We start from the raw sequence: 56,317 nt of genomic DNA, 5'->3' as shown, positions 1-56,317 counted from the left end.
TGCAGCTTGAACATGGTCTGTCCTCAGCAGCACTCTCAGAGCTTGGCTCTCCATGGCTGTTGGGAGGGCTTGGGGATTCTGGGTGTACAGCCCTCAGAGGTGACTTCCTTCTTTCCTCTTGGGAACATGTTATGAGAGCTCAGACCTCTCTCTTGATGCGCGCACCAACTCTTCAGGCACTCATAGAACGTACATAAAGACTTTGCCAGAAGACAAGCTGATGTAGCGGCCTGACTGGAACTCACTTTCGGAACTGCAAGCCACACAAATCTTTTCTTCTTTACAAATTACCCAGTCTCAGGTAATTTGTTATAGCCACAGACAGTATTATTCAGTGATCCAGATTCCCAACAAACTTTGCTAAGTCCAAGTTTAGTAAATTCAAACTTTATGTGCATACATGTCTTTAATAAAAACAGTGCACATGTATGCTTGTGGAGACCAGAGAGCAAACTTTTGTTCTCATTTGGGATCTGTCTCATCTTTTTAAAATACAACAGGGTCTCTCACTGAACTCACTGGCTGTCAGTGAGCCCCAGAGAGCCTCCTCTTGCTGCCTTGTTTGGGGATGGGGGTGGAGAGGGCTCAGTGCTGGTGAGTGCTTGCTGCCCTCCCACAATCACACTACACAGTTCACAAGGACCTGCAGCTCTAGTCCCAGGGGACCCAACACCAGCATTTCCCAACACACACACTGTTACACATTGACTGTGGATTCTGAAATGGAACCCAGGTTCCCAGGCTTATACAGTGATTTTTTTTTTCTAAATGTCTCCCAGCTCTTATATTTTTTGAGTCGCCCATGGATCTCCCTGCAGAGACACAGGGCTCCTGTCCCCTGGGGTAGACAGCAAACATCAGTGAGTGAGCACAGGTCTGACAGCACACCAACAGCTTTCTGGAACCATGTCTGGCAGGCTGTATCTTGATAAAGTGGTTTGGGAAGGTAGTGTCAAGCCCTAGGGGCCAGAGAAGAGTCCACTTTCACTGCTGAGCATGAATCCCCAGCTACTACCTGCTAATAGGACTCCAGAGGTGGCTGCCCCATGGGCATGGTGGCCAAGGATTTGGGTTTGTGTATGCTACCCATATCCAAAGTCTGTGAAGACAGGTCCTGCGAGGGTAACACCAGAGGTTCACAGGTTCTACCAAGGTGCAGGAACATGGGAGTCCCTGCAAAAGGAGCCCTCCTTCCACTCTACTCCCACCCTTCTGTCGACCCACCCACCCCTCTGCAACTCCAAACTCCAAGCCTGTAACCAGCCTTCAATACCTGTTCCCAAGGGAAAAGCACAACTGCCCCCCCACCCCGCCGCCAGGCTCCTAGTGTGGCTCTTTCCAGTGCTGATTGAATCAAAGGTGGGCCACCCACTACTCCCATCTCACTTTATTTTCTATAAAACTCCTCCATAATTTCACAATTTAACAAAAAGTTTAAAATGCGGGACAAACAGCCCTGCAGCTCATTACAAATACGGCTCTCTTTGTCCCTCTGTCCAGGGCTCGTCTGGGCCAGTGACATGTCTATTCCTGGAGACATGTCTTGTGAAGCCCTGGGGAGGAACAGGTATCCAATACCTTTGCACCCAGTGTGGTGAGCTGGTTCAGGAGGCTGCAGCACAGGGACACGGGAGGGGGGTGGTCCTGGTGCCACCCCTTCCTATGGACCAGTCCCTAGAGCCCTCAGGGCTCTGGGTGCAAGCTGCTTCTTTAGGCTTCCAGACAGCCAGTATGGGCCCCAGAGTGGCTCTGGAGGACAGTGGTGTGGCCTTCTGGCCAGAGGAGGTAACTGAGATGGGTGGATGCTTCCAGGAGGGCCCCAGAAGCATCTGGAAGGGCTGGACACCGAGGCCCAGGGTAGCAAGAGGGTTGGGCCACTGGTGACCGCAAGAGGAAGAATGGTACCCTGGGCTGAGGCTGTTTGGGACCCTGGCACATTCCCTGTGGATGCCGACGGCTGCCACAATGCCAGGGCCTTCTGACCAAAGGCTTGGAGGCTGCAGAACGCCTGGTGGAGAGTACTGTCGGCCTATTTGGAAAGAGATGTGGAGCCCAAGCCCTGTTTCCTCGCTGGAGGGAGTCAGAAAGGGGCGGGGGGGGGGGGGGCGGCTCTCCTTTTCCTGGGGGTAAGGGAAGCCTTAGAGGCTGGGGTGTTCCTGACAGGGAGAGGGAGCTGGGAGGCCAGGCCTCCAGGGGTGAACCCACATTGGGGAGGAAGCAACATCAGAGAGGCAACTGTGAGCCAGCTTGAGCTCTGGCCACTTTCAAACACCTTGGGGCACAAACACTGACAACAATTGGAGTTGGGGTTGGGGTGGTACTCCAGGCTCAGGCATGGGAAAGGGGCTGGCCCGGCTCTCGGCAGTTTCTAGGACATAAGCCCAAAGCCTCTCAAGGCCCACTGTGGAGACAGAGGCCATCTGGCTGGGGACAGAGGCAGTCTGGGGCTGGGCCCGCCTCGCACACACCATCCTATCATATTTGGCAAAAGCTCGTTTTCAAAGTTCAAAGACTTGATCAGTGAGAGAACAGAGGAGGTGGCCCGTGGGAAATGGTGGCCCAGACGTGCCAGCATGGCCAGCCTTGGAACTGTGGGTGCTTGGCTGGCACATGGCTACAGAGGTGGCCCTTGGGAGCCCAAGACTGGTGCCCACCGTAGTGTTCACTGGCCTGGAGCCAGGAGAGGCAGTGCCATCCTGGGATCTAGAGGGGAGATCCTCCATGCCTCCAGCAGGGGGTGGCATGAGCCTCCCCAGCTGCTGGACACACTTGGAGCACACAAATACACAAGGCTGGCAGGACACCAAGCACAGGGCCTGCCAGGCAGGGCCATGTGTCCATGGCCAGTCTTGACCATGCTGACAGACCCTCAAGTCTAGGAAGCAGGTCACAGAGGGAGGTCTGTGAGCTGCATGGAAGACTGTGGCCATCCTGGCCACTCAGAGAGGCCCAGGCCCTGCTACTCAGCCCCACCCACAGTGGATAACTGGCAGAATGAACAAGGGGATGCAAGCCACATGTGTCCTGTGTCACCCCCTCCTGTGGAAGTGTGGCCCACAGCCCCTTTAACACCAACCACTGAGGGGCACCAGGGCACCATGGAGAGCTGGGGGTGGTACCGGGAACGGAGCCATGGCGGGCCAGCCCTCATGCCCAGCCCCTCCCGTGCCCATGCCCACCGTGGCTCCACAGTGGTGGCCGGGGTCATGTGGCCACGGCCTCCAGGCAGCTCTGCAGCTTGCGAACGGTGCTCTCGTCCAAGGAGAAAAGGTCAAAGTCGAAGGTGGTGTTGGTGACATTGAAGTGGCCAGTCTCCTCGATCAGGTTGACGATCTGTAAGGTAGGTTTGGTGGACTCAGAGGACAGAGCTGGGTGCCCCATGCCCAGGCCCGGGAGGGGAAGGCGCAGTACCTGCTGCAGCACATTGCGTTCACGCAGAGCCATCAGCCTCCGGTGCAGCTCCACCAGCTCATCTGTGTAAGCCTGGGGAGATGCACGTCAATGGGCGTCAATGGGCTATGGTAACTCAGGTGCAGTACAGCTCCAGGATCACCCGCCCCCACCCTCACAGGCCCAGACACACCCACCTTATCATAGGTAGCCTTCTTCAGAATCTTTTCAGGTTTGCTGCAGGGCTCGGGGCTCCTCCGGCCAGAAACCTGTGGGGACCCCAGACCTGTGAGCTCTAGCACAGCCCCCCCAACTCTCCCAGGATAACCAGAGGGCCCGGCTCAGAGCCTGACTCCACTCACCTTGCTGCTGGGAGGAGGTGGCTTCTGCGGGTGCGGGGGCTCACGGCCAGGCAGGCAGGAGTCAGCACTATTGTCACTTTCACTGTCACTGAAGCTTAGCCTAAGAGAAGACAGGGTGCTGTCAGAGCCAACTCATGCTATACTACACTGGTAGGAACGAAGTGCCCCGTGTTCACACTGCCCTGCCTCCACCCCTGGCTGAGCTCCAGAGCTGTTTGACCTGCCTCTAGCTGCAGAAGACCCCATGCTGACCTTGGAACACGGTAGTGACCAGCTCTGCTGGCAGCCATCCTTAGCAGGGCTATGTGAGGTGAGGGCCAGAGACCCTTGGGGCAAGTCTCAGCCCCTGCTGCATTCCTGCTATAATCCCTCCTGCAAAGCAGGCTGTGCAGACATCACACAGAATGATGTCCGATCTGAGTATCCAAGTGACAGATACCTTAGCCCACAGCAGGCAGTACTGAATTACATGGCACCCTGACTAGAACATGTCCGGTCATCACTCACCGATTAGACTACACTCTCAACCCACTCCTGCTTCCATCCTGTCAGTAACAAGGTATGCAGGAAGTTCCTCAGGGACCCCGGGCAAGCACAGTGGCCACAGTTGTCTCCTGGCACACTCAACAGCACACTTTGATTCCAACAAGCCCAACATTAGTCCTTGCACCATATGGGCTCTGGGATCAAACCCAGGTCCTCAGGCCTGGTGGTAAGTGATTTTACCCACTGAACCATCCACCAGGACGGCATTTCCTCCCTCAGCTCCCAGTCAGTTGGTCCTGCCCAGGGCTCCTGCTCTGAGGCCACAAGTGGGGCTCTAGGCCAGGCTGTTACCAAGCAACCACAGCCTCAGACTCCCCTTTACTTCTGCCTCTTTCTGTGCTCAATAGGTGGCACCTGAGAATGCTGGATCTCAGATCTCTTTAGGGAGCAAGGCAAGACATGGGGCCTTGCCAGCACCCTTGTGTGTGACCCTTTCTTAACAACAGGGACAATTCCAGCTCTGCTGGCTAGCAAGCTCCCTCCCACCCAAGGCCTTCACAAACACCCTGAAGATAATGTCCCTACAGGATAACTATGGCCCCTTTGGAGGGGACTACCTGTGACTCTCAAGAACCCGTTTTCCCCTGTTCTCCCAGGGTCAAGTCCTCTCTGTGAGCAGAGGCCAGATCCTTGTGGGATCTAGGCTTGAATCTCATGGTTCTTGGGTGGCTTACTGTAGAGACGCAAAAAGCTGTAGCCCTGAATGATATGGAAGGAGCTACGGCCAGAATGTGTCAAACTTTCTGGGTCTCTCCACAGTAAACTGCTAGATACACTAACCTAAAGCAGGGCCACTGGGGCCCTGGGTTGCTGTGCCATGCCCAGTTCTGCCTGTCACAGCCTAGTGCTCAGCCTGCTGGAGGCCTGAAACGGAGACTCCAGGCAGATCTCCCATTCTAGGGACCCAGTATAAGGACATGCACACCAGGAGTGAGGAAAGGTTGCCTTAACCCTGACTCACCTGGGTAAGGTCACACTTACCACGGGGAAAGGTTACCCTGCTCTGTCTCTGACTCCCCTAAGTAAGGACACGCTCACCATGGGGGAAGGCTGCTTTAAAGGTGGCTCACCCGGAAACCCATGCCTCCCACTATCCAGCACGCCTCTGCTATGCCCAGTTCTCCCACAGGCAGCTAACCTTAAGCCAGGGTGGTGAATTCCATGCTGTCCCCAGCCTGCCCTGACAGTGAAGGCCAACACCAGGACGGCTTCTGCACCACCCAGGCCCCTCACCTGGACTCTCGGCCTGGATTGGCCTTGACAGTGGTCTCCTCTCCAGATGAAGAGTCGTCCTCATCCGACTCCTCAGACTGTAGATCCTCCACCATGGAGCGTAGGGGGCCTGCAGCAGATAGGGGGAGCTGAGCCTCTGGTTGCTTACCCAAGGGCCACCCCAGACTCATCACCATCTGTAGGGTCCCTGACCCCCACCTTCCTGGCCCTCCTCACAGGTCTCAGGCTCCTGATCTCTGACTGGCCTGAAAGACCCCTCCATCACAGCAGCTAAAGCTCAGATTCCCAGGTGGCCCATAGCTCTGTCTGGGACGACAGCCCCACCCAGCTGCACCCCTTTGTGAGGGTATCCAGCGCCTCAGAAACCCTGCATAATGTTCTGGGTCCACCGTCCTCCCCTTTCTCAGAGGCACCCAGTTCCAGTCCCCTACATAGGGCATCTTGGTTTATATTCCTGTTGCCAAGGCAACAGAGGGACACAAAGCCCTCAATTACCTTGGTCATGTGATGCCAATTCAGCTGGTTCCCTCCCTAACCAGCAGGCAAGAACCTCGGAGAATATGAGTTCCAAGGACCCCATCCCCCAGTCAAGTTCCCAAAGGAGGCTGTCACCATGGGAAGTAGGCTCATCAAAACAGCTTGGCCGTGCTTGGCCTGATCTCAGTCTGCTGAGGCAGAATACAGAAGCCAGCCTAAATGCCCCTGGGAAGGCCCAACACACAGATCATCCTGATAGATCAGAACAGGCTGGCTCTATAATGCTGAGTGACCATTCCTCAGGAGGGAGCACCTCTCTGGCTACAGGCCTGTGGTCCCCAGGGAGTGACGTGAATCCGGGTGACCACAGCTCCTTGTCTTTATCATTTCCCGGTTGATAGCATGGCCCAGGAGAAGGGATGCCAGCCCAAAGGAAAGCCTGGCTCAAGAGCACAAGTCCAGGCTCAGTCTTTCTAAAGCAACAAGCAGTCCCATTCCCTGAGAGCCATGCCTCTCCTGGGCTGTGCCTACTGTCCATCTCCACCTCCCCTTCACACTCACCTTGGCTGTGGTTCTGAGATGGTTCAAAGTCTGAGTCGGAGCTGGAGTCAGAGCTGGAGCTGGCGTTGGCTGGGCTTGACTGGGCCGACTTCAGTCCATGCCAGGGCAAGCAAAGAGGGAAAGAAGAGACTGTCATCTTGCCAGTTGGAGGAGGGGCAGTGAAGCAGCCACATGGCCCCAAGGAGCTAGGGCAGGAAGCATGTGCTTCCCTGGGGCTGAGTGATGATGATCAAATGTCCAGACTCTGCCCAAGCCTTCCTACTACCCACCAGATGCACAGGAGTGATGGTGGAGCTGTGTGTTACACACCCTGGAGCAGGGCACACCTTGCCTGGTCTTCCTATGACTGCACAGGGATGGACTTGGCCACCAGGGGGCAATGACAGCCAGGACAAGACAAGGCAGGAGGCTGCCACTGAGTCCTTCAGTGAGTGCTGAGAAAGGGGTGTGTGGTATGTACAGTACGTAAGGAGTGATCTGTGGTGTGAGGTCTGTAGTGTGCAATGTTGTATGTGGTGTGGGGGACATGATCTTGACATACACTCACGGTGGGGATAGACTAGTTACTGTGGTCACCAGCAAGAGGCTGGCTATGGGAGGAAGCAGAAAAAAGCAGCAGGTTAGTAGATCTTCTAGAGCCTGTCCCTTACCTGGGACCGAGTGGCTACAGCCCTTCCCCTGGTCAAAGGTGAGTGTGGAAACGGAACACACCTGTCGTGGTAGAGTTCAGGACTGAGAGCTGAGTGGCCCTCAGCTCTGCCCAGAACATGGGACAGGACAGTACCTAGTCTGCAGAAAGCACAGTTCAGGAGGGAACATTCCAGGCTAAAGGCAGAACTGTCCTGCTCAGGGCTCACTGCAGCCTGGCCCACTGGAGGCCAGGTGTGCCCGTGAAGTCTCTCCTCACCCACCTTCTGCTGGCCAGTAGGAGTCCCCAGGGAACCTGTCCTAGCCACCCATGACTGCTGTCCACTGTGAGGCTCTCAGGGTAGGACCTCACAAGCCTGGGCCTGGAGCCAGGGCACCCTCCCTTGAACACAACCAATCCCATTTGTTTTCCCTGGGCAGTAAAATGAAGAAAGATGGCTGCTGCCTGGCATTGCACCAGGTCAGGGTAGGCTCTAGTTTCAAGCCTCAATTTCCCCACCTATAAGGGAGTGGCCCTGTAGGCTGAGGCACAGGCTAGGAGCTGACTGGGACAGGTGCCCCTCCGAGGCCTCAGTGGGCTTGTGGTGGTCCACAGACCTGGCACCTTTCTTACCACAGAGAGCCCAGGAGCAGAGAGTACCATCATCCTACTGCAGCCACACTTCCCACAACCACAAAAGCCTGGGGTGTGGACAGTAGGACCAAGCACAGTGGCAAGGCCACCAAGCTTACAACAGCAGCTGTTCCTCAGAGAGATGACGCTTGCTGAGGCCCAGCAGCTGTGGCAGACACTCTGATTGGGGTGCTCCTGGGTCATATACTGTCTACACTCTGCTCTAGTCTGAGAGGGGAGTGCCCACAGAGTGGCCTGTGAGCTCCCTGCCTAGGATCAGAACACCAGCCCACAGTTCAGGCATGGTGGGCTCCACAGCTGCCCTAAGTGCCCTGCCCTGGTACCTGGAGGAGGGTGTTTTATCACCCAGAGCCACAGTTTCATATAGCAGAGGCTGAGCCCTGGCTGAGGTGGTCCTGCACAACCCAGCACCTGAGGGATAAGCCCTGGGAGCTGCTGACACACTGCTCTGCTTTGTCTCTGCAGAGCTGAGACTTCCCTGAGAACTGTGGAAGGTATCCAGCACTCAGCAGGCAAAGTGCCAGAACTCCAGGGACAGAGCACTCACCTCTACAGCTAGGAGCCCACGTCCCTGACACAGGCAGACAGCCCCCCAGAAAAAGGTAGACTGAATCTGTACCCTGTTGCTTGGCACAGGTGCAGGAGACAGGAGGCTCCCAGAGAAGCTCTGGATGGCTGGCTCTATGGCCATCACTCATCCTCCTGATGGGAGAGCAGGGTCAAGGCACACCAGAAAGGCAGGACCTCAGAGAGGGAACTGTCAGGTTGATCTTGAATCAACAGTGCTTGCCTAACCACCAAAATCACAGCCTGCCCAGTGGGTGGCACCAGGGCTGGGGTTCCGAACTGCAGTACTACATGGTCCATAGCACCTAGGGATCTCAGCTACTACTGCATGGGCAGGGGAGACAGGAAACTGGCAAGAAGCACCCAGCACGACCTGCTCACCTCTGACCGGAAGGAGGCCTCATCCTCTGAGTTTGAGTCGTCAGCCTGCTGGGTCCGCTTGGCCTCCCGAGCCTCACTGTCTGCCTTCCCCTTGTCACCTTTGCTGCTGCTCTTGTCCCTGGGCACCTTCTTGTCAGGGAAGGAGGAGGAGGCGCGGGGTGAGGTGCCAGGGGCACGCCGTGTCCCCTTCGATCCGCTCTTCTTAGGCTTTTTGGCACTGGGCTTCGGTGAGTCCGTGGCAGCAGGCCGCTTGCTGGAGGCCTTGGGCAGGGTAGGGGGCTGGGGTGCCCCCTTCGGGGACAGGCTTTCCAGCTTTGTCTCCTTTAGGGCCATTTTGGGTTCCTTGAAGGCAGCCTTGGGTGCGGGGGCCTTCTCCTCCTTGGGCAGCTTGCGCACAGCATCCTTGGCACTCTTGGGCTCGCGCTCTGGCTCCTTGGAGCAGCTCCTGCTCTCTGAGTCCTTGCGCGGCCGCTCACGGTGCTCCCTGGCCACCTTGTGAGGTTTGGACGCCTTACCACCCTCTTTGTTGGCGTCCTGCAAGGCCAAGGGCAGGGAAGATGAGGAAGATGTGTTAGCAGCACCTTAGGGCTGCCAGACTTAACCACCCAGGCCCAGGCAAAGGCTGATTTGCCTGTTTGAAATGTGTAGAGAGAATCTGCAGAGTGAAAGGGTACAGCCAACAGACACAGTAGAGCTATGCCCACAAACCTGTATAGCCACTATAGCCACCAGCGCCTACAGCTACTTGCATCAGGGAGACCCAAGGCTGCACCAACTAGGAGGTGTGGTCAGCCTCTCTCGAGGCCCTAGTCCACGTTCTTGGTGTTCGCAACCCATCCTGGAGCTGAGCTGGGCAGCCAGCACCTCCAAGCTGACGGGGTGGGTACAGTACAAGGCACATGACCCAGGTGGCTCTTCTAAAACTAGATCCAGAGGTCCAGAGAGCTCAGTTGACAGGCATGGACACCCCAGAGAGACAGAGGCACCACCCAGGCAGAGCAGTCCTGTTTTAGCTATGGAAACCAGTGGGGAATGCCCAGCTTTCTGCACCCATGTTCCCTCCGAACGTGGGAAGGAGTGCCTACTCCAAAGAGCAAGAGCTCAGAAAAGAGGCCAGTGCCCACGACGACGTCAGCAGCCCACAGCCCGACAGGCAGTACTCTCACATCCCCTCTCCACTCCCCAGTCACCAGATCATTCTGGAGCGCTCAACTCGTGCCTCCACCAGTTCCAACCTTCTCTTCAGTAGGTATAGCAGTGGCCAGGCAAAATAGCTCAGAGCTCACCAGGTGACAGCTCTTCCCATGCAGGCCAGACCCCAAGACATAGACAGCAGAAAGTACCACAGAGGACACCAAGCTGGTGGGACAAGCCCCTGGCAAGAAGGGCTCTGCAACACACTTGGAGCACTCAGGTGTCTAGGGACAGATGAAGCTGCCTCAGGACTGTGACCTGTGCCGTGGCCATGCTCCTGCAAACTTAACAAGGGCACTGCAGGATGATGAGTGCACAGTAGACACTGGAGAGAAGAGGACTGTGTCCCAGCAAGCCACAATGGAGGCAAGAAATGGAAAGCATGCGGGCCTCACCCTCTCTTGCTGAGGACAAGTCTACAGGGAAGAGCGGCTGCGAGAATGTGCCCACAGTTCTGAGTGGTTGACAGGAGCCACTTCCCTAGGGCCATGCCTGGGCAACTACGCAGTTCCAGGCCAACTAGCCCTCCACAGCGAGACCCAATCTCAAACACTGAGAAAGCAGTTGGTGAGGATGGAACCATCATAGGCTCGACGCTGCCCTCTCTTCTCAAAAGTGAAGACGGGCACTTCAGAGAGGCTGCCAAAGCTGGTGGCCTGGTGCCCATGAGGGTGACACAATCTGTGCCTCCAGGGGAGGTCTGGGTGGTCCTAGCTCCAGCCACAGGCCATGAAAGACTGCTCAGTCAGGGTAGTGGAAGAGCTGACACTCAGGTGTGGACCATGCTCTAAGGCTGGTGCTTCTGGGAGTCACAGAGAAGAAGCTGTGCTGCCTAGAAGTCTGTGCGGCCCCAGGCAGCACCCACAGAAGTGGGTAGAGAAGATCTGCTCACCAGGGAGGCACCTGCACAGGAGACACAGCACCCTTAGCCTTCAATGCTTCCGGGGATCCCAAACAACAATGGCTGAGTAAGAAGCCCCAGGCTGCCAGCAAAGCCTGGTCTCTCCTGCAACTTTCCAAAGTCAGTCAAGGGTGACATCAGGACTCTAAGATGTGACCAGCTTGAGGATGATACAGGCCTGCTAGCCTTGTGGAAAGAGCTGGAAGGAGCCTGTCTAGTGCTTGCTTCTCTTCCTGTGGTACCCATGGATAAGAGGGCCCAAGGGTGCTTGAGTCTCACAGATGCCCTGCTGACAATGCCCTACAGGCAAGTGAAGCAAGAAGAATGTGAAATGAAGGACAGATACAAGGTCACGCCAAGAAGTGTCCCAAAAAGGTCAAGCCCACATGTTTTAAGGGATGGGTCCAGGGTACTAGGTTCAGATGTCATGGCGGTGCTGATAGCATTGGGCAGCTTATGTCTTGTGTGGCTGCTCCAGGAGGCCCACTGAGGACCTTCCAGAAAGCCGAGTGATGGAACGAAATATGTGTCCTTGGGATTCAGCTCAAGCGCATACATGCTATTCTCAGCATCCCCCAAATCGGTTTCACGCCAGTACTGCTGACCAGCAGAGCTGGAAGTGGCAAGGGCAGGTTTGGCCTGGCCTTGTTGGAACTAGAAGGTAGCCAAGGGATCACTGATGGAGATGCCCTGTCCAGTGACCAAATCACTGCTGGGCAGGAAAGAGGGCCCAGGAGGCCTGACTCAAGAGGAGTAGGGTGCAGGATGAACAGCCAGATCACAAGCACTACTCCTTGACGCTAGCTAGCGAAGCGACACAGATCAGGAGCAGAGGCTTGGGATGTAGGCGCCAGGTGTACAGGCCAGGCTCAGCAGATGGTGGAAATGGCCTGCAATTGCCAGTGGCCAGGTCCATGCTCCGCAATGTTGGCCTTCCACCTCACTAACCTTGGAGCCGTGGGACGGTTTGTTCTTCTTGGGGTCAGAGAAGGCAGAGAGTGGAATTGTGGGTAACATGGGGTAGTCGGGGCTGGGCCTGGACACCGTGTCCACTCCTTCGGGCATTACCATCACCTAGTGACAAAGAAGAGACAGAGGTTATCCACAGGCCCCAGGCGATGGGCTGGCAGCCGTGGAGCTGGCCTCCTGGGGAGGGAGAAGGGAGCCGGAGGCCAGCTGCCCAGAAGAATCACAGGTTTATCCTTATGATGGACAATGGCAGGGGACCAAGATGGCCTTAAGGCCTCCAGCAGACTGCAACCCTGATCAAGAAGATTCAGAGTCTGTGGCAAAGCAAGAGATGCAGCTGGGGCCACAGACTGCGCTGAGCACTGAGGAGGAGGCTGGAGTGAGGCACAGCAGGAGAGGCAGAAGCTGGTGGCAGCAAAGAGGCTTCTGAGGGATCAGCACAGACGTGGCTGGGGACAAGCTTTTCTCACTTCAGGTACAGGCAGTTGCAGCTGGTCACATAGAGCCCAAGCAGCAAGGCAGAGGCCAAGACCAGGGCCAAGGGCAAGAGAAGAACTTAAGTGGCCAGAGCTGGTCACTGCAAGCACCAGCCAGCTCAGGGTCACGGGCTGAGATGAGGACTGGCCTAAGGCCCAGAAGTACTGCCCGGCTTCAGCAGCTCCCAAGACATCAGCAGCAGTTTGGGACTGGCCTCCAAACGGCAAGGTCACATAAAGATGGAGGCCAACCATTGAGGACACAACCATTGCATAGGATGGCAAATAGAGGGAGGATGGGACTGTAAGAAAAGGGCTCAGGCTGGCCAAAAAAGTGACGTTCAGCCCCAAGCACCTGGGCTCTGCAACCACACACACCTGTCCTCTGGGGATGCGGATGCCCCACACCACACGACACCGAACTGGAAGAGGGCAGGAACTTGACCTGCCCTGCTGTGACTTGCTCACTGGAGCATGCCCAACCACAACAGAGGTGAGGCTCCTACGAAGGCTGTGTGTCCCCAGCTGGGTCTTGTGAACACCAGTTCTTAGAAGCACCTGTGAGGTCCAACTTCCAGGACAGGGTAGGAGCTTAGTGCAGGAAAACCCAGCTCCAGGGTAGGTAGCCAGGCTTCAATGGTCCCTGCATGGCTTGCATTCTTCTCCACTTGCCAGCCAGCTTGGCCTCCAGGGCCAGCACCTTGTGTTCCCTGCCAAGATGCCCGAGGCCAGATGGGGACGGCACACAGACAAGATGCCACATGGGCCCGGTTACCTGGTACAAATAACCCCAGGCCACAAGCGGACGAGACCAAGCTGGGCACTGCTGGCTGCCTGGCTATGGCAGTGATGGACCCCAGTCTGCTCCTTCCTAGGGACAAAGTCAAGTACAGAACCTGGAGCCACTGCAAGAACATGTGACCCTAACATGATGCCACCTCCAGTTCCCCAGTGCCCACAGCTCCTAGACAAGCATTACCCCCACAGATATTTACGACCCAGAAGGCCAACAACACAGAGCCACAGTTACCTGGTCCCGGGAGTCACCTGAGAGCCATCGTCCCATAGCCAGGCCACCTGAGGCTGAAAGTGTCTGTTTGGCTGGCTGGCTCCCTAGAAGCACTCTAGGACCTCACTGCAGTTTCTCTTCAAGGCCGGCTGGACACAGCTTCCCTCCCTGCTCCTCCTATGCTGTGTCCAGATGATGCCCTGAGAACCTTCTCCACAGTTCGGGTAATACCTCCCCTGGCACCTGAGAGGCTTGGAGAGGCCTGAGACGCTGACGCTCCCAAGAAGCTGACCTGGGGCCCTGGGGACGCCCACACACGCTGTGGATGCGCAGTTCCTAGTGTAGGGCAGCAGAGGGTGGAGCTGCCTCTGCACACACCCACACACCCTCAGTTATTCCAGGACCTGAATGCAGAGTAGTATCATGTCTGTACGTCCATCCCAGGCTGCCACTGCCCTGCCACCACACAGTCAGAGAGCTTCATCGGCAGCACACAGGGTTTGAAACCCACTCAACCCTTTGCCTGGAAACAACCACTTCTATTCTGAGGAGGGAGTTCATGAGAGACCTGGCTATACAAACCAAGAGAAAGGGGATGCCTGACTCCAGAAACATATGCTGGCTGACATGTACCTGGGGGAGAGGGCTAGCCATACACTCAGATAGCACCACAGAGCCCCAGTCCTACCATACCACAGACCCCCATACCTCAAGACACACACAGACACACAGACACACACACACCATCTCAGACACTACCACATACTCTGTCCTACGTTTACACACATCCCAAACGACACAACACCACACAGCCCACCCATCTCTACCTCTGCACCCGATACACCACATGATGTGCTTACAGCTCAGAACACCATGATCTCCTAAGCAGGTACCACATATAACCTGCATGCACACATGTGCACTGACATACAAGACCATGGGCAGCCATACAAACTACCCCACAGTGCTCCCATACCCACTGCCACTCCCCATATCCTCACACCCCTTGCCAGACCATCACAGGCCTAGGCTAGCACCTGGGTATGCTCTGTGACCTTAGGTCACCGAAAGTGGCTTTGCGACCTTCTCCTTCAGCAGCCAGTTGAGTCGTAGTTGTCTGCCCTTGTCCATGGGCCCCTCCAGGTCCTCAGGCTGCTGCCTGCCCCACCAGTTAAGGGCCACCCAGGCCCAGCCACGCCAGCAGCCAGCACAGAGCAGAGGTGGCGGGCAGGCGCACTCACCCCGCCAGCCATGAGCAGCTTGCAGCGAAACTCTGTAGTAGGGTTGTTGAAGGTGAGCTTCTCGCAGCGCAGGTGGTTGACAGGAGGGTTGCCCTCCAAATTGAGGAACAGGTCGTAGGTAAAACAGACCTTCCTCGGTTCCTCCTAGAACACAGAACATGGAATTCCATCAGCAGTGAGCAGGAAGCCAGAGCACTGGACAAGACAGGGCCTTCCCAAGCCTGCCCCACGCCTCCTATCTCTCCAACCATTAATAATAGAGCCCTTCGCTCCCGAGAGGGCGCTGAGCCTCTGGGATTTCCCTTCAACACCAGTGAGGTGTTGCTCTTCTTCAAGTCTTATAGATACAGCAAGGCACTCCTTGTGCTTTCCTTACAGACCCCCAGAGAGATTGGGTCTCAATCCTGTGAGCAGTGCAGAAATGGGGGTCAGATAACACAGTTTTACCATAGGAGGTCTTCAGGAGCCACCACAGAAACCAAAACCCAGAGGCTTTTTATGTGCAGTGGTGTAGAAGCCACAAGGAACCATTTTCACAGTGACTTGATGCCCCACTGCCAGGTGATGTGTAAACAAACTACACTCCAGGCTGGCCTTGAACTCCCAGTGTTCCTGATTCCACCTCCTGAGAGCTAGGATAAGGAGAGCATTCCCATACCAATACCCATCCCCAGATACAGGGCAGACAACTGATTTGTGACATGGGTGTCAGGGCAGTTTCATGGAGGCAAAACAACCTCATCAAACAATGGTGCTGGTACAACTAGATAGCAACATGAAGAGAAACAGAACAGAACCCACCTCACCTTGCAATCAGAAAGTGGATCAGCAGAGACAGACACTTGACCATGCAAGCCTGAGGACCCACATGGTGGAAGGAAATGGTGGCAAGTTTAAGAAACCAGGGACACCAGGTGGTGGTGGCACATGCCTATAATCCCAGAAGGCAAAGGCAAGTGGATCCCTATGAGTTTGAGGTCAGCCTGGTCTACAGAGTGAGTTCCAGGACAAGCTCTAGAGCTACAGAGAAACCCTGTTTTGAAAAACCAAAAAAGAAAAAATATAAATAAAAAAAGAAAAGAAAAGAAAGGAAGGAACAAATAAACCAACCAGGAACAAGAAAAAGAGGGATAGTCCTGGTTCCTAAAAGTTCCAGAAGCTGCTGAGACCTGAAGGTCCAAAAGCTGGTGGCTGTAAACTGGGGGCCATGACATCCAAGATGCCCAATGCCCAATTGGGAGCTGTAACTGCTGCAGTCATTCATGGCTGCTGGGAAGTAGTCATCACCATAGCAGCCAAGTACTGAGCATGCAGAGTGGACACCTCCAAGCCGAACACCAGAGACTCTAGTAGTCTCCCGCCCCACTCATGGCAGGAGGAGAGGGGGAGGTATCTAGTCAGTCTGTGCAGTACCAGGTTTTGGGGATTCTTGGGTAGGCAATGGCCAGCCTCAAGAGCCCCTCCTCCCTCTGATTTCTTCTTTGGATGTATTAGCGGGAGAGCACAGATACTTCAACATCCCTAATGGAGGAACAGTACTCCCTGAGGGATAAGAGGCCTTTAGCCCCATTTCCCCACTCCCAATTCTATGGAGATGGGTCCAGCCCAGCAAATGACAGCAGCGGGAACTTTAAACCCACAGTGAGCTTCATGTTAGCTAACCAGTGAGATTTAAAAATAAACACTCAGCTCCCAAGAAAACAAAAGCAATCTTAGCAAACAAACAACACCTCACACAGAACGTCAGGCCACAGGACAGGAAACCTCTGTGAGCGGCAGCAGGGCAGGCCCCAGTCTGCCAAGTGCTCCTCCAGTAGGTGAGGGAAGGGGCAGGGTCTCCCTGGTTTCCTGGGGATATGTAGGTCACAGTTTGCTCAATGGTGGCGTGTAAGCTTTGGAGACTCGGGGTGACTCACAGCAGGGTCAGTCAGCTATGTGTTAACCCTCAGCAGCAGAGTGGCCACTGATGTCCTTATTCATCTAACACTAACACTGACACTGGATGGGTCCTCTAGGAGTTGCGAGTGAAGGGCAACAGGGGTGAGGCTAACCTTGAGGATGGGGAGCTCACGTTTGGACATGGGTTTCTGCAGAGCCTGGCCTAGATGAATGAGGACTGTGCCCCCTTCTTGTTCTGGCCACAACACGAAGCAGAAGATGAGGGGACAGGCTAGCACAGATGGGACAAGAAGCCACCATCTTGCACTGGCTCCCTTACCTGGCCACCCCTAACTGGGTCCCAGGCATCACTCCATTCACAGAGGGGTCCTGTCTGGCTGTGGAGATGACCAAGCAGTCAACCTGCATTCCCTACAAAATGGACATCAGGGAGACAGGTGGGCCAAGGAGGGACGACAGAAGAGGGAGTTGCTACTGTGCAGCACAGAGTCTGGGCCCAGCCAGCTGGCCACAGCACAAATGTGAGCTCAGACAGTGTGCCCTTGGGACCATCGAGCCTCAGGATCCAGTGTCCAACTGAGGAAAACTGCTCACAAGATGAACCAGCACTCCAAGTGGGTGGAACTGGACAGCACCAAATGGATACCTTGGGTGTTCAGCAAATGATCTGAGAAACAAGTGGGGGGAGGGGCTCAGAGACAGTGACAGGAAGAGGAAAGAGGACTAACCACCAGTTTAGTCACCAGCGGGTCAGGTCAACTGCACCCCATTGTTTCCAGCAGCTGCTCTCTGGCAGTACCTTGAAGGGCTATGCAGAGCTGGCCCAACAGGGCAAGCAAGGACCCTTAGGGGGAAAAGGCTAAGTTTTTGGACATGTGTGTACACACATGTGTGTGTAAAATGTCTTCCTTAGTTACTCTGTACCCTATTTTATGAGGCAGGGTCTCACCAAATCTGGAACTTACCCTTGGTCTCTATTCGAGCACAAGGACATACACCCAGCTTTTCCCGAGGGTGCTCAAGTCCCCATGCCAATGTAGCAAGCTTCTTCCTGGCTGGGCCCTGTTCTCTACTTTAGTCACCCCTGCTGACTCAGGACAGGTGAGGGATGACAGAGGGAGACAGGGGCCTCCCTGGGGAGGCAGCATCAGAGAGCTACACTTCAGGACACGAGGGTCAGCAGTGTGCTAACCATCCCCCAAGTTTAAGGCCCACAGACACTTCAGTCGATCCCCAATTTGCTTCAACTCCAAGCAGCTTCAGCACAGGCCCCTGGTGTATGCACTGCAGCCACCTGTACTCGCCACAGTGGGCAGCGAGCCAGCATCTCTCTAGCCTCAGACAACTGCAATGCCACCCAACTGGCCAGACCAGTGCTAGTGCCAGGGAGGCCAGGAGTGCACACAGCTCAGGATAAAGGGCTTTGGGACAGACTGGCCCCAAGCACCTGAACCCATCTCCCACCCCGAGTGTGACAGAACAGCAGCCACCACGAGGACCCCAGTATGCTGTGAGCCTGGGGTTCACAGACTCGCAGTTAGCAGTCAGATAATTCTGAGTGTGGCCTGAAATGACTGAGGATCCAGGTTCAAATGTAAGTTCACAAGAGATGCTGTAATGGGGCCATCCTCAGCATTATGCCCTTATGTGACAAGCAGCATCACTGAAAGAGAGTGAACAACGATAGGAGGTGGCAGAGGGGAGAAGAGAGGAGAGGGGAAAGAAGAGCCTCTGAGACCCAGTCAAAGAGCCAAGACCTGTCCTGATTGCTGATTTAAATCCTGAACAAAACAGACTAGTAAAACATAGATACAAAGCAGAAAAACCATACAGGCAGACAGACAGACAGACATACACAGATACACACAGAGAAAAAGAGACAGATACACACAGAGACATACAGATACAAACACACAGAGTCAGACACACACCTGGGTTGGATGAGGCTCAATAACAGTGCATGTACTTAGCATGTGAGAGGCCTGGGTTCTACCCTCAGCCACCACTTCAGACAGGTTGACCATCTATGAGGTACCAGGAAGCCCATGTACAAGACGCTAAGGCAGCTGCAGAGCTGGTCTGCAGACGCTCTGATGAGGTATCACAGTCTTATCTCCTACAGACACGCAGTGGACTGTTTACAGGTCACACATTGAGCCAGTTGAGTCGCCAGGGCTCACGTCCAAACATTCTGGGAGTAGAGAGAAGGCGCTGCAGGCGAGCCGGCAGCTGGCAGGCTGCTCTCCACTTCTGCACAGATTCTACACTTCTCTATACTACCAACTGCTCAGTGCATACACCCAGCTGTCACACTCTCCTCAGAGCTCTTTGGTACCCTCTATGTCCTATGGGCTTTCTCCTGCCCTCCCCTGGGTCACCTGTGCCACCAGGCTTTGCTATGTGCCCAGGTTTCCATAGCATCAGGGACAATCTGAGCCCCACTGGCATCTGGTCAGGATCAGGCCACATATAGGTCTACCACCCATACGCACAGGGCCTTCCCAGAGACCTGGTGAAAGAGCTTTCCCTCTAGGGCCCCAGCAATGTGCACTGGCACCTACTTTTGCTACAGCGAGAGAAGTGTCATCTCCTGAAGGAAGACAGGACAAGAGACCGGAGGACAGGAGGTCCTTGGGTGTGAGGGACAGTCAAGTAACAGCAAGAGGAAGACTGAACAGCAGCGGACTCTGCAGGACAGAGGACCCCATGTGACAGTGGGATCATCCTGAGACAGCTCAGGGACCCACCACCTGGCCTGGAGATGACTTGGATTAAGAGTACTTGTTCCCAGCACCCATAGCATGACTCACAATGGCCTGATAACTCCAACTCCAGAGGACCAAACATCCTCTTCTGGTCTGTACAGGCACAGCACACACACGGCACACAGATATACACATAAGCAAACACTCATACACATGAAACAAAAATAAATCTTTCAGAAAAGAGAAGAAAGAATGAATGAACCCAAGCATAAAAGAGTTCAGTCATCCTTGGCCACACAAAACTTGAGGATAGCCAGACTGCACAAAGCCCTGACCCAAAATAAAGCCAACAGACAGGAGGAGGAAGGACTTGTGGATACTGAGGAATCACAGGAACTGTACAGTGCACAGCTCAGGTGAGGAATTACATGCTGGGAACCCCTTCAACAAAGCGCGGAGCCTGAGCAGACCTATGTAAGAACTGGAAGCTTGGAGCAGCCACAGCTCACACATCTTGCCCCATAAACCGAAGCCCAGTGACAAGTGTTTATAGGCCCAGACCCACACACAGCAGAGCCAGAGCCAAGGGCTCCTCACACCGCCGCCTGACAATCCAGGGGCAGAGGTGGAGACTGGAAACAGATGAGAGGTTGCCAGAATGAGTTCAACAGGCCATGTTTGGGAAACTGGGGGATCAGAACCACTATGGACCCAACATGTGGGCCCCTATACAGAGTGCAAGTGTGATGGGTATGACTCCAGGAGAGACTGTGATGGGACACAATGAACCTAGGAGACTGAGGACAGATGGGACTGTCCATCTTCACAGTCAGATCAATCAGCTTCTAGGTGCACAACCCTAAACCAAGAAAGAGACTCACTGGCTGGCATGTGGTTGTCAGCAGGGAACGACAATCTCTGAACCAGCCAGAGATCAATGTGGCTGTGAGAAGGGCTTTCCTGGTTCAGTACCCAAGAGGAGCAGGACAGGGACATTGAGCACAACCCTGGCTGGCCCCAGCCTCCTGCCCTCCAGTGTAAGGCCCTGAGGTTCCCTGGAACAGGTGCAGGGAAAGTGTGAGGTGGAGACGGGACACAGGCTGCACTCCGAATCACAACGTGAGAAGCAGCTCCCAGCGACAGCATAGAGTTCAGCAACAGAACGGGAAGATGCAGTAGAACCCCAGGAAGAAGGACTGCCAGTTGTTCCATGGAGACGGGGGAGAGGCCGGAAAACCTCATGCCAGGCCGAAACCATGTGACACACTCTTCAGCAAGCAGAGACTCAGACAAGAGTTACCAGAGAGCTGGGCACAAGGTAGCACTTGTCATCCAGTGTGCAGGAGGCTGAAGGAGGAGGATGCAAAGACCAGGCTAGCCTGAACAGAGTGAGGCCTTGACTCAGAATAAAAAGAAAAACTATACTGAGAGCAAAGATGACAGGAGGACTCATTCAGTTCCAACTAGCTTGTGTGAAGACATTCACTGTAACCAGCCCGTAGCAGAGATAGCACAGCAGGCCGTTAAGAGCACTCACGGGACCCGGTACCAGCTTCTGATCCCTGTGGGTTCTGGACAAATGGTACACACATATATACACTCAGGCACATACACTTGTACATTAAAAACAAACAAAGGCCCATAAAATAAGATAGCTTCCTAAAACAGAACATACAAAGACCCAAATGTGAGAGCCAGGCTCCAGCCATGGAGAAGCACAGACAGGGCCCTGGAGTTTGTCCATCAGCCTGTCCAGCCACCAGGGAGCTCAGGTTCAGGGAGTGAGACCCTGTGTCAAAAATTAAGGAACAGAAGGGCTGGAAAAGTGGCTCAGTGATTAAGAGCACCAACTGCTCGTCCAGAGGACCTGGGTTCAATTCCTGGCACCCACATGGCAGATCACAACTGTCTGTAACTCAAGTTCCAGGGGATCTGACACCCTCACATAGACACACAGACAGGAAAAACACCAATGTGCATAAATAAGAAAGCTATTTTTTAAAAGATAAAGTAAAAATAATTTCTTAAAATGAGGGGCAAGACAGGGAAGACACTTATGTTGACCTGCGGCCTTCACACACCAAACACACAGCACACACAGTAGAGTGGAACTCTAAGGGGACACTATGAACAATGTGCACGGACAGATTAGTCACCTGGAGAAAACAAGCATCTTCCTACAGCAAAGTACACCAGCCACAAGAGAGCTAGCTCAGAAGCTATAGCATCCAGGTTTGGTTCCCAGCACCCATCAGTCTCTTAGGCCCAGGGAATCCAATGCCCTCTTCTGGTCACCTTGGGTACCAGGCACACATGTGGTGCACAGACATGCAAACAAACACTCAAACACATAAAATGTATCTTTTCAATGAAATTTTTCCCTCACACAAAAAAGTAGAAATTCTCAAAAGATCCACCACACACAAGAGACTCAGGCACTGTCAGGTTCCCTGGAAACAACAGGCCAGAGGTAACACCTGCATCTCAGTACTGGGCAGGCTGAGGCAGGAGGACAGTGGATTCTAGACCAGCTTGGGACTATAAACATATCCTGCCAGACAGACAGGACCTAGGACCACAAAGCCTCCCTGGCACACACTACGAAGCATGCAAACACAACAGCTCATCCTACTGAGCTCAGCAGGGTAAGACGAGGAGCAACCACTCCCTAACACAGTCTATGTGACAGGTATCAACCCATATAGAAACCAAGGACACCACAGGAAGCCACCAACTGACACTGCCTATGAACACAGACACAAGTACCCTGGCAAAACACTAGGCAAGCAAGCGGACTCAAGCTCTGAAGACGGTATACATCACACACCCAAGGAGAGGCCAAGGGCTGCAAGGCAGAACACACAAAGCCACCTGCAGTGGTGCACTGGTGACAGGAAGGGAGCAGCCTCAGGGTGTTCTTGATAGTGGCAGAAAAAAGAAGTCTCTGACAAAGTTTAATACCTCTTCATCATGAAAGAGAACTGCACAGGAAGGTAGGGGTAGGTGTGACATACGAAAGCTCCCACTGAACTGACGCAGACGCTGCTGAGGTCCCTGCACTCACAGGTGCTGTGTGCAGACACTGCGCAGGATCATGTGTACAAAGACAGGAAAAGCTTTTGTTTGTTTTTTAGTTTTAGAACTAGGCTTCCTTAATCCAATAATGGTCATTTACAAAGACCCATAACAGATGTCCCACTCAATAGTAATAACTGGAAACTTGCCCTAAACCAGGAGCAAGGTGAGTACTCACCAGAGCAACGACGAGCTGGCTGTAGGTGACAGAAGGACACACGGAAAACCCTACACATGCACATGCACCTAAGCTCAGCACTAATGAACCTACTGAAGCCGCAGCTGTGAGGCCATTACATCGGTAAGATCTGGAGGTACCTGGGAAGCAGGACTCTGACATGCCCGTGCGGACTGTCTTGATTAGGAAAAGACCTGCCCACTGTGGGAGGTATCACTCCCTGTGCCGAGACCCTGTGCTGTATTAAAATAAACCAAACAGTTCAACAAGATGATCCCAGAGGTAAAGGTGCTTACTGCCAAGTCTGAGTTTGATCCCCAGGACCCATATGGTAAAAAGCGAGAATGAATTTTCGTATGTTGAGCTCTGGCCTCCTGATGAGCATACACACAAAGTAAGTAAGCATATGGGCTTAAGAGATGGCTCAGTGGTTAAGCGCACTGGTTGCTCTCCCAAAGATCCTGGGTTCAATTCCCAATGCCCACATGGCAGCTTATAGCTGTCTATAACCCCCATTCCAGGGGATCTGATGCCCTCACACAGACATACCTGTAGGCAAAACACCAATGTACATCAAATAAAGATAAGTAAATTAAAAAAAAAGTAAGCATAATAAAATGTACGTACATAAAAATGAAGCTGGGCATGATGGCATAAGCCATTGATCCCAGGACACCAGAGACAGACTCATCTTTGTGAATGGAAGGCCAGCTGGGGTCTGATCTACATAGCAAGCTCCAGGCCAGTCAGGGCTACATAGTGAGACCCTGTCTCAAAAAACAAACAAGTGTGAAAACACACTGTCCCTGGAGAGTGGGGGTTCCACAGCTGAACACATTTCCAGGCATGTGTGAAGCCCAGTCTCCTTCCCCAGCACCAAATTAGTCCACAGGTGAAAGTTGTGTAGTGTTCAGGGTCAGCCTCTGTACTGGCTGGTTTTGTGTCAACTTGACATCAGAGGACGGAGCCTCAGCTGAGGAAATACCTCCATGAGATCCAGCTGTAGGGTATTTTCTCATTTAGTGATCAATACAGGAGAGCTCAGCCCACATTGGGTCCTGGGTTCTTTAAGAAGGCAGTCTGAGCAAGGAAGCCATGGGGAACAAACCAGTAAGCAGCACCCCTCCATGGTCTCTACATCAGCTCCTGCCCTGCTTAAATTCCCGTCCCAATTTCCTTAGATGATGAACAGCAATGCTGAGGTCTAAGCCTAATAAATCCTTTCCTCCCCAGCTTGCTTTTTGATCATGGTGTTTTGTCGCAGCAATAGAAACCCTAACAAAAACAGCCTCTATGACCTCAGACAGCAACTGAGTCACAGACCTGATACCACAGTCATTCCACACACACAAAAATATATATATATATATATATATATATATATATATATATATATATATATATATATATATGGAAAAACCATGCCAGGCATTGGTGGTGCACACCTTTAATCGCAGCACTCGGTAGAGAGAGTTAGGTGGATCTGAGTTCAAGGCCAGCCTGGTCTTAAGCTCAGAAAAGAAACCCTGTCTTGAAAAAGCAATCAGATAGCCAAATTTCATAGAAAGGTGTGATCTTTGTACATAAGGACACAAATAAGAAAACAACTGCAGACAGAAGAAGACAACCTGCTGGCTGCACCAGGCCAGGATACACAAAGAGCTTGCAGCAACAGCAGATCTGAGAATGGAGCATGTTCTCTAATGAGAAATTACCAGTGACCAGAAGATGCCAGCCCTGTGATCCAATAGGGAATGGCAAGAATCTCAACAAGAGAATCCATCCATCCGTCCTTGGGGAGGACCATGGCTTACACAGAGAGCTGGCATGGCTGAGCATTCCCAACAACAGGTGAAAAGCTCCAGGGCTGACCCATGGGTCCCATGTCTGTAACTTCCGCAGGACAGCCTGACATGCAACAAACCTGTCTGCTGCCAGTGTCCTCTTGACAAATCTCATCCTTTCTGACAACAGGGTGTTTAAAGTAGCCTCTGAGAGTATGCTGAGTGCAGGAGACAGGAGGGATGGACCTCAGGTGTGGCTGACCACACGCAAACATCCATGGTGCTCTCTACATCCTGATAAACATTGTTAGATTCAGCATGGTTCAGGCAGGTCAGGAATGGCGGCTCAGCCACCTCAATGATGTCCACAATCAACAGACAACATTAAATGAGGGATCTTTAAAAAGGCACATACAAAGTCACCCACTGGCCAGAGACAAAAGGGCTGGTATGAAAAACCTGGTTTCCCCTGGGAATGACTATCCAGTCTCTAAATAGAGCTGGCCCTGAAAGCCCCAGAAACACATGAATAGATGTGCATGGAATGCACCACAAAGCAAGGGGCCCTTGCCCACTAACCCATCAGAACCTAAGCCTGAGATCCTGAGAGGTTACCTAGCCATTGTGGCACCCTCAGTCCTGAGATCCAAGTATAGTATGGCAACCAGAGCCTGTGTTTTTTTTCTGCTGTTGTTAAGGTGGGGGATGCCCGGTAATCCCGCCAGGCCTCCAAGAACACTGATGTCTTGTGCTTTAGATCTCTCCCATTCTGATAACGTCTCAGGACCATGTATATCTGCACGTCACATGCAGTTCCACACATCAGGGATACGGTGGCAGGTAGATCTGAGTGCCTCCAGTGTGTCACCTACATGTCTAGCAGCCACCCAGAGCAAGATGCAAACCACAGCTGTGTGACTGGCCTGGCGCCACCCTGAGGCTGGAGATGGTGGAGAATGGTGTAGGCCTATAGTCAGAAAGCTCTTGATTACACTAGGTCCTGGCTCAAAATTTTTCCAGTGTGGTGCTAAACTGACACTCCTCCACAGCAATGAATCCTCAGCAAATCTCCCCAGGAGAGATCCATAAGGCAACGTGGGAACACAACCTGCAGACCACAGTGCTGTCAGGGCTCTGAGCTGCAAACTCAGAGCAACCCCTCTCCCTGTCTCAGCATGCCAATATCTACAGCATGGGTGATAAAGAGGCAGGACCATGCTCAGCTTAAGCACTGTTGGTGTGACCACAGCTCAGGCTGCTCCCTCCAGGGAACTCACTCCTGACAGAACACAATTCCCTGGGCCAGCCTTTGTCCTGGGAGTGTGTGCACAGGCAGGAAACCACCATATAGATGTGCATACAGACTCCAAGAGAGAGCCTCACCACTTGAGAACCCGTGATGAGTTAGTCAGAGCCAAGAACTGCCCCAGGACATATGGGGACCTAACACTGTGCATGATCAGCAGCCCAGAGACAACAAGGGGTTCATGACAGCGCCTGACCTGCAGCTCATATGAAGCCCTAGGGATCCCTGAAGAACACTCAGGGACAGAGAACTTCAACTACTTGTCTTGCACCTTCCTGAGGTCCCAGGACAGTACCTCTCCCCTAGGGACAGGACGTAGGGGCAGAGTTGCCTTGGTACCTGGCGTGGTTGTGGGATGAAGCAGACCTGTACACAGACACCTTGAGCTCTGGGCCCAGAGGGCATGGTGGCACAGGAGCAACCAGCTCAGCCTGTACTTCATCACACCCGAGGGCTGCTGGAAGCTTGAGAGCCCCTCCCTAAGGAGCCTGAGAAGCAGAGATCAAGCTCATAGTGCAGCCCACCCCATCTCGCTGACACACTTGACCAGCCAGGTGCAGACACAGCTCTGCTTTTGAAGCAAAGGAATGTGCTGGGTGCCGCCCAGTGGCCCTGATTCATCCCACCGTGGCTAAAGTAACTAAGAAACACCAGGAGTTTGACACTCCCTTTATTTTAAATGGTGCTTGGCCACCCTCAGCATGAGGTCTGTCCAAGGACACCAGGACACAGATGATAGCCCCACCCTACGATGTGCCTCAGATAGACTGGGGGACAGCAACAGGGGAAAACAGCCTCCACCCAGGCCACTGCACAGCGCCCCAGTCTAGGAACTCCGTGTTGTCCCACCCCTGAAAACTGGGAATACCAACAGCATGTAAGGACACAGGGACATCATATCTGACTACAACCTTGCAATCAAAGTCAGACCACCCTGTCCTCTGACAGCCAAATGATTCTGGCTACTGGAGGAGTAGAGGGGACTTATCACCACAAAATCAAGACCCTACCTATGCTCAGAGCACTGTGCTTTCCATGGCATGATACACTCACCAGTCTCCCCAGCCATGAACACAACAGGCTTCAGTGCAACCCTCAGAGGGCTGTGGGGAGCTGGGTTAGGAACAGTGCCTAGGAACCAGAGTCCAGCCATCCCACATGTCTGGCCAGCAGGGAGATGCCCACAGATGCCACGGACACTTGTGACACTTGTGACCAGCCCAGAAGTGGTTCAACTGCCCCAAGACAGGTAACAGCCCCCTGGCCCGTGCCTAGACCATAGCAGGAAGGACTGCCGTGTGTGTCCTAATGCTCAGTCACTGAGGGCTGCAGGGAGGAACTCACGGCTGAGACTTGGCGTGCTTACAATCCACTGAAATGGTACCTGGTCCCATGAGGCCGCACACCTGAGCCAGTCCCCAGAAGTCCCTGCCAACAGAATGGTTCGTTGCCACTCTCAAATCTCCTGCAGGCCTGATATAAACTAGGACTCAAGACTTGGGGCTTCAGAGGGAACAAGAACCCTAAGCAGCAGAGGCCTTTTCCAACAGAATGAAGTGTGATGCTCCCACACTACACATCTGGGCCTGGGCAGGCAGTTTCAGTGTTAGTTTTTATTCACAAGCATGAGCCTGAAAACTGGGAGACAGTGAGCCTGGAGCTCACTGCAGCCAGGTCAGTGAGAGGCCATGTTCTCACACGGTAGGACAGAGAGCCACTGAGTCTCTGAAGACACACTCTGGCCTCCACGTATGCACATGTAAGCATACCCACATACACAACTCAGGAAAACATACTCTCACTGTGCCACCATTCAGGGGTCCACAAGGTATCACAGACCTCCAAACAACAGAAAGAGGGCGTGTAAGAAGGTTCACTGGGTGAAAGTGCTTGCTGCCAACCCTGAAGGCCTGAGTTCAAGCTAAAAAGTCCCCTGGTAAAAGGAGAGAATCCAATTACCACAAGCTGTCCTCTGGCCTCTAAGTGAGTGCGTGTTTGCACAAGCGTGTACACAGAGTAAATACTTATAAGAAATACAGAGAATTATAAAAAAAAAAAAACTGGCACAGCGCAGATTCCCAGCATACAGAGTGAAAACTATGGAGGAAAATGCCTGGGTGCCCTGTGCCAATGCTGACTGCTGTGTGCCGCTGAGGGAACAGGACAGATGCAGGCTGTTGAAAAGAATTTCCTTTCTGCATGTCCACTACTCCTGTATGCCCCACGTACTCAGGAGCACTGACAACACTTCTCCAGCCTCCCCACTTGCCAGCCTAGGGCATTTAGAGAATCAGTAGGTCTGTGCAGGAGAGTGGGGTTCTTTCCTAACTCCATAGCCTCAGGCTCAGAGGGATAGGAAAGTCTTAGTTGGGGGACACACCACACAGCAATTACAAGTTCTCCCCTTGGGTGTTGATAGTCTACAAACTGGTCCCCTACTGAGACTGCTCCTACAGAGAGTAGCTAAATGTGCTTCCCTGTCACACTGTGTGCGTGCATAAACATCTCCCCACCTTGCCCAGCTGTATGCAAAAACCCCGCCTCCCTGCTCAGCTGCATGCATACCCCCACCTCAGGCTGCAATTTCTGTTTCTCTGAGTCCTGCCCAGTTCACTGGATTGGAGAGTTCTGTGTCCTTCTCCATTCCCACTCTGCTCCGTTAGATCAGGTGGCCTAATATCTACTTGCTCCTCTGGGCTAATAGGGACTGAAGCTGGTTCAACCTCCAGTTTTGCTTCTGCTTTTCTTCCTGTCAATGTCCCCCTAGGCAGTGTGGGCTGGGACCATGATCCTTGCCTTAGCTTCTGAGCTGGGCTGACAGATGCTTGCCCCAACCCCATTTCTTTCACACACTGTCCTGCTCCACCCATAGTCACAGATACTTTCCACCCCCACCCACCCAGTCTCTCACCTTGTTTTTGAAGTACACTTCGATGAGCATGATGAAGCCTGCATAGCCCGATTCCTCCACTTTGTAGGGGGGCTCCTTGCACACTGCAAAGAGAGTAAAAAAATCTTCCATCAGCCCACCACCGCCCCTCCAGGTCCTTAGGCTGCTCTGCAGGAGACCTGGCTCCAGGGACACTGGAGCTCCAGGCCAGGGCTTCTGGGAAATGACAGGGCAGAGCAGGGTCAGGAAGAAGGCAAGGCAGAGCCTCTGCATGGTCAGCAGAGGGTATATCCAGTGACAAGCACCTTGGCACCAAGAATGCCAGGCAAGGGGCTCAGGGGCACCTTCCTAAGATCCTCAGACACACCAGCCTGAAAAGCCTGTCCTACTGTCTACCCAGTCTCCATACACCCTGCCCACGTGACGCTGCTCAAAGACAGTAGTCATGGAAGCAAAAGAGAAAGGAGAAAGGAAGATGAAGGGGACAGGGAGCCGGCAGGAGTCAGAAGGAGATGATAATGACCTTCTACACTTTGTGTGACTGTGGAGACTCAGCAAGCAGGTGACTTGTGGGGCTTAGGAACCCCTGAAGGCGTGACTGGGCGGACAGCTTTGCATGGGACCCAGGCACGCAACTGCAAGGGCTAGGCTAGCCTGTGGCTCCTCAGGACTGGAGCTGCAGGGCAGGCATGTGACAGGCAGGCCCAAGACTCCCTTCTCCCTCCTCTGCCATGGCTGGGCTGTGCAGCACACTCACTGTTTCCTCCAGGGTTACCCTGTGTTCCCTGTGCTAGCAGTAGCTTGGGGACACCTGCACCAGCACTTCCTGGGGACAGCAGGGTCTGCACATGAGTCACTACAGCCACAAAGTAATGCCTATGCTTGTTCATTCATTCTCCATTCACCGCAGTGTTCCTGGGGCAGAGGGACTAGGACAATGTCAGGCCACTGCAGCAACCACCACCCCTGCTTTTTCCTGGGAGGGCAGCATCCTTGAACTGATGGAGGTGGAGAATGTGGCTCAATTCCTGGTTCCCACTAGTCTGGTTTCCATTCCCCATACAGGCTTCCTGCTGGAGATACCTTGGCCTCCTGGTGCCTGAACTGTTTGTTCTTCCTAGTGTCCTCAGTCTTGATGCACGTCCCTCCACTGTTTCTCCTAGTATCCTCAGTCTTAAAGCACCACACCCCACTGTTTCTCCTAGTGTCCCCGGTCTTAGTGCACATCCCCCCACTGTTTCTCCTAGTATCCCCAGTCTTGGTGCCTGTTCCCCCACTGTTTCTCCTAAGGTCCTCAGTTCTGGCTCCCCCTCACACACTCAAGGTCACCCGGCTGTTTTCTGGTCAAGTTCCAAACCTGCCAACACTCACAATGGGCCCACTGCGCACTAAGTGCTGCAGGTAGGGTTTCTTTGCTGTTACCCACCCTGTACTGTCCGGCACCAGGTCCTGCTGGGCAGCTTCTGCTCAGTCAATCAGCCAACAAACCAATCAACCCATCACCTGAATCCTGCACTTGGCTCCCCTTCAAGGTGTCCACTGTGGCTCTCCACCACCCCAGGGACCACCTCCTGGCTCCAGCTACCTGCAAGGTACTTCACCACTCTTAGACTCTCCAAAGATAGGCACTGGTTCCTAGGGCCCAGTCCCAGTGAGCAAGCAATGGCCAAAAGTCACCCCCTCCACACACACAAAGCTCAGTCCAGTGTTCCTCACACACTGGGTGTAAATCTTGTTCCATTCCTCCAAGCTACAAGCTGCTTTGCTTTAGTCTTATCTCTAGGACTCTCCACAGACAGCAGTTCAGAAAGCAGCTACCACGTGCCACTGGCTAAGGCAAGCCAGTCTCTCTACATCTTCCTTAGAAAAACAAACCAGACTCTCTACTGCCCAACTCACTGACAGTCTGAGAGCTTCAGAGCACTTCTCAATGAGGTCTGTGTCAAGATGGAGGGCAGAGAAGAAAAGTCCTGTTACCTGCTGAGAACAACCCTTTTCTTTTCCTTTTTTTTCTCTTTCTTTCTTTCTTTCTTTCTTTCTTTCTTTTTTTTTTTTTCTGGTATTTTGAGACAGGGTTTCTCTGTAGCTTTGGAGCCTGTCCTGGAACTAGCTCTTGTAGACCAACCAGTCTGGCCTCAAACTCAGAGATCCGCCTGCCCCTGCCCCGAGTGCTGTGATTAAAGGTGTGCGCCACCACCTCCCGGCTGGAACAATCCTTTTTTACACTACGGATATATTATTCTCATTGGTTAGAAAGCAGACAGGCCAGTAGCTGGACAGGAAGTTAGGCAGGAAAGTCAAACAGGATGGGAAGGAGAGTGGAATCAAGAGAGATGCCAGTCAGCCGCACAGGAAGCAGACATGCTAGAAGACAGGTGAAGACACTAGCCACGTCACAATATGTAGGTTACTAGAAACGGGTTCGGTGATAAGAACTAGTTAGTAATAAGCCTAAGCAATTCGGTCGAGCATTTATAACACGAAGCCTCTGAGTGGTTATTTAGAACTGGGCGGTCAGGACAGGAAAATCTCCATTTACAGTCACCACTGAGCCTCATCCCTGCCCACATACTCTAACCCCAACACCTCTCAACAGGACCTTTAAGTCTCGTGTATGGAAGGTCACGTCCCAGCAGGAGAGGTCTGGATTCTCAAGGTCTCTGACCTCCAGGTCACTAGCTGCTCAGGGGGAATCTCTGCAAGTTTTTCACATCTCAGCCCATCCATGTAGAGGAAGAAGCCCTCCTGTGTGTTTAAGGTTCTAAAAAGACCTCACGCCTTCCTTCAGTGTCCAGCAGGGACAGACAGGGCTCTGCAGGGACTCCCTGTGCCACAAAGGCTCACAAGGCAAAAAGGAAACTGAAATCTGGACTAGTAAGATGACTCAGAAGGAAAAGGAGCCTGCCATGGAACTGACCTGGAACCCACATGGTAGAAGAGAAAACACTGTCTTCTACCTCCACACAGGCACCATGAGCACCCCTCCCCTAACACACACAAAATAAATCAATCAACGCAATTTTTTTTTTAAAGGAGCTGGAGAAATGACAGATCTTGCAGAGAATCTCAGTTCAGTTCCCAGCACCCTCACAACTATCTTTAATTCCTGCCCCAGGTGGATCCAATGCCTCTTCTGGCCTAATGGGGCACCTGCACTCTGGTACACACACACCCACACCCACACCCACACCCACACACACACACACACACAGAATGAGAAATGTAAAACTGGTAAAATATTCAAAGAATACAATGTTAAAGATAAGTAAATTCAATGGAAGCCGCTTGGGCATGAAGTGAGCGGGAGCGGCAGAACCCAGGTGACTGACAGCTGTTTGGTAATCACATGTCAGGCACTAGGGCATGAAAGCCAGTGAGCAGGAGCAGGGGTCAGGGATGGGCTCCTCAGTGAACTAGAAAGAAGCAGGTGGACTGCCAGGCAAAGTGGGCATGGCTAAAACATGAGCCTGGCTGCTCTGGAATGAGAGGAGGCTCCTAGAGCTCAAGTGGTAAAGGAGAGTGCTGTGCTGTGCTGTGCTGTGCTGTGCTGTGCTGTGCTGTGCTGGGCTGGGTTGTGCTGTGCTGTGCTGTGCTGGGCTGGGTTGTGCTGTGCTGTGCTGGGCTGGGTTGTGCTGTGCTGGGCTGTGCTGGGTTGTGCTGCGCTGCGCTGTGCTGTGCTGGGCTGTGCTGTGCTGTGCTGGGCTGTGCTGGGCTGGGTTGTGCTGGGCTGTGCTGTGCTGTGCTGGGCTGGGCTGTGCTAGGCTGTGCTGGGCTGTGCTAGGCTGTGCTAGGCTGTGCTGGGCTGTGCTAGGCTGTGCTGGGCTGTGCTGGGCTGTGCTGGGCTGTGCTAGGCTGTGCTGGGCTGTGCTAGGCTGTGCTGGGCTGTGCTGGGCTGTGCTGGGCTGTGCTGGGCTGTGCTAGGCTGTGCTGGGCTGTGCTGGGCTGTGCTGGGCTGTGCTGGGCTGTGCTAGGCTGTGCTGGGCTGTGCTGGGCTGTGCTGGGCTGTGCTGGGCTCCTAGCACAGCATTCTAGGACAGGGGAGAGTCAGGAGTACAAGTTCAAGGTCATTTTCAGCTACAAACTGGAAGTCAGTTTAGGCTGGGGTACAAGACCCTGACTCAAGAAAATTAAAAAATCATGAACCAGGCAGTGGTGGCTCATGCTGACTGCCACAAAGTTTGAAGCCAAGTTGGGTGACATAGTGACTCCCTATCTCAACAGGTTGGGCCTGGCTCACTTGGTAGTCTTTACCCAAGGAACATAAACCCTGGCCTCCACCACCTGGGTGTGGCAGTCTGGTATATTCACACCTGTCACCCCAGCACACCAGCAGCAGAAGCAGGCAGGGCGGTCAAGAGTTCAAGGTCATCTTCAGCTGCAGAGCTAGTTCGAGGCCTGCCTAGGCTCAAGAAAAAAAAAAAAAAACAACTAACAATAAAGGTCCAACCTCACCAGCAGTGTGGCTGGGCGGCAATGGCCTTTCCAGTGAGCCAGGGCTGACTAGAAACTACCTCCTCATTAACAGCCCCTCAAGATCCCAGAGTGGGAGGGGCGCAGAGGAGGAGGGCACAGAGGAGCATCTTGTGAGAGAGGCCTGAGGATAGTTGCAATGCACCACAAACTCTACAGGATGAAGGGAGGGCAGACAAATACACCCAGGGAAAAAGCAAGTCCAGGCCACAGAAGATGTCACTGCGGGGCAGGGTGGGGCACTCAGGAGGCTCAGGGAACCACAAATGATGAAAAGCACCTGCCTTCTGACCCTGCAATGACCTCAAGTGCTCTCCAAAGAGTAACTCGGAGGTGAGGTCCAGACAACAGCCAGCTGCACCACCCTTAGCCTGATCTGCAGTCAGAGCTGCCATCTGTACAATCAGTCTCACTGTCCACCACCCCCAACGCTGGAGCATGAGTGTAGAACCATGGTGGGTGAGGGGCAGCCACCCCCAGAGTGCTGTGAAGGTTCCTGGAGAGACAAGTCTATATCACAGGTCCTCAGCCACCAGCCAAAGCTGACAGGGAAAGAGGTCATGTGTACTCAGTAAACACTGTGGAGGACTCAGGTCTCTGCAGATGCCAGTCCCACAGACAAAGCAACTGATGTGAGCTTGGCATTGGGCACGAGCAGGACTAGCCTAGATAGCTACACAGGGTCTCATCGTATAGTCCAGGCATATTCATCAATGTATGACTCTCTAGAGTACAGAGGCTGCAGGGAATGCACCACTGCAGCCAGCTGACGGGCAGCCTGCACCACTGAGCTGACTGCTCACCCATGAGGGCTATCAGGAGATAGGCGCCTGTCTGACACGTCCAAGAACACCTGCTATGCGAGGCAGCCATGCCTGCTACATTCTAAGATGGAGGAAACCAAGGTGCTGGGGGAAGATGAGGAGAGCGGATGGGTGGATGGCCATGTGGCTAGGTGGGCAAGTGGGTAAGTAGATGGCTAGAAGGATGGATGGGTGGGCAGGCAGGTAGGGGAGAGCGCAGGCAGCTAGGATGGATGGGTGGGGAGAGTGGTGACAAATGTGTGGGTGTGGGTGGGCGATGGAATGCTAAGTGGCAGGCAGGTCATAGATAGGTACGTGAAGAGAAGGAAGAAGAAAGGCAGGTAGAAATAGAGAAGATGAGCAAAGGGGGAAAATTATGATGGACAGCACAAAGCCAGAAAAAGAAAAAAATAGTAAAGCAGAAAAAAGAAACTCCCGCTGCCCTTAGAAGTGCTTGGCCCCAAGCATAACCTTCAATGTGACATCTATCACCTATTGCAAGCCCATAGTCAATATCCATGAGCTACAGTCCACATAGCAATGTCAAAGGTAAACGGTCCGGCAACAGCTCTCTCCATCTAAAGAAATAGATCTTCACTACAGAAAAGCATTCTGTCCATTACTAACACACCCAAGGAAACAGTATTTATTGGTAGCTGATCCCCCAGTGAGGGGCAGGGCCGTGGTCAGCTTGAGCAGAGCAGAGACTCAGCAGCGCAGAAGGCGACCCACCCTACACACACACTTGACAGAGACCACCTGCCAAAGTCTGCCAGGACAACCTTCCACAAATCCCAACAGACTGTCCCCACCCACCCACCCTCCCGGGGAAGCTACTCCTGAGGCAAGTAGGGAAATGTGGAGAAGAGTGATGGGAAGCAGGCACTGCAGCTTCAGTAAAATGGTACCCAGAAAGAGATGCATATGCAAGGACAGTAGATATAGGAGTGCCTGTAATCCTACCCTAAAGAGTATACGGTTTTTATTGAAAATAGATTCTTTCATACATTATATTCTGATAAGTTTCCCCTCCCCCAACTCCTCTCAGATTCCCCCCCAATGTCCCCACCCACCCAAATCCACATTCTTTCTTCCCCTCTCTCATTAGAATACAAACAGGCATCTAAAAGCAACAATACAAAATAAAACAAAAACAAACAAACCAGAATAGAAAAAAGCAAACAGTAAGGGAAAAAAGGAGCTAAAGAGAAAGCACAAGAAATAGGTACAGATGCTGAGACACACACGTTCACACACAAAGAAATCCCACAAGTAACAAGTCAAAGATCTGTAAGAGGGAGAACCCAAAGCACTGTGAGACAAAAGGGAAAAAACCCTCCCAAAATACCACTGAGTTCATTTTGTGTTGGCCATCTACTGCTGGGCATGGGGCTGCTCTTAACAGTGGTTTTGTCTACCCAGTGAGACCCTCAGAATTCTTAAACCATAACCCTGACTGCTTCTGGCCTGCGCTGGTTCTTGGCTATTCCAGTTCCCATGAGTGGGTGGGGCAGTCACTAGTCACACCACCAGGCTGGAATTGGAGGGGCACTGGTAGGGAGGACCAGGGAAAGGGGGGCACTCACCACGCTTGGGTTTGGGGAAGCTGTCATGCAGTCGGAAGATGACCTTCTCCACGAAGTGCTGGATGTCACACTGCTCAGGGCCACGTACGAAGACCATCCAGTCATGGGTGAAGCCCTCAGTGGTGGGCTTCTTGCGCAGCTGGGCACGGTGCCCCAGCTCTAACTTCACCTGGACAGTGCACTGAGGGGGAGAGAGAGAGGCAGGGCCAGGTCAGCATGGAGGCAGAGTCACACACTGCTAGCTTGCACTCTGGCCTCCGGAACACTGTCAATGCTGGCTGTGGGAGCTTCTGTGCGCTTCCAGGATGCAAATACGCGTGTACTACGCTCTCAGCGTGAGAAAGGGTGCAGGTCCTGGCTCCTCCCACCAGCACAGCTGCTGTGGCCCCTTCAACTCCATGGACATCCTAGCTGATTCATCACTGAGAGGACAGAAAGGTCCTCTCCACGGGGCAGTTTTTCCTGGCTACCTCCCACAGGCTCTGTGGCCCCTGCTGATCACCTGGACCTCAGAGCATAGCTAGGTCCTCAGCTGAAGGGCCCACGGTGCCAGCCTAGTCAGCACAGCAGCTCCTGAGGGAGCACTCTCATTCTCCCCTCTCCTGCGAGTGTATTGACACAGGATCCTGAAACCCCGGGTGGCTCAGGCTAGCCTCAAAGTAAATGCAAAGACACTAAACTCCAAGAGATTCCCAGCACAAGGGCAGGGCCACCTCCAAAAGGAAATCAACTAGAATGTCTGCAACATGGAAAACTCTCTTTAGACACATTATGTGTGCCCACATGTGTGTATATGTGTGTGAGAGTGGTGTGTACAGGCCCAAAGTTGACACTGGGTTCTTCCCTACCATTCTCCACCTTACACCTTACAAGAGGCTCTTCATCAATGAAGAGCCTCTTGCCTGAGCCAAGAGCATGTTTGTCTGGCTATTACATGTTGCTAGCTTGCTCAGGTGGTCTTAGTTTTTAACAACCTGACATAAGCCAGAGTCATCTGAACAGGGAAGTTCAACTGAGAAAAGGTTTCTACTGGATTGGCCTGTGGTGTTTCTTGATTAATGATTGACATGTGAGCGCCCAGTCCACCATGGGCAGGTGGTTATGGGACATATAAAAAAGCAGAACTAAGGAAAGCACGGGGAGCAGGCGTCAATTTTCCTCCAAGATGGGCTGTGATTGTGAGGTTGGCAAAATCAACCCTTCCTTCCCTGCCCCAGCTGTCTTTGGCCACGGTGTTTACCCCAGCAACAGAAAGCCGAATGAACAGGCCATGAGACTTCTGCCTCCCCAGCGCTGGTCTGCCTTTGACATGAGTGCTGGGAGCTCAACTCCACCTTCATACTTGTACAGTGAGTGTTTTAGTCAATGAGCCATCTCCTCAGCCTTTTTACACATTTTTAATGTAGTGTATGTGCATAAGTGGGTGAACACGTGTGTATACATGGAGGTAGAAGACAGCTCTGAACGACACCCTCAGCAATACTATTTACCTTTTTCTAAGATTTAGTTTTACTTTATTTACGTGTTTATCTGTGTATCTGTGTGTGGGGCTAGGGGCCAGGGGAGGTCAGAAGAGGGAACAAGATCACCTAGAACTGTTGTTACAGGTGTTTGAGGATGCTAGAAACCCAACTCCAGCCCTCTACAGCAGTAGCAAGTGCTCTTAACAATTGAGTTTCTCCAGCCCCAGGGATCCCCTTGTCTCCAGCTCCCCAAGGTTGGAATCACAAATATACACCACATCTAGTTTTTATTCTTTACTGAGTCACCCCTTCAGCCCAAAGAGAACTTTCTTTTTTTGGGGGCGGGGGTTGTGGTGTGTACTGGGTATTGAACAGAGGCATTAATGCATGATAGGCAAGCACTGTATCACTGAGCTACAGTACCAGGAGCTCCCTAGACACTGATTTTTAAGACAGAGTCTCACTATGGAACCCTGGCCAGCCTAGAACCTGCCCTGTACACCAGACTTAGATGCGGGGCTGAGACTTAAGGTATGTACCACCACGCTCCACCCTAGCCTTCTCCCTCCACTCACCACCAGATAGGTTTCTCTATGTAGCCCTGGCTGTCCTGAAACTCACCCTCTATACCAGCTAGCCTTGAACTCGAGCTCCTCCTGCCTCTTGAGTGCTGGGATTATAATCGTGTGCTATCACCACCAGCTACCCTAGTCTTCTATTTATTTATACATTTATTATTTTGGTTTTCCAAAACAGGGTTTCTCTGTAGTCCTGGCTATCCTGGAACTCACTCTGTAGACTGGACTGGCCTCAAACTCAGAGGTCCGTCTGCGGGGATTAAAGGTGTGCACCACCACACCCATCTTTACCCCAACCTTTTTTTTTTTTTAAAAGACGAGTTCTCACAACCAGCCCAGGCTGGCCTTGAATTCCCCACCCTTCTGCAGCTGAGTGTTGGGGTCTCTCCAGTCTGACCCACAGTTGGTATGAAACAGTCACCACAGGCTAAGCTGGCTTGCTAAGTGCTCTACCTTGATAAGCAAGACAATCAGGCAGGATGTCCAGGCTGCCTGCCAGGAACTCCACACACTGGTCTCTGCTAGCCCTCTCCTGTGAAGACACTGTCCAGGGGCCCAGACCCTAGAGATCCCACCTATGTATGCCCCAACTCCTCTCCTGACACCTGACCACATAGCCCCCCAGAATCTGTGTACTCAGATCTCTGCCAAGACAAGCATCCTTTGTTTTCCTACGAAAAGCTCCATGGTTCTAGGTCTACGGGAGGGCTTGCAAGAGGGCAGGCACGTGGGAGATGCAAGTGAGTGAGTAAAGGCAGGGCCATCTGGAAGACGTGCTCAACCACAAATGGTGGTGAGTGGGGTAGAAGCTGGAGAAAGGGAACGGAGGACTGGCAGGAAAAAGCAGCTGGACCTAAGTGCAAAGACCTATCTCTGGGACAAGGGGGCAGGGCTGCAACTCTGCACGGAGGGGAGAGCAAGTACTGGGGACATCCGGGAGAACTAAACATCAACTCCGAGACACACATAGCTGGGTCTGGTGCCTGCCAGTGACTCAGCCGAGGACCAGCCTGGGTTACATGGATGCCTATGTGGACACACTGAGCTCAGGATGAAGAATGTTCAACCTGACTCTGGAGCAATACTGCCAGCACCCCAGTCATCCATGATCAATAGGGCCACTGCTGGCTGGAGGCTCCCTGGACTCCTAAACACTGGTGACTCTACTCTCTGAGCCACTTTGGAATTTCTGTCTGCTGTGGGCCTGTCTCCCTGAATCTACAACTTGCCAGATGAGCCCTGGGCCAGCTGCCTGACAGTACTGGTGACATGGGGTTCCCAGTCGGGTCACAGCACAGGCAGCACAGTGGCTATTGCAAAAGAACAAATGACCACAGTTCCATTGGAGCTGGGGACACAGGCGCCAGAACTTCAAGGCACAAGCCAAAGTAAACAGGAGGTTTCAAGGCTGTGGTAGACTGTGCCCAAAGCACTGGCTGGCAACAGTGATGCCCAAGGGGCCGGTGTCAACTGGGGCCACAACACCCCTAGCTGAGGGCACCACAGTCTGGACCAGCAGTGCTCCAGATTCCCATACCTAACCATCTTTGTCCTTTCTGAGCTGGACCCTGAGAGGCCACAACTTTCCAAAAATAATGGTAGTGGGACAGCACAGGACCTGTACCACCAACAAGAGAAAGGAACTTGAAGCTGCAGCAGCTTGAGCTGAGTGAGCCCCAGCCACCCAGTGGCCACTACTGCACAGGCCCCTCCTTGCTGTCCTCTATCTGGAACCCTTGAGCCCAGCAGAAGCTTGAGCAAACCAAGCAGCTCCTGGTTGAACCAAGTTCTCAGGAGTGGAGTGGTACTGATGCAAGAGGTACTCCCACAGCCAGCACAGCTCTCCTCACGCTGCCTTGCCCTAGAAGGTCCTCCAGGACTGTGAGCACTTGTTGCATGGATGCCTCTGCACAACCCAGAACTGGGAACTAAAGCGACCCTGCTGCCTGCACCCAGGAAACCCAGTAAACAGCCAGGACCTGCCCAGGAAAGTGTCACCCATCGTGCTGCTGGAGATCAGAAGCCAAGGGGTGCAGTGCCCTAAAGGCTCAGAGTGCCATCTGGGGACAGTTAAGCTCAGGCTGGAGGCTTCATGCTGCCAAGCCAACTGGCAGAGGGCATTCAGACTTAGAATCCCAATCCAGTAAGCCAGGCAAACAGCATGTAGGGCATCTCATAGGCCCTTCCTGAGGGAGACCGCTCTCTCTAGGTGTGGATGGGCAAAGGGCCAAAATATTGCATTTCATAGGTCTGTGTGACTCCAAATCCAGCCACCCACCCATCCATCTATTCACCCACCATACACTCACATATCCTTCAATCCACCCATCCACCTACCAATCCATCCATTCACCCACCCACCCACTAATTCATCCATCCATCAACCCACCACATCCACCCATCTGTCTACTTCTCCTACCACACCCAGCTGGGGCCCAGGAGGCAGTCATTAGCTGTTAATTTTCCTATAGGCTTTCACCTGATTTCTGGCGGGAATTCTTTGTAACAAATGCCCTTTCCTCTGGGAATTCACATGTCACCCTATGGTGTAATTACACCTATCACCTGGCTCCAGGAGCCAGTACTTTGGTATGTACTTGGCTCTCCTCTTTAATAAGAAAAAACGTCAGGTCCGCCCCATAGCAAGGTCCACACACACAGATGGAGAAGGAGCCAGGACCCAGGCCCATGACCCCACAGAGCACCGGTGACACAAGACCAAGTCAACTGAACTCTCTAGAACCTGTCCCTCTAATCCCAGACAGGACTCCGGGGGAAGCAGGTGCCCTAAGATGATCACTAAAGCGAAAGGCACCGGAGTAAAAGACAAGGTAAGTCTGGAGGACAGCCAAAAATAAATAAATAAATAATAGAGCTAACCAGCAGCTCTGGCCCCGTGCTCCAACCACTGCCACCCCTTTTGATACGGCACAATGCTCAAGACAGAGGGACGAGAAGAAGCTGGGAAGGAAGAGGTGTGCTGTCCACATGGATATACCAGGTACTTAAGACAGATGGTGGACAATAGCCCTGGGCAGGGGTGTTTCAACTGTTGGCAATCCCAGCCCAGGCCCCTCACCCCTGCAAAGCAGGTCAGAAGAGCAGAGTAAGAAAGCCTGAGACTAGCTTCAGAGGACCAGGGATGTGGCTCCAGCTCCAGCACCTTACCCACAGCCTTCTATGGAGAGGCAGTAACACTCAGGACACCAGGAAAAGATGCTGGCTCTGGCTGCCCCAACCTCCCCACCTGAGCCAAATCTCTGCTCCTGGTGTGCAGTACAGCCAGGCTGTGGGCCTGTGTACCACCTGAGTCCACACTGCACCCCTTCTGAGGCCAGGCCTGTGACTCTGGGAAGGGAGCTCCCAGGTTCTTTGGGGATCAGGAACACTGGATGCTGACACCGTCTCTAGCTGTCTGCTGAGGAATCCCACTGGACTCTCAGACCCTTCCCATCTTTCCAGCACTGTACTCAACAAACCAATTCCATTTCATCCCTCCCCAAGGTGAATAGCAATCCTGGCCATGCCCGTGCTGAGCACAGAAATCCAATACAACAGACAGCACTGGAGGGGGACAGGGTGGCACGAAGGGAACACTTGAGACACTTTCCTGGCCTTCCTATCCATAGGGAAAGCCCAGAGGAAAAAGCAAACTAGACTTCTGTGCTTGCCTCTGCACTGACCTCAGAGTCACTGGGGAAGGCTACACCAGGACAGGGGGCAGAGAAGAAAGGCATGCAGAGTCAGCCCAGGGTCCAGCCCACTGCTTCCCTGAAGGGCACAGCCCTGGATGGAGGGAGGCTGGGACTCTACCTGTGCACCTACAGTACCCTGCACTCCCCACACAGGTCTCCCAGTTGCAATGGGGGCAGCTATTGGGTTCTCTGGAACTGGCAGGGAAGGAAGGGCATATGACAATGCAGACCAACAACCCAGCTCAGCGCCACCAGAGCACTTCCGATGGCAGGGTCCTGTCTGCACAGCCTCCTGGATGGCCAGGTGCTCAGTCATGGTGGCTGTCTGTAACCTAAAGTCTCAACTTTTCATGTTACTTGGCTAAAACCTAAAAGCAGCTATAGTCACAGCTGAGTTCAGACTGAGAGGAGCCTTTTCCCCACTGCCCCTGAGATTGCCACCTTTACTCAGCATCCCAGCCATGAAGTGACAGCGCCCAGCACATCACAAAGAGAATGGCCTCCAATCTCTGGTAGAGACTCTGGTAGGGACTTTTGAGTGCAGAGGGTGCTGAAGGGACAGGGACAGGGACAGGGACTTTGCACATGGTTCAATCAAAGAAGAGCCCAGGTAGCAAGCAGGCTTGCAAAGCAGTCTGTCTGTTCACTAGCAGAAAGCCAAACACACCAGATCCAAGAGCAATGGCACCAGCCACCTGCCCAAGGATAGTGGGACACAGGAAAGTTCCTGGCCCATGCGCCTGAAACTACACAGCCACATGGCCAAACCAGACAAAGCCGCCTCCATGGCGCCAGAAGTCAGGAATGCCCCAACCTGCCCTTGCAAACAGTAGAGGAAGCCATCAGCTGCCACCCCCACAGCCCCATACCTTCCCAGGACGAGCGCCCCTGAAAACTCGGGCTTGGGAAGGAAGGGGAAGATGTAACCCTGGGTGAGAGTAATTTGAAGATGGGGAGGAGCTCACTTGGTGAGATCTGGGTGCACCAGAAGGGACTCAGGAACCAAAAGGGCTGGTTACCAAGTGGGAGAGCTGCCAGTGGGAGCCTGGAGAATCCACCTGTGGCTAGGTGAGGCTGAGAAGCGATGGGAGTGTGAGGGGAGGGGTGGGGTAGTGGGGATGGAAAGGTGGTCCAGCACGGCTGGCTGAGATCACAGTCAGTCAGAGGACAAAGCTGCACTAGGATTACTAGACAGGTCCAGGAGCAATGTTGGCCAAACCCAAGGGACGTAACAGGAGTCTTAGGGGTCTGAAGAGCTTGTGGGGTACCGGGTCAGAGCAGAGACTGCCCTTGGTCTGTGTCTGAAGGAAGGTGCCACCCTTCGGCACTGGGCACAGAGAAGGGCGGGCAGCAGGGTGGGTCAACGGGACTAACACTGGCCCAAGATCAAGATGGCACCAGAAGTAAGTTCCCAGAGGCAGTCCAGGAACATGCTTCATGTGCACAGGGGTAGGAGAGCAGAGGCAGGTCATGTAGAAGAATGGGAAATGTGGCCTGAAGTAGTATCTCAGATGGGAGGTGTAACTGCAGCAAGAAACATTCAAAACACAAGTACCTGTTTGGGGCTTCATGGAGTTCAGGAAGAATTCCCTCCACAGAGGGAGAGCCAGATATGGGGAAGTGTGTGGCACGTAAGGGGATTTCGCCGAGAGTTCCTGGACACTTTACTTGAGTCTCCACAGGTTCAGAGCCACGCTGGGACCCCAGAGGCTGGAAGTTCCACTGGAGTTCTGAGACATGTTTCCAAGGGTTCTGGGCCAGACAAGGGTGCCAGGGGCTGTGGGATGCACTGGAGTTCTGAGGGGAGTCTGCCTAGATTTTGATCCACAGGAATCATGAGTACCCTGGGGTTCCCAGACAGCCTGGGTGGCTCTGGAATTCCGATGGAGGCCAAAGGATTCCAGAGGATTCTGAACCAGAATAGGATCCCTAAGGTGCTGTGGGTGGCTATAGGGTTCCAAATCTTCCTGGAGAGTTGTGGACCAGGCGGGGGAATCCCCAGGGTGCTATGGTAGCACTAAAGCTCCAAGGGGGAATCCCAAAGGGTTCCGAACAGGCTGGGATGTCCAGGGTGCTAAAGCCCTGGCTGGGATCCTGAGAGGCGCCTCGGGAGTCTGTGTACACTGGGGTTCTACGGCATGCCTCCGGAGACCTCTGAAACAAAATAGAGTTTCCCAGGGTGCTGAAGCCCTGAGGTTCGGAGTGGTGCCCGAGGGATTCTAAGGGGTGCCTTGCGTGCTCTGGGCCAGGCTGTGTCGCTCAGGATGCCGTGGCGGCTCCAGAGCGATGTACATTCCCTATGCAAGAAAAGGGTTCTCCGGGGTGGAGCGGATGTCATTGGGGTGTTGGAATGCCCTCAGGGGGTTCCGTAGCAGACCTGGGGTCGCGGTGGGGGAGGGGCGCGTGGGGTCGCGGTGGGGGAGGGGCGCCCAGATAAGGCGTTGGGGGAGGGTCGTCCCGGGGTCGCGGTGAATGGGGGGGGGGGGAGTCCGGCCGGGCGCGCGCACATCGGGCGCGCGCGGGGCCGTGTGCGCGCAGGGCCGGCCGCCGCGCCACGGGAGGCCGGTCCCGGGCGGCGGCTTCTCACCTGATTGTCCATGGCTGGCGCCCGCCCCGCCCCCGGGCCCGCGTCGCTCCCGCCGCCGCCGCTCAGCGCCGCCCCACCGCCCTCATTGTCTGTCGGGCGCCGCCGCCGCCGCTCCGGGCCGCCCGCCCGCCAGCCGCGCTGAACCGGAAACCGCCGCCAGCCCGGGCCGCTCAGCGACCGCGGGCCCCCAGCGGCCGACTCGGGCCCGGCCTCGCCAACAGACAAGCCGCCGAGCCTATCGGAAGGCCGGACAGCCGCGCGCGGGGCAGGACTTCCGTACTGGTGGGGGCCCGCCAGGCTGCAGGCCGAGCGACGAAGCCGTCAGCCAATAGGAAGCAGGCGCCATAGGGGGCGGGCGGATGGAGGGAGGAAGGCGCGAGGCGAGCTCGGCCGAGCGGCGCGAAGTGTGCGCCGCACGTGGAGGGGGCGGGGCCAGGCCGCGGTGTGACGCCTGCGCGCTGGGCCCCGAGCGTCCCCAAAATGGCACTACGGCTTCGGGTACGAGCACTGGAGAGGGAGGGGACGCCGGCGACAAGTCGCTGCCGTGTGGTGCAGCGGGAGGTCAGTTTACCGATCTGGGTCGTACAAATCTAAAGGACTGAGCGCGTTTCTCCCTCCCAAGCCTCAATCCCGGGTTCCCCGTAGCCGGGGCACGTACTTCAGCGCCCTCTTATGGCCTCCTTGGGCACTGCACACAGATGCAGGGGCTTGCACACAGACACACAGAATTGAAGATAAATTGTCTTTTTTTTAAAAAAAAAAGATTTATTTATTATGTATACAGCATTCTTCCTCCGTGTATGTCTGCAAGCTAGAAGAGGGCACTAGATCTCATTACAGATGGCTGTGAGCCACCATGTGGTTGCTGGGAATTGAACTCAGGACTCTTAACCTCTGAGCCATCTCTTCAGCCCCCTAATTTAAGTCTTTTAAAAAACATACATGCAGGATTGTCCAGTGGTTCTTCCTGTGGCTGTAACAGTGCACATTAGAAGTGGTGCCATTCTAAATGGTCAGCAGTCTCAGCACCAGGAAAGGACTGAGTCAGTGGTCTTCTGTAGACCAGAGCTGTTTGCTGTTTGTTCGGGTTTTTTTGTTTTGTTTTGTTTTGGGTTAGTTGGTTAGTTTTGTTTGTTTTTATTCAAGACAGGGTCTAACTGGGTAGCCCTGGCTGTCCTGGAACTCGCTCTGCAGAACGGGCTGGCCTCAAACTCACAGAGATCCTACTGCTTCTGTCTCCAGAGTGCTGGGACTAAAGGTGTGCGCAACCACACCACTCTGACTATAGCTGTTTGAATATCCTGCCATACTGAGGATTGAACCCAAGGCCTCCACCTTCGCACTGCACACACAGCCCTGATCTCACTTTTTATTTGGAGGCCAGGACTGAGGCTTAAGTCGTTAGCCTAGAATGCCAAAACCTTGGGTCCCAGCCTCACACCCTGTAAATCAGGTTCAGGGGCACATACCTGTTCTCCTAGTACTTGAAAGGTGGAGACAGGAAGATTGTAAGTGCAGGAGCAAGGGGAGGAAGCTATCTGCCCTCCTTTGTTTGCAGAGTCAGGGTGCCAAGCCACTTTCAGAGAGACTAGCGCGGGTCAAGGGACATAACTGAGGAGGGACAGCTGTGTGGATGCTGGCAGGGCTAGAAGGGAATGGCATCTGCATGCTGTCTTGGAGAGGTGAGCCAAGGGCTCAGATCTGGTTGTCCAGATCTCACGTTAGACTGGAGGGACTCAAACTCCTAAATGTTATCCTCTGGCTTCCACGTGTATGCCATGGCAGGCATGCCCACACGCTCAACAAGACCCAATGGGGAAGTCACCCCAGTATGGCTGGTGACTGACTGAACATGTTATTCGACAGGGTAGCAGAGTAGAAGACAGTACACTAGGACATCTGCAGACAAATGGAAGGATGCCCTGACTCCAGTGACATGATGCTCAGAGGCATGGACCAGACCCAGAAGGATACACACTGCAGGATCCCACTCCCAGGAGGGATGGATGGAGTTGGTGTGGAATGGGGGCAGAGCTGGAAACACAGGCATGCAACCCTTGAGAGACTGAGGCAGGGCAGTCTCAGGTACAGCCTGAACTACGAAGTAAAACCATATCTCAATAACCCTAACAAAGCACCAACCTTGCCCATCAAAATCCCAGCAAAATTCTTCAAAGACCTTGAAAAAACGGTACTCAACTTCATTTGGAAAAGCAAAAAACCCAGGATAGCCAAAATAATCCTGGACAATAAAAGAACTTCTAGAGGCATCACAATCCCTGACTCCAAACTCTACGACAGAGCTACAGTACGGAAAACAGCCTGGTATTGGCATAAGAACAGACAGGAGAACCAATGGAACCGAATAGAAGACCTGGATATCAATCCACACATCTTCGAACACCTGATCTTTGATAAAGAAGCAAAAAAATATATATATATCAAATAGAAAAAAGAAAAGCATATTTAACAAGTGGTTCTGGCATAACTGGATATCAACATGTAGAAGAATGAAAATAGACCCATATCTATCACCATGCACAAAACTCAAGTCTAAATGGATCAAAGACCTCAACATAAAGTCATCCACACTGAACCTCATAGAAGAGAAAGTGGAAAGTACATTTGAACGCATTGACATAGGGAACCACTTCCTAAATAGAACCCCGGCAGCACAGACACTGAGAGAAACAATTAATAAATGGGACCTCCTGAAACTGAAAAGCTTCTGTAAAGCAAAGGACACGGTCAACAAGACAAAACGACAGCCTACAGAATGGAAAAAGATCTTCACTAACCCCACATCAGACAGAGGTCTGATCTCCAAAATATACGAAAAAGAAATTGGACACCAAAAGATCACATAATCCAATAAAAAATGGAGTACAGACCTAAACAGAGAAGTCTCAACAGAGGAATCTAAAATGGCTGAAAGATACTTAAGGAAATGTTCAACATTCTTAGTCATCAGAGAAATGCAAATCAAAACAAGTGAGATTCCATCTTACACCTGTAAGAATGGCCAAGATCAAAAACACTTGTAACATGACAGGCCGGCTTGTTGGGGTATCTGTCCCGCCCAGTGCTCCCCAGCCGGCAAGCCCCAAAGGAAAATCAACCACACAGAGATCTCTATAAGTTATAAAGCTGATTGGCCCATTAGGTCAGGTTACTTATTAACTCTTATAACTTATCTTAACCCATTATTCTGATCTATTTTAGCCATATGGCTTGGTACCTTTTTCAGCTGGGCCAGTTACATGCTGCCTCTTCGGTGGTCTGTGCAGGAGTGGCAGAGGGAGTTTCCTGTTTCCCAGAATACTCCCAATCTCTTTGCTCCACCCCTACTTCCTGTCTGGCTTTCCCGCCTATATTGCCTGCCTGGCCAATCAGCGTTTTATTAAAATATGATTGACAGAATACACACAATTCTCCCACACCATTTCCCTCTTTTTTTAAAAAAAACAAAGGAAAATACCCATAGTCCATTTGTTGGGAATGTGGACATAGTATTTTAGGCTACTTCCTGCTGGTTGGGGGCGCTGATAATCTTATGGGGACCTAAAGAAAATTTAGAGTTATAATCAAGTCCTGACTGGAGTATCCTGTGAGACCTGATCATCTCAGGCAGCGCCTTGAATCCATTTTGGATGTAGAACTCAGACATCTGGGCCATCTGTTCCTACCGGAGATTGCTCAGTTGGTCTCCCTTGGCCAAAGATGATTTTTTGTAACTCTGAATAAATCTAGAGCCTCTCATTTTCTGTGGAAACAAAAGCAAAATCTCTTCTCCAAAGTAGCATACATTTTGACTTCAATTTTGAAGCAAAGGTATTTTTAAAATATCTATCTTGGATTAATTCAGCAGCGTTTATAAGCAAATATCTTTTAGTAGCTGTTGCTCCTTTCTCAGCATTTAAACAATTTAAAGAGAGCATAATAACATACAGTATCAAGATTCTCTGTGTATTTTCCATCTTTATGTGGCTTTATTTTAACCTCTATTTTTTTTATTTTTATTTTTACTTTTTGAGACGGGTTCTCTGTATATCTTTGTCCTGGAATAACTCTGTAGACCAGGCTGTCCTTGAACTCACAGAGATCCCATTGTCTCTGCCTCCCCAGTGCTGGGATTAAAGGCATGTGCTATCACACCTTGAACTCACAGAGATCTGTCTGTCTCTGCCTCCCAGACATTGGGATTGAAGGCATGTATTACCACACCTTGAGGTTACAGAGGTCAGTCTACCTCTGCCCTTTGAAGTCACAGAGGTCAATATGCCTCTGCCTCCCAGGCGTTGGGATTAAAGGTGTGTACCATTACACCCAACTACTCTCTTTCTTTCCTTTTAACTTTAAGAACTTTAACTTTTAACCTGTATATATTTTTAACACATTGTAAATCATTTACAGGTTTTCTTTCTCTTTGAATCTCTCTTTACTGTATATCTCTCTTTTCTACAGGAGTCTTTAAGGAGAGGATGAAAGCCGTGGCTTTGACAGCTAGATCCAGCCCATTCCTTAGCTGTACAGCCTCGTGGCTGAGGTACTGGCTGCAGCCATTTTTCTTGCCACAGCTCTATGGCATTTCAAAGTCCATGTCAGCAAGCAAGCTGCAGCATTCTGCTCACAGACCACACTCAGTTGGACTGCCTGCCTGAAAGAGTCAGAGATTGCCCTGGCAGGACAGCCCAAAAAGCCGGCATTTTAAAACAGCAGCATAGCTTTTTTTTCTGCTATGGCTGAAAGCCGAAAAGCATGTGTTCAGTTTTCATCAACATTGTTTAAGTGTTTCGTGGCAGGATCTTTTAAAAGAGCTGCAAGGTTTTGCAGCTAAAGCTGAGTCAGGAAGCCTCTCTTAGATGAGAGTATTTGCTTGCCTCTAGCAAGCAGAGCAGACCCAAGAAATTGCTGCTACCAAGAAACCATACGCAATGCTGTCATTTTTTCTAGAATTACTTCCCAAGCTGTCTCAGGCTTTATGTGAATACAGTTGTCCATACACTGGTGCCATTTGTAACATGAGGGCCAGATTGTTGGGGTATCTGTTCCTGCCCAGTACCCCACAACCGGCAAGCCACAAAGGAAAATCAACCACACAGAGATCTCTATAAGTTATAAAGCTGATTGGTCCATTAGGTCAGGTTACTTATTAACTCTTATAACTTATCTTAACCCATTATTCTGATCTATTTTAGCCATATGGCTTGGTACCTTTTTCAGCTGGGCCAGTTACATGCTGCCTCTTCGGTGGTCTGTGCAGGAGTGGCAGAAGGAGTTTCCTGTTTCCCAGAATACTCCCAATCTCTTTGCTCCACCCCTACTTCCTGTCTGGCTTTCCCGCCTATATTGCCTGCCTGGCCAATCAGCGTTTTATTAAAATATGATTGACAGAATACACACAATTCTCCCACACCAAACACTGATGACAACTTAGGCTGGAGAGGTTGTGGGGGGAAAGGGAACACTTCTGCATTGCTGGTGGGAATGCAAGCTGGTACAGCCCCTATGGATGTCAGTGTGGCAATTTCTCAGAAAATTAGGAAACAACCTTCCTCAAGACCCAATAATACCCTTTTGGGTATATATCCAAAGGATGCTCAATCATACCACAAAGACATGTGCCCAACTATGTTCATAGCAGCTTTGCTTGTCTTAGCCAGAACCTGGAAACAACCTAAACGCCCCTCGATCAAAGAATGGATTAAAAATATGTGGTGCATTTACACAATGGAGTACTACACAGCAGAAAAAAATGATGACATCTTGAATTTTGCAGGAAAATGGATGGAGCTAGAAAACATTATTTTGAGTGAGGTAACCCAGACACAGAAAGACAATTATCACATGTACTCATAGGTGGTTTTTAAATATAAAACAAAGAAAGCCAGCCTACAAACCACAATCTCAGAGAACTTAGACAATAGTGAGGACACTAAGAGAGACTTACATAGATCTAATCTACATGGGAAGTAGAAAGTATAAAAAGGCAAGATCTCCTGAGTAAATTGGGAGCATGGGGACCTTGGGGGAGGATTGAAGGGGGGAAGGGGAGTAGAGAAAAATGTAGAGCTCAATAAATATCATGGAAAAAATAACAAAAAAATAAAAAAAAAAACGAAAAAAACACCAACCTTTGAAGGTGATGCCTGTCTTAAGTCCTTCCCTCCACTTAAAGGCACAAAATCAGCCTCAGTGAATGATCTCTTCAGACAGAGAAAACCCAACTCAAGCAATAAAAATAGAAAAGTCAAGGGGGAGGGGGACCACCATTTTGAAATCACTGATGAATAACTGTGTCATTTATTTGTCTAGTTATTTGGGTTTTTTCAACTTTTGTGTTTTCTTTTGTTGAAGACAGGATTTCACCATGTAGGCCTGGCTGGTCTGGAACTCCCTCTGTAGATCAGACTGGCCTTAAACGCACAGGCATCCACCTGCCTCTACCCCTTAAAAGCTATGATTAAAAATGAGCACCATCACTCCTGTGTTATTTGGGGGTTTTGACTGAGATTCATGCTGCACCCCAGCCTGACCTCAAATCCCTAGCCATCCTCCTGCCTCTGCATTAAAGGTGGTGAGGCGACAGCCGTAGGCCTGGCTCTTAGCAACTACTTCTGTTTTCTAGTGGGTCCCTGCAAGTGCTCTGCACGGTGTCCATGGAGGCCAGAGATCTCTGGGTCCCCTAAAAGTGGAGCAGTAAGAGATTGTGAGGGCCCAGCGTGAGTGCTGGGAACCGACTGTGGGCCCTCTGCGAGAGCTGATGGTCTCTGCAGCCTCTAGATCACCCAGTCATGTGGCAGTTACTGCTGTGTGCTAGCCACTCACCTGAACAGCAGGCAAACCAAGGAGACGGTTTAGTGCCCTGGGACACCCACTGGGTTTGGATTATGCTCACCCGCTTCTTTTAATAGTTCACTCGGTGGCCAAATTCCCGAATGTACTCTGCAAGCACACCTGTTTCCAAACAATACACAGAGCGACTTGGAATCCTTGGTCCACATCTCCATCAGGCTGCTCACCTTCCCTTCCCCAAACAGGAGGGGGCGCCCCGCCACCTCTGGTGACAATCAAACTGGGAGAGTTTCTATTCCAGTGTGTTCCCAATGTGTCCAGGGTTGACGATTAGAAGGGCCAGTCTGCCCTGAACTGGTTTGGGGTGCATGCACGCAGTAAAGCAAAATTGTGTCCTCTGGCAGCCTTCTGGGGAAAGCCCTTATTACCTGTTTGCCATTGTATGCCTATGCGTGATGCATAATCGCATTATGGGAATGGACATGGAGAGTAGAAAATGCTATATGACCTAATCTACCAATCAAAATAGAGAACCAGGACCTGGGAGGATGGTTGAGCTACTAACAACACATCCTATTCTTGCAGAGGACCATGATTTGGTTCCCAACCCCACCTCAAGTTGCTCACATCCACGTGAAACTTCAGCTCCAGGGGGTCTGTATTGGTTACTTTCCTATTGCTGTGATAAAACACCATGACCAGGACGACTTAAAGAAGGAAATGTTTAATTGGGTTTGCAGTTCCAGAGGGTCAGATGTAAATGGAGGCTGCCCAGACCCAAATAATCACACAGAAACTATACTAATTACAACACTGTTTGGCCAATGGCTCAGGCATATTTCTAGCTAGCTCTTACATGTTAAATTAACCCATTTCTTTTATATTATATTTTACTATGATGCTCATGGTTTGTTACCTCTTGCTTCTTGGGCAGCTACATGGCATCTCCCTGACTCTGCCTCCTTTCCTCCTCTATCTCTGCTTGAATTTCTCACCTTGCTACATCCTGCCCTGTCATAAGCCAAAGAAACTTCTTTATTAACCAATGGTAATAAAACATAGTCACAAAGGGCTGGAGAGATGTCTCAGAGGTTAAGAGCACTGCCTGATCTTCCAAAGGTCCTGAGTTCAATTCCCAGCACCCACATGGCAGCTCACAACCATCAATAGAGAGATCTGGTGCCCTCTTCTGGCCTGCAGTCATACATGCAGACAGAACACTGTATACACAATAGATAGATAGATAGATAGATAGATAGATAGATAGATAGATAAAAAAAATTTTTAAAAAGCCAGATGGTGGCACACGCCTTTAATCCCAGCACTCGGGAGGCAGAGGCAGGTGGATCTCTGTGAGTTCGAGGCCAGCCTGGTCTACAAGAGGACAAACTCCAAAGTCACAGAGAAACCCTGTCTCAACCCCCCCCCAAAAAAAAACACCAAAAACATGTTCACAGCACACAGAAGGGAATCCCACATCATTCAGAGTTCATCATGGCAGAGCAAAGACATGGAGGCAGGAACCGCTGAGAGCTCATCTCTAGATCCACAGCTAGGAGACACAATGAAAGCCAAATTGCAGGAGTCTTTTGAACCCTCAAGGCTCAACTCCATGTGGCAAACTTCTCCCAACTAGACCACACCTCCCTAATTCTTACCAAACAGTTCCACCAAGTGGGGACCGAGTATTCAAACCCATAAACCTGCTGGAACCACTCTCAGACAAACTGCTACCGAGAGAGGATCTGATGCTCTCTCGGGTCTACACAGATTCATGCATGCACGTGTGGTACACTCACACACACCAGATAAATAAATAAACTAGGCGTGGTGGCACATGATGATCCCAGAAAACAGAAGCAGACAGATCTCTGAGTTCAAGGCCAGCCTGGTCTATAGAGTGAGTTTCAGGACACAGAGAAACCCTGTCTCAAAAAACTAAAGCCAACCTAATGAAAAAGGATAAGTAAATAAATCACTCCTTTTTGTTTGTTTGTTTGTTCTTGAGACAGGGTCTCTCTGTGTAGTCCTGGTTGTCGTGGCACTTGCTCTGTAGACCATGCTGGGCTCGAACTCACAGATGGCTATCCGCTTCTGCCTCCTGAGTGCTGGGATTAAAGGTGTGTGCCACCACTACCCGGCAAATAACCCTCTTTATGAGACAAGGTTTCACTGTGTAGCAGAGGCTGGCCTGGAATTCACTCGAGATCTACTTGCTTCTTCCTCCCAAATGCTGCAATTAAAATAGCCTATAAACATTCCAGGCCCAAGAAAACAGAACTTTATTTACTAAGATTTATTTATTTACTAAGATTTGGGCTGGGTGGTGGTGCACACCTTTGATCCCAGTACTCAAGAGGCAGAGGCAGGAGGATCTCTGAGATCTGGAGTTCAAGGTCATACTCAGCTAAATAGAGAGCTTAATGCTAGCCTGAGCTATATGATCCTGACTCTCAAAAAAAGAAATGTCATCCTGATGCTTCCTGAGACCGAGGACAACAGTTGATTTCCCAACAGAGACACGGAAACTGTCCACAGAGCTATTCCTCCCATCCCCCTGCCTCAGAAGCTCTTTGAGTGGGAGTCTTAACTTTCTGGGATCAAACACCTTTCCCTCAGACGCAACAATTTTACTGATAACATCACAGGTTCACACCAGGTGGTGGCAGTGCACACCTTTAACCCCAGCACTTGGGATGCAGAGACAGGCAGGTCTCTGGGAATTCGATGACAGCCTGGGCTACAGAGCGAGTTCCTGGACAGCCTGGGCTACACAGAGAAACCCTGTCCAAAAAAAAAAAAAAAAAACTAAAGAGAGGAGAGAGGTCATAGGTTCACAGGAGTTCCTCCATCGCTCAAGACTGGACATCCTTGGGACGCACCTGAAGAACATCTGAATTTGAAAACAGAAAGAGGGAACCTAGAAGCAGGGGCCCCAGTTCCATCCCCACTCAAGCAGTCCAAGGAACTTTTGGGAAGGATAGATCTGACATGATCATGGCTGTGTTCTTGGACAAGGCATTTGCCTTCTCTGAGCCACAGTAGTAAAAGGAAAGTATTTTCATGCGTCTGAAGCACTGCACGGCAGAGGGTTAGGTAGCATGTCCAGACACGTGTGGCTGATGTCAAATGAACCACAGATGAAAAAAGTCCCATCCACTGTGAGAAGTCAGGCACAGTTAAGCCTGCTTGTCACCTCAGTACCCAGAAAGCTGAGGTGGGAAATTTGAGAGATCTGGGGCAGCCTGGGCTAAACAGAAAAGCCCTGTCTGCAAACTCACAACAGCACCTGCTGCCACGAATTCTCCTCCCTGGATGAGCTGTGGAAACACTTGTCCTGCCGCTTCAGACCCGGCTCCAGGCAGCAACAGCTAGCCTGCCTCTCTTCCTAGGTTGTCTGCGCAGCCAAGGTACTGAAGGGCTTGCTAATTCTGGGGAGGTCACTCCCATCTGCCACCCACGAAGGGAGCCCCTTCCCCCGTGTGTGACCCCGCAGCGGCATCCTGCCTGCCACCCACGACGGGAGCCCCTTCCCCCGTGTGTGACCCCGCAGCGGCATTTTCAGCTACTCTGGTTTTGAACCACATATCAGTGTCTGCGAGCGCCCATGCAGTTTCATGTCACCGCTACCACATCGGGGGTGGGGGCTCTGTGTCTGTGGTCTGATAGAGAGGATGGCATCCTATAGATTGGAGTGAACTAAACATAAAGTCAGGAGAGTTCATTTGTGATTTCTTAATTTTATTTTATGCATGTGAACATTTGCTGGAATGGGGGTCTACACTTGATGTGTGCAGTGACCGTAGAGGCCAGAAGAGGGCATTGGATCTCTGGGTCTGGCGGTACAGACAGTTATGAGCTTTCAGTAGGTTCTGGGACTCAAGCCTGGATCCTCTGCCAGAGCAGCCAGTGCTCTAATTGCTGAGCCAATGCCTCCAGCTCCTTATTTGCATCTTTTTTCCGTTTTAGAATTTTTGTCTGTAAGTCTACTACACTGGTCGCAGTGTGTGTAACCATAGCATATGTGGGAAGGACGGAAGGCAACTTGCAGGAGTTTCTTTCCATGCCACTTCTGTGGATCAAATTCAGCTCATCAGACTGGACCACAAGCCAGCTGAGCCTTCTCACCAACCCACACTTGCAACTTTAATTTATGTAGGTGAATTAAGGAAGGGAGGAATAGAGGGAAGGAGGAAGGTGGGTGGATGGATGGGTGGGTGGATAGGTGGATGGGTGGGCAGATGGATGGGTGGGTGGGTGCTGTGGGATAATGGTCTGTATCCTGTTAATTATATTTTAAATAAACACTGATTCGCCAGTAGCCAGGCAGGAAGTATAGGCAGGGCAATGAGAACAGGAGAATTCTGGGAAGAGGATGCAGTCCGTAGTCTTTACCCAGCCGCAGAGGAAGCAAGATGTGACTGCCTCACCAAAAAAGGTACCAAGCCACATGACTAACATAGACAAGAATAATGGGCTAATATAAGTTATAAGAGTTAATAAGAAGTCTGAGCTACTAGGCCAATCAGTTTATAACTAATGCATATCTCTGTGTGATTTCTTTGGAACTAAACAGCTGCAGGACCTGGTGGGACAGAAAACCTCAGTCAACAGGTGGGTGGATAGATGGGTGGCTGGGTGGCTGGATGGATAGGTGGGCAGATGGTTGGTTGGGTGGGTGGGTAGGTGGATGGATGAGTGGATGGATGAATGGGTGGGTGGGTAGATAGGGGGATGGATGGGTGGGTATGTGGGTGGATGGATGGGTGGGTGGGTGGGTGGGAGGATGGATGGATGGATGAATGGATGGATGGGTGGATGGGTGAATGGGTGGGTGGGTGGGTGATTTGATGTATGGGTGAGTGGGTGGATGGATGGGTGGGTGGGTGGATGGATGGGTGGGTGGGTGGATGGATGGGTGAGTGGGTGGATGGATGGGTGGGTGGGTGGATGGATGGGTGGGTGGGTGGATGAGTGGGTAGGTAGTCAGTGGGCGAATGGATGGGTTGTTGAATGGATGAATGGTGAATAGGTGATAAGTGTGAGAATGGATATTTCCAAGGTTATACTTCACACACATGAGCTAATTTTAATCAAGAGAAACCCCAGGAGGAAGAAAATTTTATTTAGAAACAGTGTTTGAACATCTGTACTAGGAAAGGCCACACCCTCATGACTATGCAGGCTGAATACTGTGGAGCAGAAAGTCAGATGTAGGCATGTCTATTTCCGTACTGTTAGTCACCGTGGAAACCACCTGTGCTCAGTAGCCTTCCTTCTAAGTGCCTAGAATGGCCACCATGCTCCCCTCTCACATCCCGCTCCGTGATGTCACTCAGGTTGGCCCTCTGTTCTCTCCCATGGTTCTTGTGTGCCTCCATGGCCTGGGTGTGAATGGTTCAAAGAGTACATATCTCTGCACCTAGCGGTGGAGCCTAGAATGTTTTCTGGATACTCCCCACCTTCCCAGAACACGGTCATGCCCACATTGAATCTATAACACTCATAAATAGTTCCAGATGTGTGAGATGCCAGAGAACAAGCGTCGTGCTTCAAGCAGGTGCTGTATCAACCACTTACCCTACCCACCCATCACCGCATCAATGGCTGTGGAGAAGCTGCGGTTCCAAAGGCTGAAAGAGGACACAGGCCAGTCATGCAGCACACCAGGCAGTCCCTGCCCCTCAGTCACCAAATTAGTGCTCTGAGCCACAAGAAAGTCCATCTTGTGGCCACAGCAGGACAAGGAGTGTGAATGAGGGAAAGGAGAAGTGACAAGCGTCCTAACTGAAGTCCTGGTCCTCTATCCTCAGAGCGCAGACATCTGAGTGGCTGGTCGGAGAGTGGAGAATCCACCAAGGCTCAGCAGTTTTTGTCGTTGTCCTGGATCTCCACATAGGGCAGCCCAATGAAC

General features: G+C 52.1%; 2 protein-coding genes across 6 annotated transcripts in view; both read right to left on the bottom strand.

Moving 5' to 3' along the window:
* Nucleotides 1-1,372: 1,372 nt before the first annotated feature.
* Nucleotides 1,373-43,764, bottom strand: Mllt1 (MLLT1 super elongation complex subunit). 4 transcript variants are annotated; one of them, XM_085692352.2, is made up of 12 exons: nucleotides 43,609-43,764; nucleotides 35,286-35,466; nucleotides 28,448-28,530; nucleotides 14,590-14,733; nucleotides 11,843-11,968; nucleotides 8,800-9,333; nucleotides 6,570-6,657; nucleotides 5,532-5,640; nucleotides 3,753-3,852; nucleotides 3,588-3,659; nucleotides 3,412-3,483; nucleotides 1,373-3,312 (listed from the first exon to the last, which is right to left on the bottom strand). In XM_085692352.2, the coding sequence occupies exons 1-12, from the start codon at nucleotides 43,618-43,620 to the stop codon at nucleotides 3,205-3,207; spliced, it is 1,629 nt and encodes a 542-aa protein (XP_085548478.1). In that variant the 5' UTR covers nucleotides 43,621-43,764; the 3' UTR covers nucleotides 1,373-3,204. The 4 variants fall into 4 exon arrangements, with proteins under 4 accessions (XP_085548478.1, XP_085548477.1, XP_048283468.1 ...); XM_085692351.2 differs by having other exon boundaries at nucleotides 1,373-3,333; nucleotides 43,609-43,763; XM_048427511.3 differs by lacking the exon at nucleotides 43,609-43,764 and adding an exon at nucleotides 42,577-43,166 and having other exon boundaries at nucleotides 1,373-3,333.
* Nucleotides 43,765-55,507: 11,743 nt separating this feature from the next.
* Nucleotides 55,508-56,317, bottom strand: part of Acer1 (alkaline ceramidase 1) — an 18,843-nt gene continuing 18,033 nt past the window's right edge. For both annotated transcript variants that reach the window (XM_087909239.1, XM_048427410.3), the window contains one exon: nucleotides 55,508-56,317. This exon is cut by the window's right edge and continues 117 nt beyond it. In XM_087909239.1, coding sequence (XP_087765365.1) covers nucleotides 56,266-56,317 — 52 coding nt within the window. In that variant the 3' untranslated portion in view covers nucleotides 55,508-56,265.

Source organism: Myodes glareolus, chromosome 8 (assembly GCF_982192425.1).
Source record: "Myodes glareolus chromosome 8, mMyoGla1.1, whole genome shotgun sequence".
Taxonomy (NCBI): domain Eukaryota; kingdom Metazoa; phylum Chordata; class Mammalia; order Rodentia; family Cricetidae; genus Myodes; species Myodes glareolus.
This window is presented reverse-complemented; position numbering and strand designations above follow the sequence as displayed.

Excerpts from the sequence above, each read along its gene's own strand:
- Mllt1 (XM_085692351.2), bottom strand. Across the intron at positions 14,734-28,447 it reads AAGTGTACTTCAAAAACAAG|GAGGAACCGAGGAAGGTCTG; the intron begins GTGAGAGACTGG and ends TCTGTGTTCTAG. Across the intron at positions 3,484-3,587 it reads AGAAGGCTACCTATGATAAG|GCTTACACAGATGAGCTGGT; the intron begins GTGGGTGTGTCT and ends GCATCTCCCCAG.